Source organism: Thalia democratica, chromosome 1 (assembly GCF_965202585.1).
Source record: "Thalia democratica chromosome 1, ktThaDemo2.hap1.1, whole genome shotgun sequence".
In the NCBI taxonomy this organism is placed as follows: Eukaryota; Metazoa; Chordata; class Thaliacea; order Salpida; family Salpidae; genus Thalia; species Thalia democratica.
The window spans coordinates 50,083,208-50,144,155 of NC_139165.1; the positions used below are offsets into that span (position 1 = coordinate 50,083,208).

The 60,948-nt window shown below is 24.4% G+C and overlaps 2 protein-coding genes across 2 annotated transcripts; one reads left to right on the forward strand and one right to left on the reverse strand.

The window, feature by feature from the left end:
• Positions 1–19,287: 19,287 nt before the first annotated feature.
• LOC145837162 (beta-1,4-galactosyltransferase 2-like) lies at positions 19,288–27,940 on the forward strand. The gene is made up of 7 exons (XM_082944933.1): positions 19,288–19,366; positions 19,440–19,484; positions 20,024–20,192; positions 21,008–21,228; positions 22,229–22,368; positions 24,657–24,745; positions 27,536–27,940. Exons 1-7 carry the CDS (start codon positions 19,288–19,290, stop codon positions 27,726–27,728), a joined length of 936 nt encoding a protein of 311 aa, XP_082801059.1. The 3' UTR covers positions 27,729–27,940.
• A 22,923-nt stretch (positions 27,941–50,863) lies between these two features.
• LOC145847872 (uncharacterized) lies at positions 50,864–60,720 on the reverse strand. The gene is made up of 5 exons (XM_082953748.1): positions 60,608–60,720; positions 60,288–60,407; positions 59,939–60,065; positions 52,057–52,196; positions 50,864–51,365 (listed from the first exon to the last, which is right to left on the reverse strand). The coding sequence occupies exons 2-5, from the start codon at positions 60,404–60,406 to the stop codon at positions 51,263–51,265; spliced, it is 489 nt and encodes a 162-aa protein (XP_082809874.1). The 5' UTR covers position 60,407; positions 60,608–60,720; the 3' UTR covers positions 50,864–51,262.
• Between the last annotated feature and the right edge of the window lie 228 nt (positions 60,721–60,948).

A 60,948-nucleotide genomic window follows, 5' to 3' on the forward strand; every position in this document is an offset into this window, starting at 1 on the left:
AGGAAAAGATTCAATTGATTAAGAGATTGAGACAGAAATTAAGAATTCTCTTTGCTAAATATAGTTTATTTTAACAAATTAAAGAAGCTGAAGTCTTATCCTGGTAGAAGCCAAACAAGAAAAATATACCCACACCTCGCCAGGTTTCAAAGAAAGTATATTTCGGTACCTCCATCTTCTGTTTATTCTTATAGGTTGTTTTCTTAAGTTGGTAACTTGTACAAGCAAAAGCAAAATCGATTGCTTCCAAAGACCGGCGAAAAACTTTTATGTTCAATACTTCTTTAAAAAGCTAGATTAGTTTTCTCTGTAGCTTAATTCGTGGATATGAGTATATTTTAATAAGTAAATTACTTACTACTATATATCTTAATAGTCGCTATATATCTAATAGTTAATATCAACCTTTTTGTTTAAACTTTGTATATAAAAGTTTATTTTAAGCTTATAAAAAAATAATTAATTAAAGTATGTAATTTTTTAATCATGTTAACATTTATTTATAATTTCTTTTTCTTTTACATCATATTAGGTAGAAAATTAAAGCTAATAGTTAATATCAACCTTTTTGTTTAAACTTTGTATATAAAAGTTTATTTTAAGCTTATAAAAAAATAATTAATTAAAGTATGTAATTTTTTAATCATGTTAACATTTATTTATAATTTATTTTTCTTTTACATCATATTAGGTAGAAAATTAAAGCGAAATCGTATAGGTAGCTTGAAATCATATCTTAAGTTTGAGCTGAGATTACGTATAAATGTAATTGTTATACCTTTTTTTTTTACGACGTTTAATTTTTATGTTAGTGTTCAAAATAAAAAAGTTTAAAAGTAACATCGTGTTTTTTTAATCTAGATATATGATTTAACATTATTTACTTAACTATTGGTGTTATAACAGTTAATGTTTTTAAGTTTGATCTCTATTTAACACTGCATAAAGATTAAAAGTTAAAATGCATAGAATCCGGATCTTGCCGGATCCTTATTAGTTGATCTAGTACAGGGATCAGCAGGCAATTGGTTGTCGCGGGCCAAATTTCAAGTTTCAAAATTTTTCGCGGGCTGCAGTTTTAGTTTTAGTCAGACACTTTATGATAAAATGACGATGTGTAGAAATGTCGCAGCATCCTAAAATGACGCTTCGTGCTAAAGTGACGGTGTGCTTACTGACCTACCGTGCTAAAGTGATGCCGTGCAAATGTGACGCACCGTGCAGTATTGACGCCATTAAATTTTGACTCGCTATTGTATTTTCATGTTTAATATTTAAACAGAATAGTTTTAAGTTTAAGAACTATATGCTAAAAGTTTAAGTTTTGAATTATCAAAAAAGTAAGCAGAAATAAGCGAATTTATCTTAAAGATTAAAATTTGTTTGTATTTTACAGTGATAAAGTTATATAAATGTTCCAAAATTTTTAAGTTTTTAAGTGTTTAAAAAAGTAAAAAGTCTTATTTTTACTTAGAATAAGCTAATTAAAAGGTTTATCAATAAAATAGTTATCAATAAAATAGTCTAAGCCACATGATTCTAAGCCAAAAGTTGTACAAGTCTTAAGTGAACAAACAGTTTTCAATAAAATAAAACTTATAGGATTAGTTTTATTTTCGTAAGTCAAATAAGTATAACATGATTAAAAATAGATAGAACAACCAAGAAGTATGTAATGTAGAAGCAGAAAGTAATTTTTAGAATACTTTATATTGTATATATAAACTAGGTATAATTATCTTTCCATAATTAGTTAAACTTTTTATTGTAAATAGTTTGGTCTGCACTGTACAGAATAACATTTTGAATATACATATCTTTTGTAAATTAGGCGATCCGCTGCTTTTAAAAGCTTCAAAATAAAACTAAATTTATTTACTTTTAAAACAAACAAAGTAAGCAAGTTGCACTTATTGTTCACTTTACGCCTACCTACTTGCTCATTACCAAGCAGCTAATAAGCAGGAAGCTTTTATGAAATCAACAGTTAGTCAATCTGCTTGTAAGCACAATAAGCTTTCTTCTTGTTTATTATGCTTGTATGTTGTAAGCAGCCTTATTAGTTCGTAAGTTATGTAAAGATTAAATGATGTATTAAGTTTTGTAGATCAGCTGCACAACAAACTTTTTTTTGTGTTTATAATTCAAAATTTCATTGCTAAAAAATTGATTTAAAATGTGTTTTCAGACAGAACGGTTTACAGGATTTGTTTGTTTTGCTGCTAGTGAGGCGAGTGTTTTAGAATCGTTAATTATATCATTCGTAGAAGATAAATATGAATGAAAACTAACGCTAAAACTTTAAGCAGCCTGTTTATAATATCAAGAACTGAATACAAATAAATAAATAAAAGTTTTATTGGCAACTACTCTGTTAATTTACACCAGGGGTCGGCAGGCAATTAGTTCTCGCGGGCCAAATTTCAAGTTTCATGCGGGCCGCAGTTTTAGTTTTAGTCAATTTTTAATTTCAATCGGTTTTAGTTATATTTAGCTACTTATAAGGGTCTGGCCAGGCCCATTTAAAATGTTTTTTTTTTGTTTTAGAGTATAAAATTAATATTTGATATAATACTTATGTCCTAAAACTATTTCTATCATTATTTATATATTAATTTGAATAATATAACAATTTTGTTCTTTTCATTACTACCTAACTCTTTAACAATGAAATAAGCAATCTATCAGACGTTTTGTGTTTGAAAAAAAATTACACGTTACACAACAATAAAAGATCAACTGCAAACACAGTGATGCAGTAAAACAATTGATAAAATTTGATATCCATTTCCTATTCTAGTTCAGTTTCATATAGTGTTCTTTTCATATAGTGTTGTTTTTTCTCTTTCTTTTAGTTTTTTGTATTTTTTAGATAGTATTTCACGTAGTCATTTACAAGCAACTCTTACTGACATCTGAAAAAAATTAGTTTAAAAAACAGATGTGGATCACTTTGTACACTTTTTATATAATCAACTTCTGTTTATTTAGTTGTTATTTTATTATAAGTTTTTGAAAATAATCTTTATATATTCAATACATTACACATCACATGTTTAAAGTTACAGTTATTTTGTTAAGTTAAGTAAAATACAAACAAAACTTATAATATTAATTTAATTTTGAACACCCTAAGTTTTTCTTTTAAAACCCTTAAATACTTTAATAATCTATTTAAAGTTTTCCTGTTTGCAATTTTTTGAAACAAAAAAGTTAAAATCAGTTACATCAAATTAGTCAGAGAATAAAAAAAATGTAAAAAGCCAAGATTCAAAAACTTTGCCATTTAAACAAAGTAATTTACAAATCAAAAAAAATAAATTGCTGAATAGTTTTTGATTTCTTTTAAATGTTTCTTTGCAAATTTCACTATAGTGATAAAATAATTATGAAAGAAACATTTTTATAATTACATGTCAAAGCAAAATACCTAAATCATAAAGAATTGACATGTTAGTAAAATACTGTGATATTTGTGCACATAAAAGCCTTTATACTAAATAAAATTACTTATTGCATTGTTAACTTACTAAAGCTAAAAAACTTTCCAATCCAAGTACGTAAGCCTTTGTATAAACTCCAAGATGTTGTAATTTGGAAAGAAAGTCAAAGTCTAAAATTAAAAAAAACTGCTAGAACTGCTATTTGTCTTAATTCACATATTTAAGCTTAAGCAATGAAGATAATAAACGATTTTTATACGATATCCAGGGACTAAAGGTAATAAAAATACAGTTTTTTTTTTTTTAAAGTTAACTTAAAATATAGTTTTGTTTAGCGGCCCAAATTTATATGTTCGAGGGCCACATTTACATGCTAGCGGGCCGCAGATTTTTTCTTTCGCAGGCCGCATTCCATTTAAATAAAAAACATGCTCGCGAGCCGCAGATTTACACTTCGAGGGCCGCAGTTGGCCCGCGGGCCGCAGTTTGCCGACCCCTGATCTAGTAGATCACTAGGTAAACGTAAGCTTTTATTTTTTAGCAGTTAGAAATTCTAACGTTATATATTAGTTATTATTTAAACAGATTTAATTTTGGATCATAGTTAGATTAGGTTGTCATTAATAAAATAAAAATTTTATGGGTATTTAAGTTTAAAAAATCAATCATATTACATACATTTCATTGTGTTTTAAAAGTTGTATGAGCTTGTTTTTAATATTAAAATCTGTCGCAAAATTATGAAAATACATAACTAGTTTTTAAATTGTCATTTATTTCCTGTAAAGCTGATCTTGAACTGTAACATTATGTTAAAATTTATTTTTATGAGGTAAAACTCCATTTCAACCTGTCTAAAAAAACTAAGGATCTAAAAAACCAGTCCAAAGTTAGAAAATATTTAAAACTATTTCTTCAATTGTAGACATAGAAAAAACTAAGAAATTTAAAAAATCTGTATTTTGTATTTGTCAACAAATTTTTTTGTAGAAAAGTTTCTGCTTGATAGTTGTATTTATATAAAGCTTGATAACCATTAAAATTATACTACTTAAAACTTTATTAGGCTTAGCTTATAATTTAGAACTACTTTACTTATTAATAATAGGCTAAGAACTTAAACATTGACTAAACGTAAGCTTAGACAAACATACAAAAAAGTATGATAATATTCCGAAAATTTAATAGTTAAAAGTAGATTTAAATTTAAAACATAAACTAAGTATATTTTAAAAGCAGTGATCCTCAAACAAATATATACGTGCACTGCACACTATATTGTGTGCACTTTAAGTTTTTAATAAGTAAACTGCTAGTGGTAGAGTTACGTAAACATATTTCATTATATTTTATGAAGTATTTGATAAGATGTATATTACTATTGTGTGGGTGTCACTTTTGCACGAGGGTCACTGTTGCACGAGGGGACACTTTTGCACTAGCATCACTTTTGCATGAAGGGTCACTTTTGCACGAGTGGACACTTTTGCACGGCGTCACTTTTGCACGCAGGCTCACTTTTGCACGGCGTCAATTTTTCACGATGACTTTTTCGATACGGAACATCAATTTTTCATTTTGGTAAAAATATTTTTAGCTAGTACCAAACCTGTAACATAAAAAGAAACTGAAAACTAAAATTTTATAACATACTTATATTTAAGGAAAAAAAATAGAAAGATTAACAATCTTAAGCAGTAAAAGTTAATGTTAGAAACAAACAAACGAAAAGATGAAATACCAGGGACAAAAAAATTAATTTATTTAGAAATTACGATAAAAAAATACTTTAAGTGTAAGTAAATTGTTCTAGTTTATTTTTAACTTTAATACATTAATCAACAACTATGCCTTTTTATATATTTTACTATACGGTTACAAGTTTATTGTTCATATGATGGACTTAGGCATTAAAACCTAGACCAATTAAACTGAAAGACACATAAAGAAAAAAATAAAAATAAACACAAGTAGTTTATTTATTAAAACAAAGACAAAAACGTAATTTGTTATAAAATTTATAGGCTAACATAAAAAGCAAAATTTTAACCACAAACTTATATTTATTTACGCTTTGATGTAAAACGATCAACATTAAATATTTAAATGCATTGACTAACAACAAAAATAAAAATCTAACGCTGCAAGGACATTAACAATAGACTGGCCAGATGAATAATCATTAAATACATTGAAAAATGACTCATTGTTAATAGAGTAAATGTTCTGCTAATAAAATAGAACTATAAACTAAGCTAAATCTTAAAATTAAATCAATAGTTGATAAAAATTACTTATTAATTTTACTAACACAAATGTAATTCAGATAAAACTTGTTTAACTTTAATCAAAATTTTTAAAATATTTGCAAGAAACTAATTTATTTGGTAGTTTCTTCTATATTTCAACTTACCGATAAAAAAATGAATTCTGCCAAGACTCATTATTGAAATATTGCAGCGGTTGAAGACTTATATTGTATATTTTTTTTTGAACATACATTCAAACTTCCAAATGTTACTCTCTCATTGGCTTATCATGATCATGCAACATTATAGTAATGAAATAATCCAAGTTTAAATCATGAAAAGTGCGCTATTTTATTGCTCTTTTCATTCTCACGCTAAATAAAAAATAAAGATAAAAAATAAAAATCAAGTAAAATTTGAAATACCTTTACACTTCATAAATTAACTAAATCTTTATTTTATTTAACAATTGTTTAAAATTAAAATAAAATTAGAATATTTTTTTAACAACTACATAATGCTAATTATAACATCAAGAGATATGAGTAAAAATAATACTTAAGATTCGTTTTTTAAAGCCTTACTAAATTAAGTTTATCTTTCTGTTTAAAAATTAACGAGATTCAGATTATTTTTATTTAAAGTATTCAAGATTGTTTTTATTTAAAAATAATAATTGTGTATTCATCTAGTTTACTTAAATTAAGATTAAAAATATAAATTAATGAATTGTGGTAGATTATTATATTTTCTACGTAAAACTTCAAATAAAAACTTTTATTTAAGAACTTTATTTAAGCACTAACGAGGTCTTTGACCGAAACTTAGTTTGTAAAATAAGTTTTTGAAAAAATAAATTTATGAAAGCTTTACATTCAAATTTCATAAAAAAACTACCACATTTTATTCATTCAAAACAACTTTCGTTTAAAAGCGAATATTATTTATGTTGATTAAAAAAAAAATTAAATCTATATTTGAGAAAATAAAAATTAGAAGCGTGCAAAAGTGAAGTTCATTTCAAAATTGACTGATGGTTTAAAATTTTCGTAGTTCATAAGTAAATCCGTAAAAATATAACGCCGTGCAATAGTTTTGACGTGTAAAAATGTCGCCGTGCAAAAGTGACCCTGCGTGCAAAAGTGACGCCGTGTAAAAGTGTCCCCTCGTGCAAAAGTGACCCTTCATGCAAAAGTGACGCTCGTGCAAAAGTGACCCGTTCCCATAATTATTATTGTTTATTGAAAAAAACGAAAACACTCAAAAAAGTTTGATCCAAGTACCTGGATGTACTAAAGGACCTCATGGTCATCGAGTTGTACGCCACACTTAATTAAAGTTTATTATGAACCAAAAATCAAACTTAATAGCAAAATTCAAGATCTATAGAAAGAAAAATTCCTATAAAATTTTGAAAAAAAAAACTACAAGAAACTAAATACTACAACAAATTTATTAATAACTTTACATGAGCAAAAAAGTTCTAATTAAAAACTAGTTGACAAAAATAAACTATTTTCTGACTAAATTTAGTACCTTTTCACTCTAAAACAGGGGTCGGATGGCAATTGGTTCTCGCGGGCTAAATTTAAAGTTTCATGCAGGCCGCAGTTTTAGTTTTAGTCAGTTTTTATTTTTAACCGGTTTTAGTTATATTTAGCTACCTATAAGGCCAGAGCCTGGCCCATTTCAAATTTTTTTTGTTGTTTTAGAGTATAAAATAACTATATAATATAATACTTATGTCTTAATATTAATTCTATCATTATTTATATATGGGAGGCTGAAGTTTCGCAGATATTTAAAATCAGAAAGTTCGCATTTTTGAACAGATATTCGCTATAAACAAGTTTTCTTAAAAAATTAATGGAGCTTACAGTTCTTATTCAATTTAGACAAAAAACATCTTAAACGATTCGTCTTGTTTTGTAGATATTACATTTTTGGTTTAGATTGAAAAAATTCATAAATAAAAATATTTTTTTGACCTCAAAATTCAACTAGTTTTTTGCTTGTTTATTTTGTATAAACAACTAAGTTTCGTAAAAAATAAATAGAGCTTACAATTCTTATGAAAATTTAGACAAAAAACATCTTAAACGATTCGTCTTGCTCTTTAGATCAGTGGTTGGCACGCTATTTCGAATCCGTGAACCCTAAATCACAAAATTAAAATTCTGTGCACCCCAATTTGCATGTTTTAGCGCCGCTAGTGTTTAAGAATATGTAACACCTTTAATCGTTTTTTTTTACTAACAATTTGGTAACACCCAGTTAATTTTTACACGCTAACTTTAGGTTAACAGTTTACCCTATCCATTTCAATAAACTTTTAATATCGATGATCTAATTTTTACAACAATATTTTACTTGTATCACTCAGGTCTAATATAGTAACTAGATTAATTTATTACATTTAAGAGTTTTAGTATTTAAAATTTAACAAGTAAGTTTGACATTATTACATGTTAACCACTTTTTGAGTCAGAAAATAATCCTGAGTGACTAAAAACTAGACTTTGTACACAAGCTAGCCTTAAAGAGTGGTATATATAAGCAAAAAACTAATTTAAATTACAATGAAAATCTTGAATTGATCTAGAATTTTTTAGATATTTATAATTAAGTATAAATTAAAAAATTTCAAGTAAAGCAACCATTGAAGATTTTTAAAAGATATCAAAATAAACCCAAGATTTTCAATAAATTTATAACTAGTCTCAGTCAAACTGAGTTTTTATAAATATATTAAAACTAGCCTCAGTTGGTCTAGGTTTTTCATGATTTAAAACTAGACTTAATCATTCTTAAATAGCTAAGTATGTGACAGCCCTGATGTTATTGACCCTTCCTATACTTTAATTTTATTATAAGTAAAACATAGTTGAACTTTTTTGGCCTAACTAATTTTTTGTCAAATATCAGTTGATTAAGCTGATTATTATAGTGATATTTAATGTAGCAAAACGCTTTTAAACAAAAGAAGTTAATAAAACTAAACATTATTAGAATACTAACTGTTTTATTTTGTTTTAAGAACCTGTGAGATTTGCTCACTTCGGTTTTTCTTTGGGCGGCTAAGGGGGGAAGAATTTTTACATAATGTAACAGAATAGAACTAGGAGAGTACAAAAATAGTTGTTTTATTAACAACAATATGGTCAATTAGATATGAAGTTTGAATATGTCTTAAATGTAGAAAGATTAAAAAAAAAAATAATTTAGAGTCTGCGCAAAAAAAAAAAGTTCATGTACCCCAAAATAAGTTACATGTACCCAAAAAGTCTCGTGCACCCTAAAAAAATATTTACGTACACTAGTGTGCACCAGTGTACACCGTGCCGACCACTGCTTTAGATGTTACATTTTTGGTTTAGATTGAATAAAATCATTAAAAAAAAATTTTTTTGACCTCAAAGTTTAGCTAATATTTTTTTGTTTATTATATGTAAGTCAATTAAAATAAGTTACGACCTAAAAACAAATCAATTTTTCCGTCGGTTTTCATGTCTAAATTAAATAAGAACTGTAAGCTCCATTAACTTTTTACGAAACTTAGTTGTTTTATATAGAATAAACAAGTAAAAAATTAGTTGAACTTTGAGGTCTAAAAAAATATTTTTTTAATGATTTTATTCAATCTAAACCAAAAATGTAATATTTACAAAGCAAGACGAATCGTTTAAGATACTTTTTGTCTAAATTGAATAAGAACTGTTAGCTCCATTATTTTTTTACGAAACTTAGATGTTTTATATAGAATAAACAAGCAAAAAATTAGTTGAACTTTGAGGTTTGAAAAAATATTTTTCTTATGATTTTATTCAATCTAAATCAAAAATGTAACATCTAAAAAGCAAGACGAATCGTTTAAGATGTTTTTTGTCTAAATTTTCAAAAGAATTGTAAGCTCTATTAATTTTTTACGAAACTTAGTTGTTTATACAGAATAAACAAGCAAAAAACTAGTTGAATTTTGAGGTCAAACAAATATTTCTATTTATGAATTTTTTCAATCTAAACCAAAAATGTAATATCCACAAAACAAGACGAATCGTTTAAGATGTTTTTTGTCTAAATTAAATAAGAACTGTAAGCTCCATTAATTTTTTAAGAAAACTTGTTTATAGCGAATATCTGTTCAAAAATGCGAATATCTGATTTTGAATATCTGCAAAACTTCAGCTTACTTTTATATATTTGTTTAACTAATACAACAACTTTGTTCTTTTCATTACCAACTAACTCTTTAACAATGAAATAAGCAATCTATCGGACGTTTTGTGTTTGAAAAAAATTTACACGATACACAACAATAAAAGATCAACTACAAACACAGTGATGCAGTAAAACAACTAATAAAGTTTGATATCCATTTCCTCTTTTAGTTCGGTTTCTTATAGTGTTGTTTTCATATAGTGTTGTTTTTTCTCTTTCTTACAGTCTTTTGCATTTTGTAAATAGCCATTTCACGTAGTCATTTACATGCAACTCTCACTGACATCTGTAAAAAAACTAAGCTAAAAAAACAGATGTGGATCAGTTTGTATACTTTCTATATAATCAATTTCTATTTATTTAGTTATTATTTTGTTTTAAGTTGTTGAAAATAATCTTTATATATTCAATACATTGCACATCACATGTTTAAAGTTTTAGTTATTTTGTTAAGTTAAGTAAAATACAAGCAAAACTTATATAATAACTTAAATAATTTAATAGTCTACTTAAAGTTTTCCTGGTTGCAACTTTTTGAAACAAAAAAGTTAAAATCAGTTACATCAAACCAGTCAGTGTTTTTAAAAGATAAAAAAATGTAAAAAAGCCGAAATTGAAAAACATTGCCATTTAAACAAAATAGTTTACAAATTAATAAACATATTTTAGTTTTAGTAAATACTTTTTGATTTCTTTAAAATGTTTCTTTGCAATTTTCAAGGCAGATTTAGCATTTTATCGTCAGATGTCAAAGCAAAGACCTAAATTATAAAGAATTGACATTTTATTAAAACACTGTAATGTTTGTGCACATAAAAAACATTTATACAAAATAAATTACTTATTGCATTGTCAACTTACTCAAGCTAAAAAACTTTCCAATCCAAGTACCTAAGCTTTTGTATACACTCCAAGGTGTTGTTATTTGAAAGGAAAATCAAAGTCTAAAATTTAAAGAAAAACTGCTAGAACTTCTTTCTGTCTTATTTTACATATTTAAGCTTAAGCAGTGAAGATAATAAACGGTTTTTATATGATATCCAGGTACTTAAAAGCAAAACTAATAAAAATACTTTTTTTTTTTTCGAAAAAGCCAATTTAAAAAATGGTTTTGTTTAGCGGTCCAAATTTATATGTTCAAGGGCTATATTTACATGCTAGAGGGCCGCAGATTTTTTCTTTCGCGGGCCGCAGCTTTTTATGTCGCGGGCCGCATTTTATTTAAATAAAAAACATGCTCGCGGGCCGCAGATATAGTTGGCATTACGCATTTTGCCGAACCCTGGTATAGACTAAGTGTAAGCATTTATTAGATTTTTAAAAGTAAGCAATTATCAAACTATAAACAAGTTGTTGTAACTAAAATTTATTGTTACGTTGAAAACTTTTTTTAGTGTTCTTCATCGAAAAAAGTATAATAAAAAAGTTATAATTTTGAAACTAAAATGTTTTAACTTTGTAAGACTTCGATTTTTAAACATGTTTATGTTATAAGTTAATAGAACATAAGTATCTTTACATTTGTACTACTAAAAATTTGATTTTAAAAGTTATTGAAAAAACTTCACAATCTTTTTAATATTTTTATAACAATAACACAATATAAAACAAAGCAAAACATTGTTTTTTGAAAAATTCAATCAGTTATTTTAATAACTTTGTCATATTTTAAATACGTTTTTTATTAAATAATTTATTTTTATGCTGCTTCCTTTTTACTATTTATGATTTATTCAAATTGATAATATCAAATACATGTATATATGCCCCATAGAAGAGCTTAAAACTTTTTGATATTTTATTGAAGGTAGTTTGATGTATATAGTTTATTGTTTAAATGACAGTTTAGTATAAGGAAAATGTGTTAAGTTTGAAAAACTGCATTTTTTAAGTTTTAAGCAATACGTTTTAAATGGTTTATAAAAATGAAACTATTAATTTTTTATATAACAAAAACATATTTTTTGTAGCATAAGATTTTATTTAAAAAAAAAAAAAACTAATTCATTATTTATATATTTATTTCTGTTTTATCAATTGAATTATACTTCTATATGTTTTCACCTTTGAGCTTAGTTAAATTTTAGTTCCTTGTTTTAAGTTTACAAAGTTTTACTGAGATTTATTATATTGTTAAGAGAGGTAAAAGTGCTAAACCGTTTAGAAAAGCTATTATTCTAAACCTAAGCGCGTTTTAATTATCTAATACTTAACAATTTATAATTGTTTTAAAACGGATACAAATTCTCTTTTTAATACATTTAGATAGGTTTTACCTTAAATAAAATCAGATAACAAAAAAGAATTGTAAAGTACATGATCTAGAATGGTTTAATAAAAAGAGTATGGATCTAGAAATTATTTTTATTTTTAGTTAATGATCACATTAATTTATAACATCGCAGCTCCAATTGTATATAGTTTAGATTTCTTAAGCTATTAGATAGTATTATAGTTGTATATTAATTATAAACTGTGATGTATTTGTATTTCACAATTAACTTCCAGCTGCTTGATTTACTGAACTTATAGCTGATAATTTAATAGACAAAAACTAAGCTATTATTGTCAATAAAAATAAAGACAAAAAATAATGCTTATATCTTCTTTAAATTTGTTTTATTTTTCATATACATTTACAAAACAGTTTTTAATTTAAGCTAGAACAAAAAGTTTGTAATAATAACTAAAAAATCTACTGTGTCCAAATTATAACTTAGAGCTTTTAAAGATACAAGTTTTACTTAGAAGACAAAAGTTATAATTTATTTTATTTACAAACTTTTTTAGTGCTTCACTAAATTACTTAGTAGAAGTTTTTTTTTGCTTGCTTTAAAATATAAGGATCAAAACAATTATGTTTAACATTATAAAAAAGTTATTAGAACTAGGTTTTTTTTAAGCGTTTTCTTTTAATTAATTACTAAAATACTATAAAAAGTTTAAATACAGAAGGGTTACATTTTAAAATATTTTACAACAGTATGTGAAATATATAGAAGTGAGTTTTTTTAAGTTTATTACTTAAGCATTTAAAAAATAGTCATAAAGTTTTGTAAATATGTGATACCACATATTGTTAGTTTCAATAATAATATAACAAATATTAAAAGATCAAGCATTAAAATTTTCTCTACATATAATTAAATCTAATCAGTTACGTAGTTGTCACAATTAGCAATATAAATGTATTTTAACACAAATATCTTCTTGTTTTAAAAAGACCTAGTATACTTAAGGATGTTTTAATTATAACAACTCTGCTTTTAAAAATACTTATATTTGGCCACAATTTTTTTTATAAAAATAACTATGGTTGGGAAAAACAATTTTGTCACAAAATGTGAATATTTGAATTGACATAAATTGAGTTTACATAGCCAGAATTGTCATAACTTAAACTTTCGTAATTTATTGATACTAGTTTTGATTTGCCGGAATTTAAACTGACTTAGTTTTGATCGTTAAAAAATTGATAGTAACACACCTATAGAAATTTTACCTTATTGTTTGTTTACTTTTTATAGACTTTAGATTACAAAAATACTCTATAAGCTTGAAAACGGTTAACTTAAGGTAGTTGTGTCTAGAAGCAAAAGAATAACACGTTTTTGGAACAGTGAAGTATATCATTAATTAAGTTTTTCATATTCTAAGTCAAAAACTTTAAAAGCTATTTTATTAATATGCAAATCTAAAGAATAATATTAGAAACTAAAAAAAATAAAATAAAATAAAAGACTTACATCAGGGATGATGGTTGTATTTTTGAACATTTTTGTTGAGTGTATCATTTTAACGCTAGGTGATGGTAGTGATTTTAAATTCTACACATTTACAAAATATGAGTTTTATAAGCATTGTAAAAATTTAATCTAGAAACTTGTTAGTTTTTTTTTTAATAACAGCTATGAAATTAACAAAAAAATGTTTTAGAAGATGATTTTTTTTAAAGAAGCGAAAGGTTATCGAATTTTCTTTAATCAAAAGCATTTAAGAATAAATTTATGGCAGTAATAAAGTCAAAAATAATAATATCAATATTTAGTTTATGAACATTAAAAAAATCATTCTCAAAAATGTGTTTTCAATACCTGGTGCATACAAAGTGTTTATGGTCATCGAGTCATACACTAATCAAAAGGTCAAAAACTAATCGACATCTAGAAAATACACACGAAATGCAGTTTTAAAGTATTTAATTGCTTTTTTATACTAAAACTATGACAATAATAACAACATTAAACAAATTTTAATAAGCAAGGGGTCTGCAATTTTTTGGATATAACAAATGGACTAAAATAAGTTTTTTCGCAGGACACTATTTTCTTGTAAATGCAGGTTAGATATTGATCTTAAACATCAACATCAAAATAAACTATAAACTTAAAGACTTCAGAATGTTAGAAAAGATAAAACTGCGTAATAAAAAAAAATTGATGAAAAAACTGCATAATATCAATTCGAAAACGTTTAACTGAACTTAAGATGTCCCAAATGTCTATCTTTATAGTCTTGAACTTAGTACAAAGTCTCAGTACAAAAACATATGGCCCTATAATTGAAATCAGCAGACTATGAATCAAGGCTTGAATGAGCAAATAGTTTTTAAGAACTAGCGCGAAATGAACACAACTTTACACTTTGCTGATATCTGATACAGGTCACTACTAACATCATATAGTTTTTATAATGATCAATATTACAGACAATGTGGATGCAAGAGTATTTAAAATGAGCTGCACCCAATAAACAACTGCATGAAATTAAGGGCACAGCTTATTGTGTAAAAATAGATGATAAGATCGTTGGGCCTTGTTTCTGTAAACATGATACTTGTAATATTTTCACAGAAATATTAGAGCTCTATAAAGCAAGGGTCGGTAGTCTTGTTTTGGTCAATTTGTATAAGACATGTTAAATGTTTAACAACAAGTTGTAACAAAAAAGCAATAAGATTAGAAAAACTGCTTACTAAAAGCTATATCAACTACAAAAGCAATTTTAAAAAGTTAAGTTTATATTTGTTTTAATAAAACAAAAACAAAGCAAATCGAGACTGCGAGTCTTAATTGCCGGTCTCTGTCAAAGTGCTATGATAACTGACTCTCCGATTGGAGACTGTAGCTTGTAAAAATTCCTTGTTTATTTCTTTATACTGCACTAGAAGCAACGAAACTAATAAATCAATATTTTATTGACATAAAAAATTTAAGAGAATTGGCAATGTCAGCTAGCAATAGCGTTATACAGACCTATCTAGCCTTACTTTTTCAATTTTTAGTTTATATCAAAAAGAATATTTAATAAGTCACGAAACTTTAAAAACTAGAGGTCAGTAGTATAAAATAATTCGTGAGCCTAACTAAAACACCAATTTACAAGAAGTTAATAAATCAATACTTAAAAGAGCACAAATACGCCAAAATGAGAACCATATGTGATAGAATTAAATAATAATAACCATAGGGTAATTAACTATATATAAGAAGTTTTAATTACAATGAAACTAAAAATAAAAAAAAACAATCCTTATAATTTATAAAACTATTTATGAAAACAGAAAAACAGTATAATCAAAATGTTTATGTTTACAAAACTTAGGTTTTCTTAATGAAATACATATAGCCTCAAGTTTAATTTAATCAAAAACGCTAAAACTATTTTGTATAAATTAAATTTTTTCAAGTTACAAACAATTGCACAATCAGGATCCGAAAAAAAAAGAAAAAAGGTAGTTTACCATTTTAATGCTTCTGTGAAGATAGTTATGTCGGTACGACTTCAAGGTAATTTGGTAAAAGGATAAAAGAACATATTTAAAAAATTGTTGATGAATTTTGTGAAAGGGTAATAAAGAAAATAAATCTAAAATAGTAGTAAATGCTTCAAAAAGATCTGATATTGCAGAACACCTGTTTAATAACCCTGATTGTGCAAGTGTTAATAATTTGTAATTATTAAAAATTATTAAAAATAGTTTCAGCATTTTTGTTTCAATTAAACTTGAGGCTATATGCATTTTATTAAGAAAACCTAAGTTGTGTAAACATAAAGTTTCTGGTTCATACTGTTTCTCTGTTTTTTAAATAAATTTATAAATTGTTACGTTCGTTTTATTTATTTTTAGTTTCATTGTAATTAAAACTTCTTATGTTGTTAAGCCTTTGCTCATTATTATTATTCTTACATTTATTACCTTTTAATTACATAAGTCGGATTTAAAATTTATTGTTGTTAATTTAAAAAAATGCAAAGACTTTGGAAATATTTATATACTTAAATTAATTTAAAAAGTCTACTGACTTTTTATGTAATTTGTTTTAATTTCTCGGGTTTAAATACAACAATGAAAAAAGTATTTAAAAAGTATTTAAGGTTTAAATCGTGGAATGAATTATAAACTTTTATTTTCATTTAAGTCTTTACCTTTTATAAATTCTATATCAATTTAACAGAGCGCAATTGTTTTGTGACTTTTATCGTTTTATTTTTAAAGCGAAACTAACATATTATAAAATGAAACCTGCATGCATTTTTAATTATTTTTTGTCTAGTTTATTTTAATAAATTTAATTGTCAATAGCCAGCAGTTTTATCCTTTTTAATATATTGCGTACCAATTTTTACTATTTCAAAAAAAAAAAAATAAATTATTTTTTAGAAAAACTTCGTTTTAAACAAAATTTGTCAATTTTACTACTGTATATTCAATTATATAGAAAGAATTGCAATGATATCCGGCAAGATCAGCAAAATTCTGAAAGTATCAAAAAAAAGTTCAGCTTTAATAGCAGTTTTATCTTTTCAAAACAAAATTTTATATATTTAAAAACGTATTTAGGTTTTAGTTGTTTGATGTTAAAACATTAGTTACTTAATTACTAATAAATAGAAACAGAACAGTTATAATTTATTTTTAGTCGTTATTGACGGCTTTGAAGTTGTTATGTAGTTAGTTATCAAAAACGATCGGAAGCACTTAATTTGTTTACCATAACCTAGCATTTTAGATAAATAGTGAATATCAAACCTGGATATTTTGCTTAAGTTTGAACAGTTTTGAAATATTTTTTTTCAAAATAGTTTTACTTAAAGAATTTGCTTCTTGAGATTGAATTTACAAACTAGCGAAAAAAAGAGAGAGAGTATATAAAAGAGAAAGTAGTCGTAAGTTCATTACTAAACTGTACTCAAACGTAGAAGTATATTTAGACTATTAGGGTATTTAAATTTGTTACATTTTGTTTAAACGGTTTGTTGTTTATATTTCAAGCTAATTTTTTTGAGCATTGTATAAACTACAATTAGCTATAAACAATTTGTATAATTAAAAAGTTTATATATTTTAAGTATTATTCTATAACGCTAGCTTAAATTAAATCGTAAGATAGCTATAACAATAAACGCTATTACAAAATATAATTAAAAATTATAAATTTAACACATTTTTAAGTATTTTGTCAGCTTTTTTCTTGTGCATAACTTATTTAAACAGTATAACAAAACACAACTTATTTTTCTTAAATTTCTTTGAGTACTTTTACTTTCGTAGTAAGTAAAATGTATACCAGACTAGACTTTTTAAATCCTTATATTAAGTAATTTTAAAGTAATTAGTTTCCCGCCAAAGAAAATTTTTTTAAAGTGTAGTTTTATTTTCATTTTTATCGCTGGTTTATTTTAGTTTGATTTTAATCTAACGAGATTTATTAGTACAGCAAAGTTCTATAGTATAAGCTTTTAGTTAGTTTTAATATTCGATTAGTACGTCATTTTATATTTTAAAACTTTATTCTACACTTCTACAGTATAATTTTATTTCAACTTTTATTCAGTTTAACTTAGTAAGATACTATTTTTAGATGAGCCTTACTACGACATTACTCAAATAAATTAAAGAAAAATGAAATGTGTCTTGTTACATTTTATAAACACGTTTAAGTAAGAATTAGTTATATACTATACAAATTAAAAATATATTTGAACGGAATATATAAGTTTTGTTTATTTAACATTTTTTAATTTTGTTGTCCAAACAATGTTTCACTGGTTTGAAATAATTCAAACGGAGATCTGAATGATAAAATCTGTAGTTCTTTTTATATGAACATGCAACTAGGGGGCTTTTTAAAACAAGGTGGTATGTCCATACAAGAAATTTTAAACTCCACAAGGAAACAGGGCACTGAACTACCTAAAATATTTGGAAAATAAAAAGTAATAGTACTGATTACAGCATTTACTGGAACATTTTACATCGCATCGGAGAGATAAAGAATCCGCAAAAAATCTGAAAGACCTGTACCTACGAGAAGATGGAAATAGCGAACGCTGACGGGAGAACTTTATTAAATGAAGGGAACGAGTTAAAATATTCGTATGTTCATTAAAAAACTTTATTTTAAAACTTAAAAACTTTGATTAATACACTCCTATTTTAACTTTCATAATAAACATATTAAATGAACATAAACTTACAATACTATTAGATTTTAAGGAAAAATTATAATTGTGTTGTAATATAATAGTTGATATTTTTTAATATTTAAAGTGGAGTAGTTTTATATGTCTTGTTTATTACAAGACTTTAGTTTGTTTACAAATTTTACCAGCCTACTAGTTGTAAGATGTCTATTTGTTTTAAATTTACAATGTTATTGAGTAGCTTACAATTTTCTAACCTAAGCTTGAATACACCTGTTAAGATTATGATTTTGCTAAATTGATAGTTTCAAATAATAAGTTTTTTTTTTTTACACGTAAATGACATTTTATTTCAAGTTTAGCCTAAAGTCTTTTTGCATGTTTATAAAAAAATTGCAGATTTTATTACTCAACTGTGGATCCCGTTTAAATCATACTAAACCAGTGAAAACCTGTTTTGGCAATAAAACTAAAAAAACTAAAATGTTTATTTTCTTGTGATTTAAAAAATTTTAAATCGTGTATAAAGTTTTTGTTTTTATAATGTTGTAAAGAGACAAAAAAACTTAGAGAAAATATAGGTTTATTTACTGCATTTACTAATCTTTATATACATATTAAAAAACAGATAAATTTTGTTAGTTTGTCGCTATTTTTTTTTACGTAGAAAACAGTACTTACAAAAAAAAAAGTAACCTAAGTCATAAATAACTTAAACAGATTTTGTTTAACTACAACATTTGCATCATCAATTCAAAGTTAATATGTTTCGGAGAAAAATAGTAGGAAAAATTATTCTTGTTTGTGGTCTATTAAGCACAATTCCTCTTTATTTTATTTATGTTAGGTTACTAAATCAGCAAGTTCTGTTACATATGAAAAGTACAAATTTTTCTAATGTAACTGTATTCAATGAAAGCACAAAAAAAGTACCTATAAAAATAATTAAAATGACAACGCAACCAGTATTAGAAGTGTGTCCGAGTGTTTCAAACCTACTAATCGGAGACCTTAGCATATATTTAAGTGGTTAGAATTTAAAAGCATTGCTATTGTTGACTATACAGTTTAAAAATAATTTACCTACATGTTATAATTTCAGAGATTCACTCTTATAATTCGTCGAATAAACAAAAGGACAGAAACGGTTAGTCTAGCAACTTAAACAAAAATATTTTATTAGTTTGAACATCTTAAAAAAATTATGTAAATTGTTAAAATTATCTTTTACTCTATACTTTCTTATAAATAATAACGTTTCCTGTAAAATTAGAAGAAAGTGTTTACTGTAGTTAATTTTCTTGATAATACGGTTTTAAATATTTATATTTTGAGCACCAACTATATGTAAAAAAAACATTATTTAAGCCTTATTTGTAGACTAGCTTTGATATACATTTTTAATATTCTTAAAAAATACAAGTCTTTTATTGTAGAAGTATAAAGAAGTAAGATTATAAAATTTTATGTTTTTAGCAAACAATTAATTATATTTAACTAATTCTATCATTTGCTTATACATTTTAAACCAGTTTAATTTTTTAAGTCTGTATTATAATATAAGTGGTTAAGAAAACTTTTACCTTACTTAAAAATGTAAAAAAACTTTCATTTATAGTCTTATATCTTTGTTTGAGATAGTTTTTACCTAAACTTGCCTTAAACATTCATTTGACTTTTTAAAAGAAACAAAAGAATATGTGAATTGGCCTCCTACCTTAGAAGAAACTGCACGAGAATATATGAGTTTGCAACTCGGAGGTTATTATCAAGGACCTTCTGGTTGCCAACTGCCGAAAACTGGCAGAACTCTTGCCGTAATTGTTCCGTTCCGAGATCGTCATATTCACCTAAAGTTAGTCAGGTTTTATGTTTTTTCACTAAACTTAAGAATATAAAGCATTTTCAAGTTACAAGTTAATTTTAATTGCAAAAATTAAGCAATGGTATAAAAATTTATATTATTGTTTGTGTAAAACGATTTGCTTTAAGGTACTACCTAAGCGTTAAGCTTTTGGAAGTTTTCTATTTGAAAAAATGTACATGTGATGTTTTATAGTTTAATAATGAATAAACTTCAAATTAAAAAATCATTTACAGTAAAGTTTTTTACCATAGTTCCCAAAGATGCTTGAAAAATTATAGCTTTTTATTTTACTGAGAATTTTTTAAAGTATTTCAAAATTTTTAAGCAAGTGTATTTTAATTTAAAGAGTTAAGACCAATTTTTTAATTTTAGAATCTAAGATTTTAAGAAAACTTACATAATTTATAATATTTTCAAAATTAATACAACTTTGAGTTTGTTGCAAATTTTGTCAAAATAGCTTACATCCTTTAAAACCATATGCTTTATGAAATCATTGCTTAAAAACAGTAGAAATTAAATTACTTAACAAACAGATGTTTTACAAAAAGGTTTTATAAAACTTTATTAAATTTTATCAAACTAGACACAAATAAACTAATCTATATAATTTATTCAATTCAAGGTCTTTAATAAAAATAATTTAACCATTTTGCGAATAGAAACAAATTAAAACTAATAAATAGATAGTATTGATGTTCTAGTGTAACTTAATACTAAACTTTTTATGTAGACTAGACAAAAAACTTTGTTTATATTTAGTGAGTTTGTCGGTCTTTACTTAGTATCTTACTTTTTTTAAGGTATTTGTTGCATTATCTTCACGGAATTTTGCAGCGTCAACAAATGAGGTATGTTATAGTGGTGGCAGAACAAAACGACAATGATGTGTTTAACAAAGCTCAACTAATGAACTCAGCTTTTAAGTATGTCACTGAAAACTTTCCCGAGATTGATTGTTTCGCTTTTCAAGACGTTGATACATTAAGTGAAGATGACAGAGTTCTTTACCGCTGTGATACAAGTAAGTCTAAGTAATCTTATTGTTAATATTTATTGTAGTTAAATACTAAACAGTATTGTTTTTGTTAAAATTAAAATTTTAATCGCTTTTAACACTATTTTTATTTTGTATGTTTAGAATCTTACTAAAAAGTATTAAGAATTTAAGTATGTGAAAACAAGTAATAAAGTATACTGTACAAGAGATAACACAAAAACAATTAGCTTTTTTCAAAGTTTTTTTTTTACTTTTTACAAGATTTCAGCTGATTATTACATTTTAAATTTAACACTAAAATTTTCAGCAGCAAAAATGATATGAAAGTAGCTACTTCAAGTACTATAACCAGTACATAAATTAAGCTTAAAATATGTAACCATAAAAACTAACTAAAACTTAAATGAATTTATTTTTCAAGAATTCATTTTACAAATTAAGTTTCGGTCAAAGTGCTTAACCGCAATGACCTAAAAATAGTTTGTAAAATAAATTCTTTAAAGAATGGATTAATTATTTTTCCTCCAGTAGTTGAGACCTCTTTATTTGTTTTCTTAAAACCAAAACATATAAAACTTAAATGAATTTAAACAAAGTGAGAGCTTTAAATAAAAGTTTCAACTAATAAATCTTTTTTTAGACTACAAAGCTTACTTTTTCACAACAAACCTTTATTAAACAATGATTTATTATAGTTATTTCGGAAATTGTATGGCAAACTATTATACTTCAAAATCAATAGTAGATTATTTGTTAATGTATATACCACCCAAAAAATCTACTCATGTTTACCTTTTTAAAACCTATTGTTATTGACCTTTCAATATGGAGCTAGTCTGTTTATTTTAAACTATTAAGCCTAAATGATGACGTTTAACTAGTGTTGGAGAATTTAAGCAGTACTTTGTTATTTATACAAAATGAATGTTGTCATACCACCATTATACAGCTATTTTCACTTTTTCGTATTGATTTTTCGAAAAATATTTTATTTATATAACTCCTTTAGAAATTATTTTTTTAGATCCAAATAAAGTGATTCACCTTGCACACCGAATAGATAAGTTTAAATATAAATTTTGTTGCGGTATGACAGTGGGAGGTGTTCTTTTGATGAGAAGAGACCAGTTTGAAAAAATTAATGGTTTTTCAAACCAGTACTTTGTGAGTTTACGAATTAGTTACATATCATTTTCAAAGCTTGACGTTAAAAAGTTTTAGGTGGCATACTAGATGAAAAAAAAATAAAAACAAAGTTATTTTTGCTGACGTGTTATGAATTTAAAAACCATTTATAACTTGAAATCACTGCAGTTTCGTTTTTTACAAATTTGTTTAGAACTTAAAGCCTTTCGAATTATTAAAAACCTTTTTAAATTGAATTTAAAGTGAAGTTGTTGTTTGAAAGAAATCTAAAAATCTAAATTTTAATTGATAGCAACGTGGTTGTACAATGTTATAAAAATTGGCTACTTAAAAAATTCAAAACAAAAATAAGTTAATAAAATGTCAAAATAATATTTAACAATTTGCTGCTACTTGTGTGTTTAATTCGGTTTTATTCTAAGCTAAAAAAGCTCACCTCGAGCACAACTGTTTACAAATTTAAAGATGTTCTCAATGCTTGAGTTCTGACAGGGTAATCAGTCATACAAATGATCGAAAATAGAACTACGCTTATCTTGTCCTTTATGATCAGCAACTCTTTAAAACAATAACAAGATGGCTCCCCTTTGTAAGAGATGCTCTGTACTACACCAGTTTTATTTTAAAATTTATTTTGCAACGGGATTAAGTAATGCGAAAAGCTTTTAGTATTAAATAAACTTATACAAAATAGAATGATAATGATTTTAATTTGAAAATTGTTTTTGAACACAACAAAATCATTTTCATCAACAAAATTATTCCAATTATTTTGTAAATTATAAGCCTAGTGTTCGTATAAATTTGAAAATAAGTAAGGTTTATTTAGTTTTCAAAATTTAACTTTAATATCTGTAAACTAATAATGCAATATTTAAATCTATTGAATACGATAAGCATGATAAAGCTTTCCTAAACATTAATTAAACGACTAAAAGATTTGTTTATAAATACAATAGTATAATAAAAAACAAAAAAAATAACTAAGGCTTTAAATACTTATTTTAATAATAAAAAAGAGCTCTTAAATACATTTCGAAGCACAATAGAACGCTAGAATTTCCGACAAAGTACTTTAGCAGAAAGTTTCAAGTGTTTTACGAAAGTATTAGAAAATTTTAACACTATGTTTAAGTAGAATAATAGATGCTACTTAAGATTGTTATATTTGTAGCCAAAAAAAAAATATTGTTTACGTATTGCACGTTTAAGTTCAACTATATAAGATTTTAGAGCAGGGTGTTGAAAAGATGTAGATTTTAGCAATATATAGTAAGTATACTAAAAAGATTACGGATTATTAACTTCTAAAGGGCAACGTCTAATAAAAGGGACGATTGTAGAATAGAGTTTAGAAAACCTGAAACTAAATATTTAGATTATTAAAAGTCACTGATAAAGACAAAATCGAGTTATCAAAGCAAATAATAAAAGTGTATTGATATAAAAACTATGAAATCAAAATTTTTTATTTTATTTTTATACTCAATTTGTTACAAAACTTTTCTAGTATTTACTAGTAAGATACACAGTGAGTTCAAATTACATAAACCATAAAAAAATATCTTTGCTTAAAGAGCTTCGGCAAGTTAAGTGTATAATAATATTTTCCATTTATTTTAAATCAAGCAGATCTTTTATCAAAGTTGATATTGTTTCCTTAAAGTCGAGACTTTTAGTATTTTTTACTGATAAATCGGCAAAAAGAACTATATAAAAAATAGTTTTCATAAAACTGATATGATAAAAACACCTGATTGCTTCACAAAGCAAACATAGATACTATCAATACTTGAGTATGTTTACAGTTTCAAAACTGTTGCTATACTTGATCCTTATTAGTTTCTTTTAGTTTTTATAATTAATCTTCCATTTAAAAAGTGAACTTTAAATAAAGTATTGCATATATAGTTTTAAAAATGTTGAGATAAAAAAATATGTTTACAAAGTTCTAGTTTTAGTTATTTGAATTATTTTATGCTGATCTAGAAAGGAGGAGTTTTCAGAACACTATGTGTAATTTTATAAACTTTTTTTTTTTTGAAATAATAAAATAAAACTGAAAAGGTTAGAGTTTTATCGATACAAACCTAACTGTCTAAAAAATTGGTCGAAATTTAAACTCTTTTAATAATAGCTTGTTTTAGGAGCTAAACATTTTTTTATTTAATAATTATAACAAAATACGAACAATTTTTTAAGCAAACAGGACTTGTTATTGATTTTTTTGTTGTTAAACATCAATATGTACTACATTTTTCGCTGTTAGTTGTTTTTGTTTTAAATTCAGTTGTGTTACTTTTCAGGGGTGGGGGGCGGAGGATGATGACGCCAGCTATAGAATCACAAACATCGGAAAGTTTTCGATCATACGGCCGCAACAGGAGTACTACCGGTTTGTTAATAGCTTATTTAAGATTTATTTTTTGTGGTTTTCAATATAAAGGACTAATTTTTTTTGCAATTTAAAGCCAAGCAAAAGCATGTTTTTAGCACGGTCTAATTATACTAAGACACGGGCTGTGTTTTAATTAAAACTTTGTACTTATTTGCAATCGTGGAAACTCGTCAGGTCTTAAATTTAAAGTTATACTTAATGCATTATCATAAGTTTTTTTTGCGAGTAGAGCGAACAAAAGCAAGACTTAGTTGCTAAAAAAGCTGTATATACATTTTTTTGTTTTGAGCAAAAATAGCACTAAGCTGTCTTGCTATGTTAACAATATAATGCGATATAATAAAACGTAATATCTAACAGTATGATAAAGTCCTCAATATATGTGGTGGGGCTGATTATATGTTTGTATAAAACTGAATTACTCTTTTTAAAATTTGTAATGATAATGCAACACCTTAGTGAATAATTTTTAGTTCTACCACAAAAGTCTTTACTTTAGTAGTCTATTTTTGTAGATACTAACTTAATAAAAGTCATAAAAAAAGTTTAAAAAGGTATAAATAAAACTATCAATTGATTAGATAGAAAAGCAATGTTAAGCTACATAAACTTAAAAATAAATTTTTAGAAACTGATTTATTACAGTTTAAATAAAGAAATTTTATTCATGAACAAATAAGCATATAAACATTTAATCATACTTTTAAATTTGAAAACAAACTGGTCAAATTTCTTCTTTTTTTTATGTTTTTAAATGGTAATTATTCTTCCCCTGCATACTTCATCTTCCCAACTCTTACTAAAGTCATAAGTATCGTTTATCAAAACAAACTGGAATCATGTAAACAAAAAGATTATGACAACAATAGGTCTTTATCAAGTTAATTGATTTTTTTTCGACTGTTTTATACTTAGTTTTATAATTGCTTTTGCGTTGATTGCTATTTTATCTGTATTATTCTCATCAATCACCTTTTAATTATTTAGTTTTTGTTGCTTTTATTTTAGTAATCTGTAATACGTTTCTGAAAAAAGTAGTTGAAATATGTTTAGACGTATAAAAAATTTTTGGATTATTTTGTGTATATACCAACAAAATTTAAAGACTTATATTTTCATAATTAAAAAAGATAATTCTTTAATAGTAATTATGATAAATTATAATTAAGCTTAGATATAAACTTAGAATTATTTTTTAAAACAAAGATAAAATAATCTTAATTTTTCTGCCTTCGCCTTTTATTACATAGTTTCAGTAAATAATATTTCGTACAGGTCTAATCGAAAACATAAGATGTAGTTTTATAGGCTTAGTATAAGTTTTGTCGACTTATTTAAGATTAAATCAAGCCTTTTTACAGATACTTCTACAATCTAAATTTGTTAAACGATCATTTTTGAAAATCTAAAATTTTATTAATATTACTGTTAAACTTCGCAATGAAGTTATTCAAAAAAATTTTGTTCAAGAAAAATGCATAAAAATTTTTTTTTGTGGTAAAAAATACTAAATTAATAAAAATTGTTCGAAATTTGTTCAGTAAACCAAAAATTAAAAAATGAGATTAAATATAGTTGAGTGTTATATGTTTAATACTTTTTATTATCATACGGCTAATATTTGAATTATTATTTTGAAAATAGGTAACATATATATGTATGAAAATTTTTAATTTGAGAAATAAAATAAAACAAATTTCGTATTTATGCGACAAACTTAATTTTTTTATGCAAACTTATTTTTATAAGTAAGTAGTTTATGTTCTTGTTTCTTTAGTTTATTGATAGTTTCTTACAAACAGTTCTACTGTCGTAAAAATATTTTGCTTACTTTTTTATACTTTTAGTTAGTTTTTTTTTAATTTCGATGCGAAATAAAATACCACTGAAAAAACCCTAAAATAGATTTTTTTAATAGCTTCATACTTTGTAACAGTTCTAAGTAGCATGAGCTTCAAAATGCTTAAAAAAGCTGCTTATATTTATTAAATGATAATGTAAATAGCTAAATAAAAAATTTTACATTTTCACTTTAGTTATTCGAAGTTTGTTAAAGAAAATTATGAGTATATGATAGAAATCTAAGAATTATAATTAAACATTCGTTATTCAAATATAAAATACTATTAAGTTTTACATTGCATTTACAGAAATCATAAAAACCTAAAGTAATAAAATTAGACATGTTCTTTTAGTATTTTTAGTGGGTAGTAATTACAAAGTCTTTAGTTAAAAATGGAACTTTTAACAAACTGGTTTTGAATAAAAAAGAATTTGACTACAACAACACACCATAAAAAATTACCCTTGAACAACCTTTGCTATTAAAACAATGATGAGTTCGACTTTTAGTTTTCTATAGAGTTGTTGATATTATTAAGCCTAATATTTACTAGTTTAAAACTTCACAATATATATATATATATATATATATATATATATATACATATACATATATATATATATACATACACTAGTCAATAAGTATTATATACGACAAAGCTGGTAAAAAATGAACCTTATATTTAAACTGTGTATACTTGTTTTTCAAGCTTTTGTACAAATTAAGTTATAATTTAAAACTTTAATTGAGGTTTCAACAAAAAAATATATATTAAAAACTTCACAGCTAGAAGCTTTTTGATACTAAAAGCTAGAAAATTAAAATTTTGTTAACTTTAATTTTTATCATTATTTAAAATCAAGTTACAAATAAAACATATGTAACTTGAAACAGTTTTTTTTTTCGAGAGGTTGTAAGTATATATGATTAGTTTTAAAATTTAGTTTCAAGATGATAAAGCACGAAAGAGATGCAAAAAATACAAGCAAATACGACAAAAGGCTTAAGCTGCTAAAAAAATGGAAAGATCGAGTGAGAAATGACGGTTTGAACTCCTTAAATACAACCGTTGAACACGTGATCAAATTTTTCACTCATACAAGACTCTACATTAAAATAAGTCCTGTTGATAGCTGATAGATAACGGTGACTCGAAGTGTTTTTGTAGTTAACTTTTTTTTACACTGCAGCTGTTAATTTCTAAAAAAAATCACGTTAAACTTACGGTTAAATTTTTTTTGAACGTGTCATTTTATCTAAGTTTGTTTGCTATAATTAGAGAACACCTTAATTAGATAAAAGAATGCGCGAATTTAGTTGTAAAAGTAAATCGAAAAAGATTTTTTTTAGCCACCTACATTTTTTCAATATATAGTCTAGAGCTGTTATTGATTTTATCAGAAGTTTAACTGTAACCTAAACAAAAGACTTTTCACAAAACAAGTTTATTTTTGAATAAAAAATCGAACGATCTAGTTTTTAATATGATTTAAATGGTTGTATACTACTATGCACTTAAACTTTAGATTAATTACTTGTGAATTGCCACAACTTGGTTTATTTATTGGAGTCGATATAAATCTATTATACATACTTAATTAATTAACAAAAGGTAATTTTCAATTTTACTAAGCTAGTTAGTACGTAACTTTCTTTACGCTATTAAAACTGCATTTCTAACACTCGTATTGTGAAAAATAAAGGTACTTTTAATAAAAGTTATTTTTTTAGAACATTTATCACAATGTTTATTAGTTTTGGATTGTATACTTTTTGCTTCGTTTTAACAGATTAATATACTGAATCTTGTTTTAAATATGAAGTTAAGCTACCATAAATTAGAACCTTTATAAATAAATTATCTTACAAGAACTAAAGCTGTTTTGAACTACCTCTTTTTTAACACTTTAGTACTTATTGAAGTCAAAAAGTATTATAAAAAAATTAAAACACTTTTTTGTATAATCATTAACTAGCCATATAAAAGTACAGAATATTTTTTTTGACCATAGTATAATAAAACTATTAGAAGTGCAGTTTATTTTTTTTTAAACAAGTTTAAGTACATTTGTTATTAATTTTGATACTTAAATATGCAAATAGTTTACGTTGCTTAATTTTTATAGTTTTGTTGACAAGTTATAAGCCGTAGTTTATTACAAAAACTAAAATATCAAAGATAATAAAATATTTTTGTTCTATTTAAATAAAGGCATCTTTTAACCTAGATTAAAAATAAAATAATTTTAACCCAAGTTCGTGTTTCTGGTCAAAAATGTTTTCAATTTGTTTATTTTTCAATATTAGTTTCAAACATTTTACTTAATAACTTCGTATAATGCTCAATAAATCTATTGTCATATTGCTGTGTTATTTGTAACAAAAAAACTATTTTTTGATAAGTTTAAAGTTTCTTGTTTTTATAAGCAGTTGCTTAAACACTTTAGTATTTTAAGTTATCTAAAACTTTTAAAGTTTTCACTATTCAGCTTATGCTACTTAAAGTTTATTCTATTTAAAGTAATTTTAAAAAATGGAATACAATACCGTTTACAATGGTCGAAACTTTGCTATTTTTAAACAGTTTATTAAAACGAATTTACTTTACTTATGTAGGTAAACGAAAGTATCTGTTGTTCAAATAAAAAAGTACACAAACGTGCTAATGACTTCAAAAAAAAAAGTTTTAGTGATAGATATACGAAAACTTTTATTTCCTAAGTCAATTTGCACATAGCCTAATAATATACTATTTTTGAAACTTAAATGATTATTTGTCAAAAAAAAACTACACACTATTTGTTCTAAAATTTACTTATAAAATAACTATAAAACATAAAACAAATCACAAATTGGTTACGGCTAGAAAAAGCATAAGAGTTTATTAACATTCCTGCCTCAACGCCGTCTCCTTATCACTCTTGGACGAGCGCGTAATTCTTGTGAGCTATCATAGCTTCATCGATTTCGGCGATCTCCTTCGAAACTCTTCTGAACTCCTCCATGCCCTGCTGCGAGTCACGAGGAAGAGGAGTGACCGATTCGGAGTGCAGCTTGTGGATTTGTGTGCTTTCTTCGTGGTTTTGAAACACGTTTAGCATTTGCTCTCTTCTTCGAATGGTACCCTGACATTTTTGTTTACTTACTTTTAAGCTGTCGTTTTATCTTGTTTTTTGTTATGAAAGGCACTATTAGATATCATATGATACAGCAGTTTTTAGTTCTTGATATCGATTGGTCAGCAACTACTAGTTTTAAGTTTTTTGCTTATAAATGTTTTTGATTAAAAATACAGTTAACTTTTACGTTGATTTTATAACGTTAAGAACATATTCAATTAATTTACCAGTTTTATACAATGTTTTTTCTTTCTGTTATGTTTTTGAAGTTGACTTAGTACAAAGACACAAGAAGCAGAAATAAAAACTTTTAATTTTTAGGGTAGCTCAGATAGTTTCTATTCAAACGTATTAAATGTGCTAATGTAAGTTTAATACTTATATTCCTCCTACAATGCACTAATATTACAATCTCTACAACTTAATTATTAAATACCGAGTTTTAAATTTATTTAAAATGTTTAACCGACAGGCTACCTACATCTAATTGTATAAATCTATAAGTACACAATTTTTAGTTACCTTAATATATTTTTTTATATACGTAGTTAAAAAGTTGTCGCTTATGCATTTAATGTAATTTTTATATGGCTTTTAAGAAAGAAAAGAACACATTTTGAAATTTAATTATGCTTTTCTTTAATAAGATTTTAAAATTGTTGCACTTTAAAATAGAAAGGAAAACTGGAGGATTTTTACAGACATATTTAGTAGTTAGAAATATAAATAGATGTCTGCAAAGTAAAGATTTTATTCACGACCGGTTTCGGTGGCAAAAAATTGCGACTTCTTCAAGCAAAATAAAGTATTCTTTAGTTTATTATTATAATATTATTTAGTTAGCGTTAACTAATATTATAATATTAGTTAAAATATAAAACACTTTTTAATTTCTTAGATACGGTTTGGTAACAGTTATAGAAGTTTATTTAAATAGCAAGACACAAATAAAAAAATAAACTGTAAGACCTTCGCAATTTAGCTTATACTTTTGAAAAATTCAAAATTTGAAAACTAAATTTGAAAGCTAATCATAAGTTGTAAGAGTTTTTCTAAAAACTAATTAAATCACAAAACGACTTCTAGTTTTTTATTAATTCTAAATTTTATTAGATACTATAGTATGACTTATTTTACTATGTGTGAAATAGTATTTATCAAACAATAAAAACTTTATGTAGCTACAAACAATAATTTAGCTAAAATAAAGACAAAAATTCTACAAGTAAAAGAGCTTGTTAAAAAACAGTTAAAACTTTATTATTAGCTTTTTTACAGTGTTGTTAAGAACACAAACATGTACAGCTGTGATTTTTTATCACTTGTAATGTAGTCAAGCTCTTTTTTGCGTTTTGTAGCATTTTTAAAAACAGAAAAGTCTAAGATTAAAATAATTTAAAACATAAAAAATCTTTTTACAAGTTTGTTAAACCAATTCAAATAGATAACAAACTTACAACAGCATTATGGTAAAAACATGATGTCCACACTGATAAGCCACAAATCGATAAAAATCCGATTGCAATAAAAAGCGAAGATAAAATTGTTAAAACCTGGCCTTCACTATTTGTTGTGTTGACTATAATAAGTCCCAAAATACCTGTAAGATTTTAAAACCATAAATTTGTTTTTTATTTTTAAGATTATAGACAAAAAGTTATTCCTAAAAACATAGTTAAAAAAAAACTATATTTGTCAAGCTGATTTTTAATAAATATAACAAAGTTTCAAGAATTCTATATTATTTTCTTAATGATTTTTTTTAAATCTCAATCTAAATAATATTTTTTGTGTTGGAAACTGTATAAATTGTCAAATTTAAACTAAAAACTTAAAATTGTTTGAAAGTAATTAATGTTTAAGTTTTCAAAAGTCTATTTTTGTCAAATTTTGAAAAATCTTTAAATTTATTTATAAAAATATAAAGCATTAACTTTCACAAAAAAAGTAAAGTATTAAATTTCAGTTTTATACATTATATTTATTTATTATATTCTAAATTATAGTTTAAATACACAATCGGTCATAAAACCCGCAACTATTTATATCCTGCGAATTTTAAAGGTTTTTTTATCTAGATCCTTAAGCACTTAACAGTCAAGGTGATTTAAACTAAAAGGCGTGTGCCAAACATACCAAGTGAGCTTTGAACGTAAAATATAATTTTTACAATAATCTATTAGGCTTGATACGACATATTGTCTCGATAAAGCAAACAACACGTTTTAATAAGTTTACGTATAAATAGAGCACGCAAAATTCAGAGTTTTCAGGCTAACTTTATGGTTGGAATGATATAAAAGTTGTGAATTTTTACACGACACATAGGCGTGAAAAGCTTAAATTTATTCAATTTTTTTATAAATGAAATTCTTTCAAAAAAAAGTTTTGATTTTATTTTTCATTCAAAAACTATAAAGAGGAATATAGTTTTATTATGATTAATTTGGCGGTATAATGTTTGAAAAAAAAGTACTATGTTTAAGTCTAGTCTAAATAAGTCTAGTCTAATTTACTAGCTAGAAGAGCATAATGTATTAATATTGTTTCAAAATAATTATCTAAAAAACATATTAGCAATTAAAGTACATAACTAACTAAACATTTTACTTTAGACTTTTTATTGCTTTATGCAGGACATTTCAACTACATTTAAAAACTTCAAACAAAAATATTTTATTAGGAACAAGTATTATAACAAGCTAACCTGCTATAACTAATACTACAAAGAAAATTGATAGCATTATAGCGTGTTTTCTTTTAGTCATAATCATTTCTCTTATGACACTGAATTTTCTATGACCCTCCTAAAAATTCAAGGAAAAATATTTTATACATTTTTTAAGATTTAGTTTAAAAAAAAACTGTAAAATAGTTATAATAGAAATTTTATTAAATACAACACATACCATTTTTAACAAAGTATATTTTCAATTTAATTCAAAAAGTTCATAATAAGTTAATCAACATGTTTTTAAACATACTATACTTCGAAATATCTTAAAAGTTAAGCTAAATAAGTTTTAAAAAACAGATAAGAAAAGATTTAAGAATTATATTGAAAATAGCCTTATACAATAAACATAACAAACTTAAATTAGTTCTGAACAAAACTATAAAAAAGTAACACAGTTTGATTTATATAAGATATACAAGCTATAAAATATGTGCATTGTGCATACTTAACTATTTATTCCAAATTTTTGGTTAATTTAGATTTTGTAGCATTTTCAATTTACCTATATTGTTTAAGTACAACAACAGCTCATACAGTTGACACGTATCATACGTATTTATTTAAATGAAGGAAATGTATACATTCACGAAAGTCAATTTAAGAAAAACTATTTTATTATAAACTCGACTAACGCCGGGTTTTCGCGGCACAACATGCGGCATTACTTCGTCATACTGACTCAATCTCAGTTGAGATTCCCTTACATGCTGAACATCTCCGATATCTTCGCCTCCGTATCGAATTTTTTTAGGTTTACTGTGGGATCCACCCATATCCGTCGAGCTTTTTTTGTGCAGCGCTAAAAAGGGATCCAACTTAAATTTTCATTATTTATGGCTTTTAAGTGTTTTGTTAATTAAATGTTCGGAAATTATTATTTTTTATATAAGTTTTAAACGTCACAATTAATTTTGTTTAATGTTAAACGTAGAAAAACTAAACGATATTTTTTGCTTAAAATGATGCTCAGTCAAAAAAAAAAAAGACTCCTAGCTAAGCAACTATGTTTAAAAATAATCATAGATAGAATTTAAAAATAAAATATATCATTTGAAAAAAGCTTCAAATAAAGTTTTATAATCGAGCAAAAGTAAATTAAATACGACTTACCAGTTTAAAATTTTTCTTTAAAAATATTATTATACTTTATTTTTTAAATGCAACGATCTAATAATCGTAACTATAATAAGATTGACTTGAATACAGTAGACTACCGCTTAAGTACGCACTTTTTTTGGTACGCATCACGCCTTAAGTACGCACTTATCAAGAAAGGTAGAATGGCCAACCTGCTGAGTTAGCCTAAGACTTTCACAAATTTTAAATTAGGGTGAGTAATCCTGAGTAGTCTAAGTGGCCAATTGTGACAGTCCTGTTGCTAAATGTTAATAAACTAAATACTTATGTAGTGGTTGCAGAAAAGTGAAAAGAATAATGATATTTGAGTTGTAATGCTATTAAATTAATAAATCTAGATGACAAATCTAAAAAAACCTACAAATACAACATAGTTAAGTCATAACTTAATTTAAATGTACAAACATTGATGTTTTCAAAATGTTTGGTAAACACAATGTAGTTTGGTACTTTACTTCTAACAAAACAAAATATGGCTCAATATTCTTTTTTATACCATTGACTGACATTGACTTTCTCTATTAATAGTATGTATTAATTATGTAGAAAATTTTTATAGACAAAATAATTTTTTTTTTAATCTGATAAAAAGTTTTGCGGATTAGAATTATGTATTAAATTTTATTTAAAATAAAAATACTTGTTTATTTGGCTTAATTATTTGGTGGCTAGTTTTAAGAAAGAAAACAAACAACTAAAGTTCATATTATACTATGTCTTTAAAAAGTACGCACTACCCGTGCTAAGTACGCACTTTTTGGTCGGGTTCAATTTGCGTACTTAAGCGGTAGTGTACTGTACTTACTTCATAAAAAAACAAAAAATTTGTCATAAAACCTACTATTCTAATCAAATAATGTTATATGAAGAATAAATTAGAATTAAAAAAAAAAGTTTTTAGCACCCTTTAAACCTTAAAGATAAATTAATGAGTATTCGCAGTCAATGTAAACTATTTATTGGTCATTTAAGTATAAAGATTTATATTTTTTTTGTATATTACTAAAAACGAATAATGTTTCAATCTTATAGAAAACGATAAAAGATCTTCTGTTGTTAAGTACATCTGAAAAAAAAGTTTGAACAAAAAAATTAAAGATGCTTCAAAGTTAAATTAATATATATTTTTTATTGAAAATATAAGAAAAACGCTCAAAACGTCTTGTCTAAGGACCTGGTTTACAAAAAAACCTTTCGGTTATCGAGTCGTTTGCAATCTATTACAAGCTTATTAAAATTTATATGTTTTATCTGAAATTTTTGACTTCAAACAATAAAACAAACGATTAAATGAAATAAAATAAGTTTATTTTTTAATATATACAAGACACACAATTTTAATAAAACTAAATATATTTTAAACAGTTCTCATCAGTGGAGTACAAAGCTAACAAGAGATAAGATTTTACAAACTTGTATAGTAACCAAGGAATCACAAAGTAATCAAGATAGTAATAAAAGACAATATAGAGAGTAATAATACTTTATGATTATTTGGTTACTATACAAGCTTGTAAAGTCTTACTTCTTGATAGCTTTGTACTCTACTGATGAGAACTGCTTGAAATGTATTTAGTTTTATTGAATTTGTGTGTCTTGTATATCTTATTGTATAATTACTGGTCAGTTTTGTTCCAATATTTGAAAAATAAAAATAAACGAAAATTAACTAAGTAATGTATCTATTTTGAAAGTTGTATTTAAAAGTGTACTTAAAATCTTTTTAATATCATTCAAAATAAATAAGAGTCTAAACCTAAAACTATTAAAAAATAAAAATAAGAAAATAAATAAAACAAAAGTATACAGAATATAAAAAAAGCTGAAAAGCTAATTTAATCGGTTAAAATCTAATATGTAAATCATTTTTTTGTAAGATTTTGGATATAAGTTAGATTATTTTAACATACTGAAAAACGATTATTATTGCTGTTACTAAAAAATATAAAGTGTTAATGCTTATATAAGCCTTATTAAAATAAGAATTATAAAACTAACCTTAAATGAGAATATGTAATTAAATTTTTATTCAATTAGTTTCCTCTTAAGTAAAACGATGTTCAATAAAACTAAAGAGTTCGAGTTTGATAAAAATTAGTCATCATTAATTGCTCTTTTTTAAAAAATAATTAACTTAATTAAGTTAATTTTTTGAACAACACTCTACAATGATTAAAAACAGTTTTTAACAGTACATACATAAATATCAAATCTAAATATACAATAAAGTTACTAATCAATCAATTTATGGTAATGATAATTTCTATACTCAATAAAAAAACTGTATGATCTTAAAAATTAATTTTCAAGCCTAGTTTCTTAAATTAGCTACAAAAACTTTCATTAACATTCGCGTGCTTAAAGTGTTATTGTAAGTTAAAATAGAACCAACGTTAAAGTAGAATTAAAGTTGTGTTAGAAATCCTCGAAGTTTTAATATTATAACCTTTTTACATAAGTATAAATTAATATGAAAACTACATTTTTATGGCAAAGTTATAAAAAAAAAAAAATCTAGATAATAATCTATTTTTGTAACATGGTTTTACTTTTATTTTTTAAGAAAAGTTTTTTTTCTCTAAAAACAAAAACAGTCAAAGTTTAAATTTCTAAATAAAAACAAACTATATTTTATGACAAAAGTACTAAATTTTGTGATTTTTTATGTCACTTTTTGCAACATCTCTTCTGTAGACATCACCACGCGGCAAGTCCAGTTGTTCTGAGAGTTCGCCAATAATTTTAATTAAGTAATTGAACTAAGCTTAGTTTATATGATGATTATTGTTTTTTAATGGTAAATTCCAGCGTTTGCGAATAAGTCTAAGTAAGTAACAAAGAGGTAATTTTTGTTAAAATTCGGTTTTGTTTGCGAACTGTGCTTTCGTAATAAAAGTTAATAGAAGATTTTTTCACGTACTATAATTATAGTTTATATAAAAAAATATTTAGCAAAAGCGATGAAACTACTTAACTATTTTAGCTACGCCAACAGAATTTACTAGTTTGATGTGATTTATACAACATTAAACATACTGACATGTATAAACAGTACATTATTCAGTTGTTACATTCCATTTATATACATTAGTGTTAAACTATTTTATAAACTTAAAAACACTTTCAACATGCACAAAATTCGATCAATTCTAGTTGTTAAGCAACTAACATTCTTCCTTCATACGTTAAAATTATTGGATCTTACTGGATGAGATCTCCACCTCTCTGTTGGCAGTCACTTCTTGCTTCACCCCACTTCGTTCCTTTATTGACAACCTTGAATTTTCTTGTCGATAATTTAGTACTTAATAAAAATTCATATATGCACTTTTTATTAAGAATCATTCATAACTTAATAAATCGGACTATTTTGAAAAAACTCTAAACTAGACAGTTAACTTGTAATTTATTTTTGTTAGCTTATTTTGAAAGCGAATTAGTTTTTTTGTATAAACTGCCTGATTTAAATGTTTTTTGTTTAAAATTTATTTTTTTATTTTTCTTAGATTAGGAATAAAACCTTAGAATGACTATTTACTTTAGTTTGGTTTTTAAATTAAAATATAATTAGTTGTCAGATATAAGATATTATAAAGATTTTTTATTACCTTAAACTGTAACAAACTGCTAAATAAATAAAAATTATAAGGCTTAATAGAATTTTCTGGTGTATCAGTTTTTAAAAAAGATTTAAAGAGGTAATCAAGAGTTTTTTATTTCATTATACCTTCTGCTTCAAGTGAATAATTTTCTTTTACTGTTTATTTTTTTATTTTGTTAGAATTATAGGGATGATTTAGAAACTCTAACTGCGAATTTACTTACTTCAGGTAAAACAAAAACAAATTTGTTTTAAACTAAATAAATGAAAGTAGTATAGACTAAGAATAGTTACTAAACTAAATATTATATGAATACAAGTTAGTAAGTAACAAAGAATAAAGTCTCATTAGATTAGTTTTTGCGTATTTATCAAATTTGATTTTGAAAAGTTAAAATGCACTGCTTAATCTAACTTAAGGTGTAAGTACGTAAGACCCGTAGACGATTGTTTTATCATTTGTGACAGTGAAAAGTTTATTTCATTGTGTTTCGAGAAATTATATTCCCTACATAGTGCTATCATGTTTACCAAAAAAACTGAAGTAAATAATCAAATATCATTGTTAGGTGCTTCGATAAAAAGAAAAGATAATAAATTTATCACGTCGGTATTCAGAAAACCTTTGTTCACAGGCCAATATCTAAATTTCAAATCTTATTGTAGTGAGATAAAAAAAAAGGTTTAATTAAAACCTTATTTCACAGAATAAAAAGGTATGTTCTCCAGAAGTTTTTGAGATAAAATCTAGTTTTATGAAATAGATGCTGGTAATGAACGGTTATCGTAATCCTTTAATTGATAGAGCTTTTAAAACTGAAATTGACAGATTAAATTACATAAATCCTTATGGTCCTGAGAAATATCCAGTTAGTTTGATTTTTCCTTATGTAGATGAAAAATCAACTCAGATTGATAGTAACATACAGAAGTTAACGGAAAAAGTATATCGTGCAGCTAAACCTTAAGCTATTTTTACATCAAGTTCTCTTTTGAGTCCTAAACAAAAGATCTCATATCTTACAAACATAAAAGTTCCATGGTTTACAAGTTTGAATGCTGTTGCTCAAACAGTAATTTTAGTCAAACCTCTAGGCACCTTGAAATCAGAATGAAAGAGCACAATCCAAAGTGTGTAAGAGAACATATTAAATTTCAGCCAAAGACAGTTAGTATAGCAACTTCAGATACAATGAATAGATCTTCAATGTAAAAACATTTAGTTAAAAATAATGAAACGAAATTTAAAACATTAATGGAATAACATACAATATTTTTGACCTAGTCAAAGTTGAAGCGATATGCACTTATTTAAATAAATTAAATTTATGTAAGCAGAGAGATTTTAATTATTTATTATCCTTGTTTAGTTAATTAGTTGCTCTTCCGTTATATTTTGTTAAGTTTGTTTAGAATTTCAATTATTTTTATGTTTAGTTTTTGTTTTATTAACTAATTTCTGATGTAATTATAAGTCTGTGTAGTTTAAAGTTTTCTTTATTTTGTTAAAATTGTATCAAACAGATGAAAATTTGTTCAAATATATTTGCGCTGAAAAGACTTTGTTTGTTTTTAGTTTCTTTTTATATCAGACTAAAATATTTTTATCTGTTAAAAAAAAGTTTTGGTCTAAATATTCAGTTTAATTTTATTTTTTATTTAAATTTTAAAACTTTTAGTTTTTTATGTATGTTATAAATGTTTATAAAGTTTTTACTTTTATACACTAAATACCTCGTTTTAATTAGAATCAAGCTAAGAAATGGCTTGATAAATTTTTTAAATGTTTTGTTAAAATTTACAATAATTATTTTTATTTAATAGTATGTTATTTTTCAGTACTATTTAAAACTAGGTGCATACAAGAACATAAAATTTACATTATTTTTATAACAACTTTAGTTTCTATTATTATTTCATTCTATTTTTGCTCTTTTGCTTATAAATTTCAAAAAAATAACATATATTTAATGACGCATTTTAGTGTAACAACGATGCAAGACTATCGCAGATCTTTTAATTTATATTTAGTGATAACACTTAATAAAAAACAACCATCTGAAAGTTCTTCAAATACTATTTTTGCCTTACTGAGACTCCATAATAATTATGATTATAATTCCTAGCTAATTTGAGTTTGTACTAAAGTATCTGTTGATTTAAAAAACCATAGTCATCTTGAAAACTTCCCAGTGAGTATTAGGATATTTTACAGAAACCAAACCGAACAAAAAAAAAATTAAAACGGTCGGATGGACATATTATTAAACTATGTTATTACAATTACTTTTATATAGGAAAGTCATTTTTAAGTATGTTGATTGGCTTCTAATAGTATTAATCCAGTCTAGATTGAAGAAATTCATACTATATCTTTACTGTACTTTATATTTATGTTAAAGTATATTTTTTTAAAAGCTGCCTTTTATTTTTGTGTGAGTAAATGTACTAAATTCTCGGTTTGATTGTAATTGAATAAAAGCATTAAATGTTAAATCTTTCGCTAAATCTATTAAATAAATATAAAGTAAGTAGTACCTTACGAATTGTTTTTTTTCAAGAAACTTTTACATTATTCAATTCATTCATTTTTTACTTACTTTGTTTATTTCTAACTAGATTACTCTTATATTTTGATAATATTATACAGTTTTAAATTGAATAAATAAATAGACAAAAGTAAATTATTTTATTTTTTTAGCAAACAAACAGATTTTTTTTTCAAAGTTTGTATTAAACTTTTAAAAAGACAGTGTATTTACATGCTTGATATTACATTTTTAAGCATATTTTAAATAGATTTTTTTATTTTCATGCTATCATACTATTAAGTTAAGTGTCTATTTTGTTGTTCTGTTTACTTAAAACTGTTGGTTTATAATTTCTTTAAATTCTAACTATTTCACTCTTAAAAACCTTTTATAATAGATCGTTAATCAAGTGGTTGTGCGTAGCTCAATGACCAGTTTTTTTTTAATTACCTGGTCTGTTAATAATACTTAAGAACGTTAATTATTCATTTGTGCTAAAAAAACTGTTATTATCACTTGAAACTATGCTAAGTCACCTATTATGTCTCTTAATAATGATAAAGTTTTTGTTTTTGTTATATATTGATACAACTACAAAGTTAATTTTTAAAGAAAGCAAAAAGTAAAAACTAATATAACAATTAAATAAAAGTCTTTAGTTAGTTGTTTATTATTATTCTTGATTGTTCATTGTCCAACGCTGTTTTCTTGCATCAAAACCTGGGTCATTAAAACTGAAAGACGCGAAAATTAAAAGAGATGAAAAATATTGAAGGACTTTGTTTCATAAACAAATTTTAAAACGTAATTAAAAATTTATAGCCAAACATTAAAATAAAAAATAATAAAAGCATTGTACTAACGAATAAACAAAAATATTACACTATAGGGCATATTTTTTACTCGGATAAAAATACAATTAAAGTAGTGTGCACTCCATTAAAAAAAATATTTTTTTAATTAGTTTTTTAAAACATACTTTACTGAGCATAAATACAAAACTACCAAAAAAAAATATTCATTATTATGGGTAGCTGTTAAATTTGCACGAGGGGATAAAACTGCACGAAGAGTCACTTTTGCACTAGCAGACAATTTCGCACAGAAACATTTTTGTACGGGTTGAATTTTTTTTATCAACTTATTTATTTATTGTTTTTTTTACTACCACTTTTACCCCTAACCCTTAACATCGATTAGTGGTTTTTTTTTTGTTTTGATATTTTTCTTTTTTTTTAATTTGTTTATCAGTTTTAGTTTACCTTTTATTTTTTAAAATTTTTACTAATTATAATATAATTTTTTATAATATATTTTATTATTAATTTTTTTCTAATTATTTTTCTAACACTGTTACTTCTAACGCTTACCCTCGGTCAGTAACTTTTTTTTTTCTTTTTGTCTTTTTATAAGTTTATCTTTTAGTTTTTTTTTTTCTGTTTCTTTTTATTTTTTCCTGTTTTCTTTTACTCTCGTGCAACATTGTAACTCGTGCAAAATTGACCTGTTCCCCACTATCATATATCAAATTACTATGTAAGCTACAGTACAGGTAGTAGTAATGTACAATAAAATTTAATTTGTGCATCAAAAATTTAAATATATTTCAATAGAAAAAACAGATAATCTTAGTATGAAAAGCGTTGCCTACAAATTAAGCCAATGATTTAGAGCAGGGGTCGGCAAACTGCGGCCCGCGGGCCATTTGCGGCCCGCGAAGGGTAAATCTGCGGCCCGCGAGCACGTTATTTTTTTGAATGGAATGCGGCCCGCGAAGGAAAATTTTGTGGCCCGCGAGTATGTAAATGTGGCCCGCTGAGCAAAAACATTTTTCAAATTAAATTTTTTCGGTAATTCAATTTAACTTGATTAGTTTAGTTTTAAGTCTCTGTATAATATTTAAAAGTAGTTAGAAGAATTAACTGCTTTTGTTTAAAAATGTGAAAAAGACAGATTAGCATTCTAACAGGATGTTTTTCTTAGTTTCATTATAACTTTTTTTTTACAACAGCAAGTAATTATCTGAAAAAAGAGTGTAAAAAGTGATTGGATTTAATAAGTTAGATATATAATACCTATTTATTAAATAAACTAAATGCAAATGTTTTCCATTTTGTACAAAAGTAATGCACAGTAATTAACTAAAGTGTCATTTCTTTATAGCTTAGATATTCTTTTTCAATGTTTTTTATACCTAAGTTTCCTTTATAGATTTTTTATTTGTAAAATTTACATTTTTGTGTAAAAACATTTAACATAACATAGTAATAAGAAATAAGGTTTATTTGATTTTTGTTTCAATACATTTAATTTTTTTAAAGTTTTCTTTGTACTTTAAATTAATTTCTATGCACAGCAACTTAAAAAGATGCTCATATTTTAAACCACTTTTTATTTAATACTTTAGTTATTTAAAGTTTAGTTTATGCGTAATTTTCTAACATTGTCGTTTCTACATGTAATATCTAAATTGTACACACACAACTAAAACAATATATATGACATAATTTAGTATAGTTTTTGTTAGGTGTACATTTTCATTTTCCAAACATTTTTTTTGTCAAACTTGGTTAATTTTTATGCCTTGCATATCAATACACACAATTGCTGTTTTTTAGAGCTACCTTATAATATAAACTAGATTTAGAGATGGTAAGTTTATTAAGTTTGTACATTGTTAATCAAAATAGTTCAAATTCAAGCAAATAAACAACTAAACATTGCCAACGAGCGTGAACTTGGCTTGAATGTGTTATTTTGTAATTAAATTTTTTAACCAAACTTTAAAACTAGTTATAAATTTAAATATTATATAATATATAATATAGTTATATATAATATATAATTAATTAAGTTAAGTATAAATAAATAAAATAGTATATAATAAATAATAAATATATATAAATATATAAATAAATATAAATAAAATAACCTAAAAAAAAAATTATATATAATATAATAATATAATATATACAATTATGAATTTAAATGAAAAAATTTGAAAAAAAAATTTTTGGAGAAAAACAAGTAAAGTAAAAAATGCTAAAAAACATTAAATTTTTAAAGGGGCCCCACTACAAAACTAAAACCCCAAATCGATAAAAGTTATTGTAAAAAGCTAAACAAAAGAACGTTCTTTAGAACTAAAAAAATTTCCAAGTTAGCATTAAAGAAATTAAAAATAATTGGTTTTAAAGTTTGGTTAAAAAATTAAATTACAAAAAAAACCATTCAAGCCAAGTTCACGCTCGTACATTGCCACACACTCTGACTATCACTATTTGAAGACTTTAAATCTCAGGCCAAATAATTTTTTTTTTAAGTTTTTGGCTAGAATTTCTTTTTGTATACAAAAATATCAGGAATGTTTTTGATGACTTTTTTGCTTGAAAGATTAGCAAATTAAACTTATGATGTGTGTTTTGCTCATTCAACAGTGTTAGTTTGAGCTATAATATATGTTAAACTTTAAGTCTTGCAGTTAATATAATTTAAAATGTTATTTATATTATTGTGTACATTTAAGTGTGAACAATCAGTGTTTCCAAAAAACTCGAATCCAGGAAAAGCTTTGAATTTGAAAATTTATGCTTAAAATTTCTGGAAAAAAACTTGAATTTGAGAATTTTTGAAAAAACCTGGAACTTGAAAAATTTTTACATGTAAAGTAATTAAATTTCGATTTGACACAAAAAACTTACCAAATAAATATTTTTCAATTAGAAAATATATTAAAGTAGCTTAACAGTATTTTTTAATATTGATATATTTGTTAAGACATTTTTTCAACTTTAATTAAACTTTATACTAAAAATAAATTGTACTTCCAAAAACTTTGTTTTGGCGTATTGCACATTTACTTGTAAAATTTCACCGATTGTTGTGCTTCGCTTTGAAACTAAACCAAGAAATTCTACTAAAATGTCAAAGTTAGTAAAAACATCTCTAATAAAAATTCTCAGATGAGAAACATTTTTTTTTATCAGTGCTCTCATGTTAACAGACTGATTAAAGTCCTAATTTGATTTATACGACTATAACCTTAATGCATTTTCTAAACACGACTTCTAGTTGTCAATGAAGAAATAAACAAAAGCTTTTCATTAACGCCAATATCAATTATTTAGAAAAGCTTTCAATTATAAACGGTATCTCATTTTAAGTAATAAATTTTGCTACTTTATAACTTGCCTTATCAATTTTTCTGGTCATTCTGTAGTTACTGAAAATTATTATGTGCTTTGTTGTAGAACTGACTTTGGTGATTTATTTTTTTATTGTTTCTCGAAATAACTCCTAACTAACGTTTTTTTATTCTTGTAGCTCGTCTTATAATTGACAATTACTACTTTTAAATGCAATATTCTTATTTCAGATAAAGAATTGCTAAAATGCTTAATAAAAAATAAGTCTTTCTACTTCGCTAATGACTCAATAAAGTTTTATACTTTTGTTAAATTCGTTTAAGAATTTTAATTGTCCATTCCAGCTGACTTATATTTTTTTGGCATGTAACATATTTACTGTTAATAACCTTCGTTATTTATTTATGTTGTGAACTTTATTTTAACTGGGTTGCTACACAAACAGGCTATTTTAAAAGCTTAAAAACTCAGGTGTGTGTGAAACTTTTATTTCAAACACTTTAAAGAAATCTTTCAATTTTCAGAATACTTTTTATGACTGTAGTGTAGTTTGCTAATTGTATTTTTTTCTTGTTTTCTTACATTTTGTGTACTTTTTGATAATGATGATATTTTAATTAGGTATTTAAGCTTGATTAACAACTATTTATTAGCTTTTTCAACTTTTAATAAACTTAGGCTGGTTTAATACAACTCAGACATTTTTTTAAGTGGCAACCATGTAAAATACTAATTACTAATAAGATATTTTATTAAAATTTTCGAGAATAAATTATGTTAAAGAATTTGTTTTATCTTTCTGGAATACAAATAGGTATTAATTTTATTAAGTTAATTAATTAATAAGATTTCTAATTAGTGTAAATTACTAAACACGCAAAAACCTTTTTTTGAAGTAAATATTCTTAGAAATATGAAAAAAGGGTTGATAATATAACATATGTATAAAAGTAACCCATAAATTGTCTTTCAAGTTAGGTTTTTATAGAGAGTTAGGTTGTAAGTAAAATTACAAAAGTATTAAGTTTAACTTATCAAGTGGTTATGAAAGTAGATAGTTTATAAACACTTAAGTATATTAGTCAATGTGAATTCTATCCAATAAATATTAATTTAAATAGGCAGCCTATGTATTGCTAAAAGTCATTTAAAATATTAAGGTGAATAAAAGTAAAACCTTTCTTTAGTGTGACTAAAACTAAAACAAAAATATTATTCAAATGTCACTAAAACTAAAACTGCGGCCCGCGAAGACTTTGGAAACTTGAAATTTGGCCCGCGACCACCAACTGCCTGCCGACCCCTGATTTAGAGAGTAAAAAAAAACAAAAGTACAGTTTTATCACAAACTCAACTAAGATATATTTAACTTTAGCAAAGCTTTAAAGATTTAATCAAGATTTTTCAAATTTTTATTAAAACTAGAGAAGGTTTTATTTATAAAAAATAAACTACTAAAATCGATCCAATCAATTTGTTTTGTGATTTTTAAAAGTTTTCATCAAAAAAACATTTAATTTAAAGATTCTTTTTATTTTAAATCCACAATGTAGTTTTATATAATAGAAGTTTAAATTACTTTTAAGTCATGTTTTCTTTACTAAAATTAGAAAAAAAATACTTTTTTTTAAATTATTAATTTAAAGTTTAATGAAGAAGAGAATAAGTTAAAAATACTTATTACTTTTAATATGCTACAACAATTTTTTTGATTTTTTATAATAAGAATCTTTTAATTATGTTTAAAAAAACTTGATTTTTGAAGTTTAATTCAGTTGAACGATAAAAGAAAGAATTGTGCCTCTCAATTGAATTAATATCTGTATGTAAATTATTTGTTATTATGTCTTAAAAAATATTTTTAGTAATGCTTAAATTTTAATTTTTTTATTATTATTTCACCATTAACAAGTATTTAAAAAAAATTAAGGTCAAGCTCAAATTTTCTATACTCTAAAGACTTAATATTAAGTCTTATTAGTCAAATAAGGTAAAAATCATAAGGAATTGTCACAGCGGATAAAGACAATTCAATGTATTTTCTTTGGACTTATTCCATTTGGTTTTAATTATTTTTCAGGTATTACTACCAGATTGACGAGTTATATTTGAAGTTAAAACGAATATATACCATATAAATTTTTAGGAATGATAACATAAGAATTATAAAATGTAATACTCAACAAAATTAGGTAGACGCAATTTTGTAAATTTGTGAATACGGTTGTTCGATTTTGAATTTTCAGTTATAAAATTCCAAGATCATAAATACTTTAACTGAAAGTAATTTTTTGTTGTCTATTTTAAATTAAATTATGTAAATTATGTTTTATTAGTTTAAAATGAATACAAATTAAAAAATTCTTTGGATATATGTGGAAATTATTTTAGTAGATTACTGCTTAAAATTGACATTTACCATGAAAGTAATTAATCTAAAAAATGAAAACAAGGTGTTCGTTTGGAAAAAATCCAAGTTGTTTAGTTGAAATAAGACTATTTAAAAAAAGATTATATGTTCTTAAATTCTGCAAAAGCTAATTGTTAAGGAGATTTGTCTGTAAATAGAGATATTAGTTGCTCTTGTAACCTCTTTTGTGTATTGGTATAATATATGCAATTTCCCATTGGCTTGGTATAGAAGAATGTAAACTATAGTGAAATGAATATTTAACAAATTATCTTAACATATATTACTAAATTATTGGTACTAAAAATTGATAGACCTAGGACAAAGTATTTTTGTGTACAGATTGCATAAACAATATAGTTTGAGTACAATTTATAACAAGGGCAAATAAATATTATTTAAAGATTTAAACCTCGTTTAATTATAGATCTATACAGCAAGTCAATTCAAAATTTTAGATTTTTGTTAACAAAACAATGTTTCACTCGCTTCAACCAAATCAAACAAGATCATCAGTTGAATAAAGACTGTAATTTTTTTAAATAAACATGCAAGAAGACATTAGGCTAAACTTGAAATAAAAAACTAAAACTAAAAACCAAATAACACTTATAGTTTAAAATTATCAATTTAGGAAAATCATAATGTTACCAGGTTAGTTTATGTTAATTTATGAAAAATATAAGCTACTTAACAATATTATAATTTGAAAAATTAAACAAATAAATAAACATACTTACATTTAGCAAGCTTAAAATCTAATATAATCGAAGGGTAAATCTGCTACTCGCGAGCACACTTTTTCTTTGAACAGAGTGCAGACCGCAAAAAAATCTGCGTCCCGCGAGCATGTAAGTGTGGCACGCTAAACTAAAATTTGTTTAAGTTGATTTTTTCCGGTGATTTGTTGTCATTTGATTAATTTAGTTTTACGTCCCTGAATAGAATTTTTAAGCCATCTATATTTTTAGTGCTTAGGCTTAAAACTCTGAAAAAAAAACATATTAGTTTTCTAAAAATGTTTTTTTTTTTTCTCTGTTTAGCTAATAACTTTCTTCTTACATTAGCAACTGGTCAACTAAAACAAAGTTTTAAAAACAATTAAAAAAATATAATTATGTAATACATACTTATTAAGTAGAAATAAGTACAAATGTGATCCATTGTTTAAAAAAGTAATGCACAGTATTTAACTTATATATCATTTATTTATAATTTAGATATTTTGTTTAATATGTAACTTATACCTAAGTTTCTCATGTAGACGTTTGATCCTTATATTCTATATTTGAGTGTGCACAAAAATATTTGAAAAAAAAAAGAATATGACATAAGATAAAACAGTTTTTGTTCAGACACAATTTCACTTTTAATAGTAAATTTACTCTCTACTCACACCAATGTACACAGATGCTCACTTTCACGTTTTTTACTTTTATTTAATACCGGTTAAACAGCATAGTTTTCAACTATGATTTTTTTTTCACCTTTTTTTAAATTTAAAGTGTACAAACACAATTCAAACTAAATAAGAAAATTACATAAAGTAACCAATTTTTAGGTTCAGAATACATATTTAGTTTTTCTAATAAATTTTCTGTGCACACTAAACTAATTTCTATACACACTAATGTAGACCTATGCTTGTTATAATTAAGTGTGCACATAATCTTTTTAAACAAAATAAATATATGACATAAGGTAAAATACTTTTTATTCAGAAGACATCTTTGATTTTTAAAATTAAGCTTTCAGTGGACATAAGTTAATTTATATGCACATTGATGTACATACACTGATGCTCATTTTTGAAACTTTTTTTATCTATTACCAGGGTTGCCACGCACTTCTGAAAATATCAGGATGACTGAGGATATTACGAATATCTAAACAAAACTTAGGATGACTCAGGCCAGTTTAGTTTTTTTATTTAATGCTAAGGATAGTTATAAGATTTCTAAACATTTAGACCAGTTGTTTTCTCGATGTTATTTGTCGAACCAACTTTATTTAAGAAACTGGTTTTATTAATATTGTTAAGTAAAAAAAAAAGTGTTTAATAATTTGAAATAAAAGATGACTTAAGACATTTTAATGTCACTCAAAACATTTTTTTAACTCAAAGAGTTGCTACCCTTTAATACTTAAAGTAGAATAAGTGTAATATAAACATAATTTTTGATTAAAATTGTTTCTACATAAAATATTTAAGTGTATACAAACTCATTAAAAACAATCTATAAGATAAATTGAAGTTTTTTACTTCATTAAAGGCTTAATAAATTTTTATAGTTAAAAAAAATAATTTGTAAAAACTTAACTGTCCTTTCAAAGCTAACTTATGATAATTAAACTTTTGCGCTTTCGATGTAAATATTTATTTAACTGTTAATAAACTTCGTTACTACTTTATTTTGTGAATTTTAAGTCACTTTACAATACTTAAGTGTTTGTGAAATTTTATTTATAGTACTTTGAATATATCTTTGAATTCTCAAACCATTTTTTTAGTCTGTAGTTTATGAATTGTAATGTTTATCTAGTCCAGCTACATACTATGTGATTTTTATGACAATCGTATTTTAAATATTTAAGCTTTATTAACAGCAAGTATTTGGCTCTTTCAAATTTTAATAAACTTAGGCTGCTTTAATGTAACTCAACCATTTTTAAAAATAAATTACCATGTATAAGACTATATTGAGAAATTAAAATGTGATGAAGGTAGTCTTTCTCTTTTGATTTTAAAAACCGGATAGGATTGAATTTTAGATTAACAAAAATAAAAAATGGTTAGAACCATCAAAAAAATCAGTCACAGTCTTATACAAGCACTTTAAAGAGATCTTTCGTTTATTAAAAGACAAACATTTTCAATTCTGTAGAAAACAAAAAAAAATACTATTACATTAGTTTTGAAGTAAAAGTATGAAACTCAGTATTTTAATAATATGGTAGTTTTTAGTTTTACTTTATATTTTACTAAAAATATTTAATTTACGGTACTTAATTTTCTCTAGTTGCTAGTATATTTTTTGTTTTTTACTTAATTAAAATTTTTGTTTTTTAATAAACGAAAGATCTCTTCAAAGTGCTTGTATAAGACTGTGACTGAATTTTTTGATGGTTCTAACCATTTTTTATTTATTTTAAGACTATATTGATTAAGAATAAAGTGTTTTACAAGAGTATTTAACCATTATTTATGTTTAAAAGATGTTGTAACTTTTTATAATATAAACAGGTATGAATTTCTATTAGTTAATTAGTTAAAAGAATACTGAATTTTTTGAAGAAAGCAAGTTTTTAAGCTTTATTTTTACAAATTAGGTGTAGTAAACAAAATAAAATCAAATTAATTTTTTTTATACTTTTTGAAAAGAGATAAAAAAGACCAATAGTAAAAATAAAGTCTTTTAATTAGTTCAAAAAAGTGCATAGTTTATGTCTTAAGCTAAAAGTTGTACAAAAAAGTCTGACAATATTAAACAGAAAGTGGTATTAAGCTTTTAATACAAAAACGATAAGAAAAACCTTTGACTCTAAAAATAACCAAAAATATAAACTTTATAAAAAAACAAAAATCTAAATACTTAAAAAATTTATGGTCTAAGGACCTGGTGTAAAAAAAGACCTCTCAGTAATCGAGTTATACACCACAATCTTAAAAGTTTAAGTTTTTATATGTTTTAACAGACTTAAGTAAAACAAAGAAAAACTTAAAATAAAGACTCGAAAACACTTAACACAAAAAACTAAACGTGACAATTGATTTAGTATTATATTTACATCAATAAAACTGTACAAATTTAAAAAATTTCGAAGATAATAAACTCAGTCATAATAGACTTTTGTTATTTTTTCACTATTATTTGTAGGTTATTTAATGTTATAATAAGTTATTTAAAGTATAAGCAAAATCATTAAAGTGCGTTGTTATTCATTGAAAGTTTTAGGTTATGTTTTGGAAGTTAAAGTATAAAAATATTTTAAAAGTAAGTTGACTTTCTAAATTTTAATATTTTTTACTAAAGTTTCATATTTTCGATTAAAAGTATGGGACTTTTAATACTTTAGCACTTATTACAAAGTAATACAACTGCATTTGTTGTTGATATATTTTGGAATAGTCTACATATAATGGAAATTATTTTTATGTTGAAATGACAAGGACTAAGCTATTAAAAACTTTAATTTTAATACTTTAAAGTACTTTAAATCATTAAAATTAAAGTAGTTCGTTTGTATACAAAACGTATTATTTCCTCTTAGTCATAAGTTTATTTTTTTAACAATTTTAACAAAATATAAAGTGGGATGCATTATCAGAGAGTTACTATGCGAAAAATCGCATTAATATTTCAAATTGTAAGCAAAGTTTAAGTCAAATAGGTTTAATATTTAAAAAAAAATTTAAGAAGCTTAAAATTCTTTAATGTTTTGGTTTTCAGTAAGTTATATTAATAATGTATTTTAAAAACATAATCTTAAATTTACAAACAATAAACCGTAGCTATCAAATATCAAAAAATAAAAAAAGTATTTCATCTTATACTTTTTATTTAATCATAAGCTTATTATTTATTTAAAAAAAAGACTATTTCTTTAAAATAAAATGAATTCACAAAAATTTTGAGCAACAGTTATCAATTTTGTAAATTATGGTTATTTTAACTAGGAAAATAAAAGTTTAAAAGATGATAGATAAACATAATCATTTGATCAGAATACTAACTTTTAAAAATGTAAGAAAAAGTATTGCAAGTTAAAATAATCATTATTAGCGAGTATATTATATATTTTTTATCAGCTTTCTTTAAAGAAAATTTCCTTAATACCAATCGTCGTGAACTTAAACATAAAAAACGGTAACCAATGCTAAAAAGTAACACTAAAAGTAATAATAAGCAATTTTCTTTAACAAGATCAAGTCGTCATCCTTTTCATCTTAATTATTTTTAGAACTGCCACTAGTTAGACTTATACGATATCTAACAAATAACTTTAACTCTAGTGTTCAATTTCAACAACTTCATTTGGAGTTCTTTACAAGCCTTAGCTTTTGTAATTGCAGCTATGAGCTGTGCATTGTAACTGTAGAATAAATCAAAATTAAGTTATTATATAGAAATGAACTTATCGTAAATATGATTGTATTTATTGTTATAGTAGCTTCTTACTTTAAGTAATATTATAGTTTTTACCACATAGTAATTATAAAAATAAAATGTTTTTAAGTCTTTAAACTTTTTATTGTGCTGTTTTATATTGTTATTTTTAAGCTAGTAGTATTTTTAAACTTTTCAAATTATAAACAGCTTATATTTTTAATGTATTACTCTTTTCATGAGAAGTATACTTAATAGATTGTTTTTTTTTGTTATAATTAAATTCAGTTCATTTTGGTAATTAATAAACTTTCTAAGTAAAAATTTTAAAAAAGTTAATCAAAAATATTTATTTATTGCAAATTAAGTTAGTTTGACTTGTTATTGATTTTAAACACAGTTAAATATTTAAATAGGTCTAAAAAATTATTTTTAAACCATTTTATAAACGTAGAATGAACTGGGTAGAATAATTGCAAACCAACTTTTTTTTTTCTGCTATGAATCTATAAACTCTTTTTATTTAAAAATTTATGTAACTGTGTTATAGTTGTAGTTTTTTCCTACTCATGTTATGTATATGAATAAATCATACTCATATACTTATTTTTTATAATTAATTTTGTCAACATCAAATACAAATCAACTGTACACTTTTTCAACTTAAAACTTCTTACTTAGCGACTCTGGAGTTAGTATATTGAGATTTGTGTTTTGGCACGTACACTGGCGGGTAGGTCTTCACTTCGACTTTGAAGCCAGCGTTCGGTCCCGAAACGTGATCCCTCATAAACTTGGCTGCGTCTGCTTTACTAACCTGAAAGACGACATCCAATAATTTACTATCAGTATTTAATTTGTTACTGAATCGCAAGCAAATTTGTTTTCGTTCAGAAAATGTTAAAGCTTATTACGGTTGAAAAAAAAATTGCCTGTACTTTCTTCTTTATTTTCAACTATCTTATTGAGTATAAATTTCAATGTCTGTTTTAAATAACTAAATTTTTTGATAGGTGTGAAATAAATAACACTTAGACAATATTATGGTAAAAGCTAGAAGATGTATGACGTTCTTTTCAAAGTCAAGCTTATGCTCCTACTCGATTATAACATTGGGTAGTAAATTATAAAGTTTTGCATTAGAATAAAAGTTTAAATAAGCTTTTCACAGTTTAAGATTTTTCAACTTTATTTTTTTAAATGCACATATACTAACTTTCATTAACATGCTATTTGTGAACTAAATATAGACTTCAACGGTAATACACTCAACAATGGACAAGTTTTCTTTTGTATTTAATAAATAGATATTTGCTTTTAGTTTAAGGAAAAAGGTATAAATAGTTCAAATAATAATGTTAATTTTTTTCTGTTACACCATACGCGTCTCAAATTTAAGAATACGCGTTTTTCAAATATTTTTTAAATTAAATATACTAACCTAAATTTCAAAAACTTATTTTTATGTAGCTGATAGACTTCTAAGTATATCTTCATGTGTATTAACAATATTTAATTTAAATCATGAAAACCTTAAAAAGCTTTATGACATCAAATATTTTCCAGAATATTTTTTCCATATAAATACACTTATTACCGTTTTATAAAGTCATATAATGAAGATAAATTTTACTAAGCTTTACATCAAAATAAAGTTTCAACCAAATAAACTTATTCTATTGTTAGTAAATTAAATTCTAAAAAACATAAGCTTTTCTTTAATAACCATCCTGATAAAACTAATCTTGATAAGGTTTTTAAATATACTTTTTTTTAAGTTTAGTAGAAAGGTTGTTCTTAACTACGTACTAACCATAAAAATTAATGTTTGTTTTTTAATTATTCAAAACGGTAAAATTTTTTCAATTAAACGTCAAGTAGAGATATTATAATAAACTAATGAGATAGCCGTAAGGGGTTTATTGTATTGATTTATTTAATTGTTTGTATCTAAAAATATACTTGGATTGTGGTCTAATGTCCTGTGTGTAGGTTGAAATTTGTATGGTGAATTATAAATTTAGTGCTTTTCAAAGCTACCACAATAACAAAGCCGCAGCTCATTTTATAACATTTTGGTTTTACTTAGTAACATTTTTAGAAATAACTATTGTATATTTTAAATTTCACTTAAGATATTACATCATTTTTTTAACTAAAGTGTTTTCATGATATCATATTTAATACAGTTGGTTTTAGGTTGTCCTTTTTCGGAGACTTATTTCATTGTTTTACGGCAAGCTTATGTTAGTGCATAAACAACTTTGGTATTTCCGAATAAAAAATGTAGCAGATAGCTAAAGATTTCATTGTTTAAGAGAGTACACCTTTTTATTTATGTTACAAAAACTTTTTGAGCTTATTCTTAGGTTTTTTTAATTTGGAAAATTTTGTGAAAATTAAAATTAATTAAAGTAAAAAGTAGTTTATTTCGCAAGCATCTAAAGCATTTAAAACTAGAATATATTCGTAATGTAAAACTCTGATTATTAATTTATTTTATTTTTAAACTAAACTTTTTTTAAATTTAATTTTTAACTAAAAGTATGCTAGCAACTAATGAGTTAAATAAAACCAGTTAATGTTGTACTAATTGTTTTTTATACCAAAGGTGTTTAATTAACCTATTTCTTAAAATAAAGAAAGTCGTGTAATAACTAAAACAAAGAAAAGAACTGTATGTTTGATCTATTTTTCTATCTTTTCTAACATGTAATAAATTTAGATACTGAAGCATTACACGATAACACAAAGATGCTTGTTCTTCTCATTTTAATCTGTTAGTCGAACTTCTGCATGAAAAGCAACTAATTAAAGTGTAAAAATGTTTTTCTCAGAAGTTTTAAAATTTAATATGTTTCACGGCAAAGATTTTAATAAGCTGGAAAGTGTTCAAAGAAACAAGATAGAAAAATATTAATTTTAAAGCTGACAGCAAACACACAAATAAACATACTTAGATCTACTTTAAAAATTAGTAGCTTCAACTTTAAATTTGTACTACTTTCTCTTTAGAATATTAACTAAAACTTGTTTTAGATTTTCGTTGGGTAAATTTTTAGATGTTTTTATGTGCTTATATGTTATTTATTTTAAATCGAATGTAAATTGTTTTTCTTTACGTTGTACTTTCTAATAAGTATGCATAGATGAGCTGACTTGTCATGATAGGTTGAATTTAAAATCATGTAAAACAAGTAACGCGTTTGTAAAACTTAAAAATAGCTTAAATCTAATGATCTTAGCTATTTACAATAACTTTTGATAAAAGATATAGATAATGTTAATGTAACGAATGCTCATACATTTTTTTTCAAAAACAGTACAAGTATTTTTATTGTATAAAAATATTTACACTAGGTTTACTTGTTTAATTATTGCACTTCTAAAACTAAATTGTGTAAAAATAAGTAATTTTTTTTTACAAATTAGTATATTTAAAATAGTTAGAGTTTTTATAAGTTTACGATAATTAGATTACCAAAATTGTTTAACTTCGATGAAAAAGTATAATTGTCAAATTTTATTTTGACATTAACAGTTTAAAACCTTATTTTAGATTCATTTTACCCAATATTGTAAGTTTAAACTTTGAACTCTTAAATGTAATACAATAACCAATTTTGATTTTCCAGTACTTTATACGAAATTTATTTTTTAAAGCCATGCACAAAACAGCAACTTTAAAAGACTAGCTACAAACTTGTATAAATATTAATTAAACAAAAATACTAATGTAAACAACTTTTTCTGAAAAATGTTCTATTTCAGTTTTTTATTATTTTTGTTATTTTTTGTCGTGATATATTATTTTAATTTACTTTTGTACCAGTGGTTTATTAACATAATAGCATGTTTATAACCTGCGCTTTAACTAACTCATGCATGGAGCAAAGTTAATCCAATATGTTATAGTTGTAAAATAAGACAAGTTTGTATTTACATTGCAGTAAGAAAACTTCGCTGGGTGTTTAAAGTGTAATAAAAACGTTTTAAAATAAATAAAAGTGACGATATTTTATTGACACTTTTATTAATTAAACAATTTAATGATAAGTTTTTTGTTTTTTATATTTATTTTTAGATATCAATAAAAAAATAAACATGTAAGTCGAATTGAGATCTATTAACAAAAAAGTTTTTGTAGCACCTTTTACTTTATTTTATTTTACTATAAAATCAATGCTAAAACAATACTTGTAAAAAGCTTAAGTTTGTTTATAATTAAAATATTAAGAAATATAAACAGTTTTAAATAAGTTAAAAAAGTCAACTAGACTTACTTGTATACTTATATAAGCTATTTAATGCCTAATCTGTTTAAGGTTAATTTTTAGACTAACAACTTGTATAGCTCTTTATACTAGCATGTTTGTTTAATAAAATAGGCTGAGTAAACAAGTTATGTTCATATTATTACTTTTAATTCTTAGTAGTTTATTTTATTAATTAATATATAAATGTCCCAAGCAAAAGTTATTTGTATTTTAGTTCTATATATATATATAGATATATATGTATAAAGTATTAAGTTTAACCTGGTAAGAATATATTTTTCTAAGCTACGATCGGATGTGATAGGATAAAGTTAGAAATTAAAAGTTTGTTAAAAATATGATTTAAGTTAATTATTTAATACTACTTTAAATTTAAGCCTACTTTTACGAAGTATAAAAAAAAATCTTGGTAATCAGAAATTTTTCATCATGCTTTGTTTAATTTTTTCATATCCTGCAAATTTTTAGTTACTACAACACTTAATAGGTATTTGTTCATCGGTTTTAGTTTGTTTAAATGTTATATTTTCAGTATTTTTTTATAGCAGTCAACACAATATCTAGTTACCTAACTTAATAAATGATAGAATAAAACTTAAATTTTATTAAAACATATTAAATCTAATTTGTTTATAGATTGTTTAAATAAAGATAGGTAACTATTAATTTTTCCAATCTTTTTTTTTTTAATTAAGTATCAAGTATAGCAATAATACTTTTTAGTTACAAAAGTTACTCCATAAACTTGTTGAATCTTTCATAATTTCTATAAGCTAGTCTATCAAACAAAAGTAATAAAATAAACAAAACATTTATTTAAAGTTTTATTCTGAGTTTAAAAATAGATAGCCAGTAGTAAACACTAAAACCTGTTTTAAATGAAACTAAATACTTCTTAACCACTAATTCAGTAAATTAAAATTCGTCATATTTAAACTTATTCATTTTTCTTTATGTGAAATAACTATGTTACACTTTCAGAGCAATTTACCATTTTCAGAACACAAGACAGTTTAAATAATAAAGAAAATGACGTACAATTTTAATAGATGTCATAAATATTGTATATATTCCGGTAAAAATTAATTTTAAAAGCTTTTATTTTTTTAATAAATACGATCAAAACAACTTAATTACATTATTTAATTTTGTAACTCTTAAAATGTTTATCCTTCTATGTCCGTCTTTCTATGGAGTACTCTTGTGTATGTTTAAATTAAAAATTACTTTCAAATTTGGGTATAATACGAATTTTATAAAAAAAATGTTTTAAATCTAGTTTTAAACCTACTAAAGATTTAAAACTAGTTTCAAATCTACTAAATATTTTTGATTTATTTACACATAACTTTTGGTTAGTTTACCTTAGCATTATTAATGTGGCTTTGATACAATATTTTTTATAGTTATAACTGTTACAATTAGTATGAAAAGTATTTCAATAGATTCATCTGAATGTTACATAATCAAAGTCTATCTTATAAAAATAATATAGACGAACTAATTAAGCTATTTTTGATATTATGAAGAGTATTTTTTAGAATAAATGTTTACCGCTTAAATTATACTTTAAATTTTTAAAGCAGTTTTTTTAAGAAAAAGTTTTAAAGAAAATATGTTTTTTTAATTGTCAAAAACTTTTTTTTGTAAAAATGAAACATGCCATGTAAAAACCCATGGGGAGTTTACTTTTATAAAGATGTCAGTGATTGTTATCTATATCTAAGATTTTGTCTATGTAAAAACCTGTTAATTAATTAACATATGTATACATTAGCATTTTAAAAGTTGTATCAATAATTTATTTTAGAATTTTACATTAGCAAGAATTAAAATAAACATCTATAAAATTTACATAGGTTTCAGACATGCATAGAAGGGAATAAAACACAAAAAGTACTAGTTTTATACTTCATACACACTATGATTAGATCAAAAATTTCTTAATGTAGTAACATTTATAACGTCTAAATTATTATAATTTTAAGTTAAACGTGTATGTAAAAAAATTTGTAATGCTTATTAACATGTTTTGTATGGTGTCACAAAGTTTTTGCAAGGAAAAAAGTATACCTAACACAAAACTTTTAAACATAATTTAGATGTTTAAAGTTTATTTTACGTCAGCTTGATCTTACTAGACTTTTTTTTGTAAAAGCTTAAAATCACAGTTAAAACTAATTATTATAAAACGAAAACTAAACAAACAAACTTTTTAAGGTCCAACACACTATATTAATAATAAAACGCTGAAAAATATTAAAAAGAATAAGTATTTAGGTTATCTTTTAAAAAGTCTAAATAAATTTTGTAAATATGTAAGTTTGTTGAGTTAAAAATTGAAATAAACTTAATATGCTAATTAGTAATGAAATAAAAAGAGTTTAGCATTGTTTTGTGAAAATTATCAGTTAGTTTTAGAATTTTTTCAATTTTAAGAAAACATATAAAAAAGTTGAAAATAAAAGTGTTTCCATTAAACATTAAAAAAAAATCATTAAAGCAGCAGTTTAAAGCAAAGCAAAAAAATCACTGCATATTCATTATGTTTAATGTTTAAACATAATACGATTAAAAACATAACGCAATTCAAACTGAATTTTGTCAAAAATCATGCAAAAGCCTTAGATATAAAAAAACTGTATTCATGTAACTTCGCGTAAATAATTTTTTTTTGCTTTTTCCTTTTTTTATGTTTAACATTTAATATAAAAGCCCCTAAAAGTACCACTTAATATGAAGACATAAGTTGATGATTTTCTACTTTGTCGAAACGTTTTTAATCTTACAAGACGGTTCCGAACACTTTTTAAGTAGAGATGTAACCTTTCCGTGTCTCAAGCGTACCTTGAAAGTACATGCTTCACATTGTTGGGGGATTTACTATGCTTCTGCAATTTTTTCGAAATTTGAAAATGATCTTCAGAGTTCTACATTTCGCCAGTCTCATCTGGTGACCGCGTTTGACGTTTGGTGATGGCATGCACGGGGTGACACGAAATGAAAGTAACAAGGTTTATTTGTTTGTTAAATAAGTCTATAAACTTGTTATTAATCAAAACATGATAGTTTTTAGAAGGTAATTATTGATTATAGTTATGATAGAGCACAAAAATGGTCAAGTTTTTTAAAACTGAAACAGCCTATAGCGAACTCACTATAGTTATGCTACAGCTCAAAATAAAAATACTTGAGCAAAAGTTTTATATGTCTTATAACTTTAAACTAGTTTTAGTTTCTATATATTTAAGTAATGTAAAATGACTATATAACAAATCTAAGCTATAATCGTTGAAAAACATTATAAAAACTGTTTTTAAGCATATAACCTACTTAAAATTTTTACTTACTTTATTTTTAAAGCTTATAAAAATAAAAATAGCAGTAGTTCAACGACCTTGTATGTTTTTTATCTAAAACTGTTTAGTTTTTTATCAACTAACTTATTTATTTTCAGGTTAAACTATAGGTTAGAATTTTCAGGGTAATTTAAGAAGTTCAAATGAATTCCATTCCATATTTTTTTTACATGTTAGTCTTAAATATAACTTTGTACGTAATATTAAAAATAATGTATTAGCTCGTTAACATTAAACAAAGATAAATATAAAAGTAACTGCTTAAGTAGACTTATTTGTAAAACTTATAAATAGCTAGATAAACTTACACTGTATTTGCTTATTTATTAGTTACCGGTGAACTATAAGTTTTTGAGAAACGATTGCGGATAAACACTATGGAACTTTAGCACTGTATACATTTTAGCATTTAAATTAATGTTTATCAAAAACAAAAAAAACATTTTTTTTTAAAGAGAGTAACTCTTAAATTTGAAAACATTGAAGTAAAGTAAGCAGTTTATATGTTTGACTTATGACATTAGAACAAGTAAAATAAATGAATTAAAACAAGTATGGTCAATATACTTGGTGTGGAGAAAACCTTTCGGTCATCTTTAAGGTGAATTTATAGATAACTATATACATTAAAAAAAAATTGAGACCAAGTTTTGTTATTTTTCTGTATATTATATCATCTCAAAAATTAATGAAATCTTAACATATAGAATACATTGTGTACATAAAAAGTTGTTAGTTTTTTCACTAAGCATATATATTTCGAAGCGAATTCACTTTCGAACTGTTTCAGTTTTAAAGCTTTGAAAAGTATTATAACTATGCATAATAACTTTTAACAAACTCAGGTGCTTCAAATGCAAGCATATAAAATCAAAAAAAAAATTTATGAGATTAGTAAAGTTAGAATTTTATTTTTAACTGACTTTATAAGATCCAGTATCAACACTTTCCATCAGCTGTTTTACTTTAGTCTGTCTATGTTTTTCCGCTACTCGTTGGGCAATTATACTTAAAATATTGGCTTCCGGATTTCTTTTTTTTAAAGATGATCTAAAAAATTATTTAAAAGCTAAAAACCTTTTGACTTAAAATTTTTTGAAATGTTTTAATGTTTAACATTATATTTTAGCGTTCATGTACTTTGAACTTATACATTTTAATATGAAATTTAATATTTTTACTTTTTAAAAACTAGAATCTTTTATAACTAAAGTGGTTTAATTGAAGCACAATGCTTTCCTGTACATACATTATTCTTTACAAACAATATACCTGTAATGATAAGGACGATCAATTCTTCTTGAAATGGAGTTAGAGCTGTAACTAGGTGCAGAAGTCACAAACGCAAGTATGGAACACAACAATACAATAGTCATCAAAGTTGATCTCATTCTAAAACGTACACAAAAGTTTAAAAGCTAGTATAGTTTTTAAAATTAATCTTATTGTCACAGAAAATGAATTAATAAAGTTTTTTTAATAAGTCAAGGTTCCATTTGAAAAGAATACTTGCATGTAATAAATAAAATACAAAAATATTAGTTGTAATATATAATAAAGTTAAAACTAGTTGAAAGTAACAAAAAGCTTACTTGCTGAAACTTCCTATAAACTCAATAAAAAGTTGAGGCAGTGTTTATTAATGTTAATTTTTTTAAAAGAAGCTAAAAATAATTTAATTTTTAGTCTTGTTTATGTACTTGTGTTAAAAATTATTAACATTATAAAAATTGCGCATTTGATACTTTATAGAGCAAGAAAAAAAACAGAAAAAGTTGTGCTCAAACGAGATTGCGAGAAACCTAGGAAGAAGTTATTTTGTGAGATTCTAAACATTTTTCAAAGCTACCAAACAAACAAAAAAACAGTTTATTTACAGCTAAATGTAATATTATAAACAATAAACTTTTTGTATTTCTTATATCATGAAAAT

Excerpts from the sequence above, each read along its gene's own strand:
- LOC145837162 (XM_082944933.1), top strand. The coding sequence starts at position 19,288 with ATGACAACGCAACCAGTATTAGAAGTGTGTCCGAGTGTTTCAAACCTA. Across the intron at positions 20,193-21,007 it reads GATCGTCATATTCACCTAAA|GTATTTGTTGCATTATCTTC; the intron begins GTTAGTCAGGTT and ends ACTTTTTTTAAG. Across the intron at positions 22,369-24,656 it reads GTTTTTCAAACCAGTACTTT|GGGTGGGGGGCGGAGGATGA; the intron begins GTGAGTTTACGA and ends GTTACTTTTCAG.
- LOC145847872 (XM_082953748.1), bottom strand. The coding sequence starts at position 60,406 with ATGAGATCAACTTTGATGACTATTGTATTGTTGTGTTCCATACTTGCG. Across the intron at positions 60,066-60,287 it reads GATCGTCCTTATCATTACAG|ATCATCTTTAAAAAAAAGAA; the intron begins GTATATTGTTTG and ends ATAATTTTTTAG. Across the intron at positions 52,197-59,938 it reads TTGATACTGGATCTTATAAA|GTTAGTAAAGCAGACGCAGC; the intron begins GTCAGTTAAAAA and ends GTCGTCTTTCAG.